The following is a 71476-nucleotide window of genomic DNA, read 5'->3' on the forward strand; positions in this document are numbered from 1 at the left end:
TTTTGACTTGAATGAGTCAATGGAATTTCTTGCAATAATGAAAAAATACTGGCAATCATGTCCACCTGGCACAAACCACATGTTTTGGACAACTGTGAAGAGACAGAATGTCCCACCATCATAGTTCTTATATTGCCAGATTCCAGAGAGTCTCCCCTCTTCATATATGGCAGAATATGTCTACTTCCAACTTGCTATGGTGAGATACATGTCAAAATATAAGAATTTAGTAACAAGGATATGTTTTTTTCATTGATATAAAAATTAATATAAAATACAGGTACATAGAAGGACATGGAATGATGACAAATCTGGTTAGCCCAGATTGTCCTGAAAAAAAAAAACAAACAAAAAAAAAACAAGATAGAGCATGTGTATGTAGCCTTTATAATGACTGTGATATGAGCTTAAAAGTAAAGGCAGTAAAAATACCCCAAAAACGCCTAGGGCCCATAGGGTTAATCAGCGCATTGAGCTCTGTTAACAGATCTTTGAGATAGAGACAGTGGACCTGGAGTTTGGTGGATTTCAAAAGCCGTTCTATTTTTCGACATGTGTTTGTGGCTGCGGATCTGGTTATTTACCCAAGGAGAGGAGTTAACATGTCTGAGGGTACGGGTAACTGTGGGGGCTATTTCATCAAAAATTGTGGAGCAGTGGGAGTTGAAAGCATGAACGAGAGAATCTACGTCCGCATGAGGTGACTGAGCTTGGCCTGCACGGCAGTCAAAAGCAGCAGAAAAATTTTCCGCTGAGAGACTGTTTAGGACGCGTGAACTTTTTGCTTGCTTCCCTGGTGAAACGTCAGCATTGAGTGATAGATTGAATAGAACACTTTTGTGGTCAGTTACAGGCAAATCCTCAGTACTAACATCCATGACATTCAAACCAAGAGTGAAAACTAAATCCAGAGTGTTACCCTTAATGTGCGTGGGACCAGATATATGTTGGTTCAGGTTAAATGACTCTGTGATATTTAGAAAGTTTGCAGCAAAGCTGTTAGTGTTATCATTTACATGTATGTTAAAGTCGCCAGCCAGGAGGATTCTTTCATAATGAATGATAGATGATAAAAAGTCACTAAAATCAGACAGAAAAGCACCATTTATGCCTGGGGGCGATAAATGAAACAACAATAAAATGGGTTGGAGCGACCAATTTTGGTAATCAAAACTTCAAACATTGAAAAAGATCCAGTACTCAACTTGCGGGTAGTAAAACAGTCTCTGTGGACTATGGCTAGCCCCCCACCACGGCCTGAGGCCCGCGGGGCACAGGAGAAAGAGCAGTTTGGAGGACAAAGTTCAATCATTGAAACAGATTCCTGCTCTTTCTGCCAGGTCTCTGTTATCAGCAGGCATTCCAAACCTTTGGCAACAAAGAAATCATTCAAAATGAATGATTTATTGGCTATTGATCGGACATTCAATAATGCGAAACAGATGCATCTGTGCATGTCAACAGTAGCAGTGCATTAATAGGGAATAAGTTCTGATAGCATCTGGGAGTATTGTGTGGCTTCTCTGGATACGGTCTATTGGTTTGTGGAAGGGAAGATGTAATCTGTGGTGGCAATATGAGAAGGGCAGGGTTCTGTAGGATGACTTAGATACGACCCAGAAACAGTGCTATTGCACTTGGAGCTATCTGTAGACATTAGTGGCAGTGGCAGTTGGTGCCTTTAGGGGGAGTGGTTATGGGAGGCAATACTCACAGAGCTCACAGAGGGCATTGTAGAAGAGGAAGAAGAAGAAAGCACTGAGGAGGGGGTGTAGCATGTAAACAGTCACGCGTGTGTGTGTGCCATGGCCTGTACAGTGTACTGTATGTTGGCTGTGAGCATGCGGCTACCTAATTTGCTCGGGTGTAGTCCGTCCTGCCGACAGAAAGAGGGGCGATTCCAAAATAAGTTGAAGTTGTTGACAAAATTAAAACCAATGGTACTGCAGGAGTTTGCTGAACTGCTGTGCACCGAGTCCGAGTGTGGGAAGAGGCCCGCTAATAAAGACTGACTTCCTGCAGTCTTTAAGAGTGGTGAACAGACTGTTAAAGTCCTTCTTCAGCAGTTCAGACCGACACCGGACAACATCATTCATACTGAGGTGCAAAATTATGTATTTGATGGAGTCTGGAAAAGATTGCAGTAAGTCTGGGAGATGGTCTATGATTTTTGAGACAGTGGCTCCTTGAAAACAGTAAGTGGTGGCATTAAAAAAGCGGATATTTCTCATTATGGAGTCCCCCACTATGGCAGTAGTTGGGGGGAACAATGGATGAAGACGGGGCGGGGCGAGCCCCGTTGCTTCATGGGGATGCTGGTGAAGAATGTGGCGGGGACACTGTGGCTGCGGGCTCACATGTCCCCTCACAGCAAGGAAGTCCGCCGGAGCGATTCGCTCTGAGGACAACCTCTTTCATGATCTCCGCCGGGAGTGGGAGGTCGAGGACCTGACCAAGAGTCCTGGTGCAGGTCCACTAGCTCCCTGGGCCCCTGGCCGCAAGACATTCACGGGATTAGCAGGAGAAGAGAAGACAGTTTGGGAATTCCTCGATGCTCAGGATGTTAAATCTGTTTTCCAGTTGGAGCTCACAAGCTGGGGAAGGTAGCGGAGTGGACTTCCCTCACTTTTTTCCATTTATCATGGCTCTTGGCTGGGAGTGGAGCTGTTTGCTCTAAACCTCGGGTTTGGGCTGCAGGTGAATGTAGCCTCAGCCTTCCTAGTTGTCCATTTCGGCATGGCCCTCAGCCACAGCCGCGGGTCCTCAGCAGGGAGATGTGGAGCTGGAACTGAGGAGGCTGGCTTGGATGTAATGTTAGCTGTGGTGGCATTGTCATCGGTGCGGAGCTGAGTAGCCCGGACGGTCTGCTCAGCTGGGGCCAAGCCGATGGGGTGAGTGTCCGTTGAAACCGAGGAACCAGCATCAGACACTGGGGTGGTGGAATCCAGATCCACAGGGTTTCCAGGGGGGCTGGCGCCAATGGAAACCACAGAGTCTAGGAGAGCTTCTTCACCCCTGATCCAGTACAGGTTGGATATACGTCGCTCCAGCTCAGCGATTTTCTGGGATTTGTGGAGGCAGCTGTCACAGTCATGTGGAGAGGTGAGTGGACCCATGGGGGCATGTTTGTTGCCTAGGAAACAAAAAACAACTACGGCATTTGATTGTGTGTATCATTTTCTTAAGTCAATTAGAGGTACCCTGTCTTTCTGGCAGGGTTCACAGAGGGACCTGTTGGCTTCTGTGTGTGTAAGGTAGGTGTCCCTACCTGGTCCTGTTCATTTTCTTCCGCTTAAATGCATTAGAAAATTCTTCTCCATAGTATTTTAAAACAGGATGGTAGAACACCAGTGGTTAAAGACTTAGATTGGGCAGACAGGTGTGGCCTGCAGCGTCACAATCCTGTCACTGTGGTGAGAATTTTTGATTCATTGGCAATGGCTTTTGGAGGAAGTACCGATGTCTCCACTGCATCGAAATAGTAAAATAAAATACTACTTTCACCAAGTGGAATTTCAGCTACACAGTTCCCCTCATGTCCATTACTTGTTTTGGATCGAGAATGCCCCACTTTCTGATAAAAACACAATTGAAGAGGTCATTCAATTTACTGATAAATATGTAACGTGAATTATCATCAGATGATGACACATTATTGGACATTGTCACACCTGTGCAGCAGCATTAGAAGCAACATTCAAAACAAAGAAAAATAAATAAAAAGGATTATCGTTTTATAAGAATTGTCATGTGAAGTTTAGTGATGGATGAAGATAATGAAGTCTGTTGTCAATTTAGTGATAGTGGAAGAACATGGGGAAAATATTCCAGATTTAGCAGTAAATGGTTGACAAGTTGCACATTTTGAAAAGAAAAATAACATCATGTGTAGAAGTGATGGTTTGGCTTTAATCAGATCTCTGAATGAGACCCATCAGTCTATTTTTTTCTATCAGATTTGACAATGGTGCCTAGACAAGACAACAGGGAAAAACCCAGATCCCTGGCATATATTTATTACAGGTGGTGCAGGAACAGGAAAAAAACATTTGATAAAAAACTTTTTAATATGAGGCAATAGGGTTCTATTACCTTCACTTACCCTACACACCTTTGGGCGAAGAAAAGCTTAATTATTTGTGTTCTAAATATAGTAATTTGCAGATTTTGATCATAGATGAAATATCCATGGTTAATCAGCCTCACTGGATTAGTTTTAAGATGAAAAAAAAGAAAACATAATGACTAAAAGTTGACTAATATGTTTTGAATTTTTGTCGACAATAACTAGACTAAAATTATGAAGGATAAAAATGACTAAAATGTGACTAAAACTAATACGCATGTTTGTCTCAAGACTGAGACCTAAAATAGCTGTCAAAATGAACACTGAGGAAGATGAATGCAGAAACCATAGTACCTCAGTCTCTATGGAGAGATAAACAGCAACAGAGGTGAGGAGGAAGGAGGGGTGAGCAGAATGGATAGAGATAAATGTCTTGTATGCCAGAAAGCTTTGGTCAGACAGCTGCCAGAGGTCGGCAGCTTCTCCTCTCTGGTGATGGAGACCTTGGAAGGAATTGAACTCTGCTTTCCACAACTCCTCAACACCTCCTGCAGGAAGCCAACACGTCCTCACTTTGAATCACTACTGATTTACATTGCGCTGTCCCCCATCTCTCTGCTCACTGCAGCTCTTAACCTGCTGGTCATCATCTCTATCTCCCACTTCAAGTACCTCAATATTTTATTAATCATGAAACTTTTAGATAGTATTAATGAGCATGACTTGATCTCAAAACTGCGAGGAAAAGTCTTTCTGCTTTATTTGAAATGATAATTGACTTTATAAAAAATGATAAATATATTGCTGGTCTTCCTCTGCAGGCAGCTTCACACCCCCACCAACCTCCTCCTCCTCTCTCTGGCTGTTTCAGACTTCTTTGTGGGCCTCCTCATGTTCTTTCAAATTGTGCTCATAGATGGTTGCTGGATCTTTGGTGACATCATGTGTGCTGTGTATCAGTATCTTTCATTCATTATTACCTCTAGCTCTGTAACAACCATGATGCTCATATCAGCCGATCGATATGTGGCTATTTGTTATCCTCTGCATTACTCCACTAAAGTCACACATAAAAGAGTTCAAGTCTGTGTTTGTCTGTGTTGGATAGGCTCTGTCATATTTCAAAGTTTCATTCTGCAGGACATCCTGAAACAACCAGACAGGTATAACTCCTGCTTTGGAGAGTGCATAATTGTCCTAAGCTCCTCTGCTGGACTTGCAGATGCTATTTTTACATTCCTTGCTCCCCTTTCTGTTATTGTTGTCCTGTACATGAGAGTATTTCTTGTAGCTGTGTCTCAGGCTCGTGCCATGCGATCTCGTATTGCGATTGTCACACTCCAGAAATCAGTGAAAGTAACTGCAAAAAAATCTGAGCTGAAAGCAGCCAGGACTCTTGGTGTTGTTGTAGTTGTGTTTCTAATATGTCTCTGCCCAGCTTACTGTTTCAGTTTATCAAATGAAGATAACAATAATTCTTCATCTGCTGCCTTTGTAATCTGTTTGTACTATTTTAACTCCTGTCTAAATCCTGTGATCTATGCCTTTTTTTACCCCTGGTTTAGAAAATCAATTAAGCTCATTGTCACATTTAAGATACTACAGCCTGGCTCCTGTGAGGCCAAGATGCTGTAGGGAGACTCTGCATTGTGGCTGATATGAGACCCTTGGCATAAACAAAATAAATTGTACTTGGTCATGGTGATGAGTTATTAAAAATAGCAGATTATTTATGGATGCGTAACTTTACATTTGTTCCAAAATAATACTCTTTAATTAGTTTCAATGCGACACTAAAGTTACTTCATAAAGCATCGTCTTTAGAATTGTGCAGTCTGCAAATATCAGTGGGATGCTAGTGAGTTCGGTGAGATTGGCAGTGGTTAACCAATAATATTCCACCATTCCATGAAACTTGGAGTTGTAGGGTTAGGTTTTGTTTTTGTGATTTGTATATTTCATTTGAGCATTACTTTAATGCTTAGCAGTAAAAGTTAGCAGTTATGCATCACTGAATACAAAAATCCACCTTCCACACTCACACAGGCCCCCTTGGTGATAGTACTTGGAGGCCAATATTACTGGTTTTCAGAACATAGCAGAATATTGTCACACTTGATACACTAGATAAACTTAGACATCCACCGAACCATATCTGGGGTCCGTTTCACAAAGCAGGTTTAGTGGAAACTCAGAGTCTGTTAACCCTGAAATGAGGGAAACTCTGAGTTTTCCGTTTCAAAAAGGGAGGTAACTCAAACCAGAGAAAGAGGGGTACCTCTAGCCTGTTTCAGAGAGAGAGGTAACTTAAGCTCTCAGTCAGTTACCATAGTAACAGACTCCATGAACTTAACCTGGTTGGGACCAGGTTTTTCTCAATGAACCTCGAGTTTCTCTCTGTCTCCGCCCTCTTTCAGAGCCACACCTCCATTTGATTTCCTCATTCATTCAGTCAGCAGGCGAGTTTTGACGTAGCCTAGTTCTGCCGTCTGTCATTTCAAAAAGATCATTAAAGAAATCAGAGTCAGTATATTAGAAGTCCATTAGGCACAGTAGATGGCAACTTTTTTCACTGGCATGGCATGTCCTTTTGATCACGATCCCGTGGAGGAGGTGCAGCATTACTGCGCAGAGAATTAAATATTCGTCGGGAGATGGTTATCAGACCGCGCATAGATGTTCTAGCATTTCCACACAATTATCTTTTTGAGCTGTACCGTTTCACGTCACAGTCCATCATCTACATACACAACCTAATCCGTCCTTACATTTGCAACATTACCAATCGTAGTCATGCTCTCACATCCCAGCAGATATTGTGTGTTGCGCTCATAGACTGTATAAAAATGCGCTGCGTTTCTTTGCAAATGGAAGTTTTTGGACAATGTCGGAGATGCTGAGCACTTGAGTAAGACAACTGTATGCAGGGCGGTCAGAAAAGTGTGCTCGTTTTACAGGCATCTGCCTTCTTTCTGTTGGCTGAGTAGAAGTCTGTGTTAGTTTTAATAGGGTTAATTATTTAACAGAACATGATATAGATGAGAAGACATTTATGTGTGTGAAAACAGCATTATGTTGGTGATAAAACAACTGCACAGTCAAACAGCCACGTAATATTTACTTTACAATGTAAAACATGATCAAAATGAGGTACCCCCATGAGATTATGCCAAGGTCTTACCTGTTTGAACAGTGTTTTTATATTTCATCCTGAACTGCTGCCAAGTGTGCTTCTCCCCCATGGGACTGCACCTAAATGAAATAAATTAATAGGCTACCATTCAAGCAGTTTTCCCCTGTAATATTATTGTGATTGCAAAGGACTATATTTAAACTTAATCAATGACCCAAGCAGCAATGTTCTCCCACGCCGTCTCCCTCTCTTTTGCAGCTGCAGCGGTGTTGCACTTCTTTTTGAAAACGTGTGCAAACTCACAGTATGAGCGCATTAAGATTTCTAATTCTAGTGGGGTGAAAAACGCAGCCCTCCTCTTCCCCGTTGCCACTGTGACTCGTCGAATCAGGGCTCCATTGATGCTGGCTTTTTATAGTTGTGGTGCATGCGCTTAACTCCAGGTGAAACTACTCCGAGTTGATTAAACTGGTTCAAATCAGCTGTTCTGGAACTGGAAACTCAGAGTTTCCTATCTCAGAGTAGATCAACTCAGAGTTCAGGATTAGACTCAGAGTTTGTTGAACCTGCTTTGCAAAACGGACCCCAGGATAGCTTTTAGGAATGGGGGCCAAACACTTCTCATTGGTAATGTGTTTAAAAGTATTAAAATGGCTGTCACAAATGATTTAAAGTTATTTCTAAAAGAAACTGTGTGGTAAATTATATGACTTAATCCTCCATAGGTGGATTACTGTCTATGGAGCAGCTCCAGACTTTATACCTGATAATATCACAAGTTTGAGACTTATTTCTCTGGCTTGTGGCTATGACAGAAGGTAGCTCATGTTCACAAGTACTGATTGAACTTTCTTAGGCCATAGAAATTATATAGTAGAATGCTTAATTTAGGTCGCATTTTTATTGTTTTTCCATGAAAACCAAACTAATAACTAACTTCATGGCTTCTACAGCACGTGAAAGCTATAAACTAGCTGCACCCTGCAATCGGCTCACATTTTACAAACATGGGAAGCAATGTCTGATTGTCTCATTTACTTCAGCTTATTCAATAAAATCCAAGTTGTTATTTGCTTCGAGGTCTTGTGTGAGGATGCTCTTGATATCAATGATTACTGTTCTGGATGAAATCAGATCTGGATAAAAACCAAACATTGTATTCAAACACATGCAGTTTTGAATCCACATGTTTTTAAAACTCATATAGTGATTGACTTTATGTGGAAAATTGACGCATATACAGAAACAGTGTTGCTCACTGTGCAGAGGCAAGTCAGAATAAGATTAAAAGCAGCTCCTACCCAGTGCAGACATGCTTGTAAAATATAAAAAAGACATACAAATTTAATAAATAGTGCAAAAAAGAAGGGGGGGGGGGGGGGTTAAGGTGCACAGTTCTGCGGTGCTACATATACATATTTATAAATAAAAAAAGATATGTCTATAGATTAAGGAGATAAAAGAAATTATTGCTTCAGCACAAAGTAAACAACTTTGGTGAACTTGAAGGAAAACTAGGTTTGTAACTGATATAAAAAATGATCTCCTGGTTACTTAGCATTATTGTGCCCTCATGATTCGTGCGCTGGGAGATGGTCGCACATTACAGAATAGTGTCAGAATGACCAACTCAGGTCTTCCATCAAAATCTTATAATTCACTGTGCCATATATTCCAGCCAACATTTGTATGAGGCGTCCATATGGGTAGTAAACGGGCTGAAAATGGGTCCTATATGGAACTGTCCACAGGTTCCATACTGGCCCCATGACATTTGCTAGGGCTGGGTCGGTTCTCTGTAATACCAATTCGGTTAGGTACTCCGTCTTGGACCGGGTTTTTTTTTTTTTTGAGACCGACCAGACTGCATACTCGGGCGGAATGTAGGCGGAGCGGACTCCGTGGAGGTCCGCCCGGTAAAAGTGGATGTCCGCAAGCCCTGTGCGCCAAAAGCACGACCGCATGGACTCCACTCCGCGCACCAGACTGCTTGGCATGTATTTTTCACATTGCAGGGATTTTTCACAGACATTTTTACAGGACACTACAACGCGGAAGTGCGCTCGACTCCGCTTATCCACCTTATTTTTCACTCCCTGCGTTCCAAATGGCATACTTCTACTATATACTTTTAGTATGTTGCAGCTGCCCTTAAAAAGTATGTAGTGTAGTATGCAGTATGCATGCTACTGGGACACACTACATCCACTCCCTGAACTCTGACCCTCTTGCTCACTTCCGCCGCCGTCCATAGCGCCACATTTGAATATTTTGTGTTGTTGTACTTCGGAGATGCAGCAAATCTCCTCTCGTCGAGCTCGCCAGAGTCGTGCATTCCGTCGGAGGTGCCGGAGAGCTCTGTTGCTGTTATGTCGTAATGTATGTTGTTGTTTCTAATAAACTGACGTGTTCACGTAAACAGTCCCAAGCCTACTATTAGTGACCTGTCTATTGACCTGTCTACTAGTCACCAGTAGGCATATTAACCCCCTTCACACACAGCTCTCTGTTGCTGGCAGATATTTGTTGTTAAATGTATTTACAGCTATGCAGCTGCTGGCACTATATTCTGTCTGCACGTGAAGCAGCCTTACATTCACATTACTTTTATTTGTAGTGTAACACATTTGCACATTCTTACTACATTACTTAATATGTATTTGACTTTCACTATTTATATATTTACTAGTCTATACTGCTCATACCTGGCCCATAGTATATTCATATTTAGTCATATTCATTATTTATACCACACTTACCCCACTGCCTGTACTGGTATAATCTTCTATATTGTAGTCATAGTTGAACCCCAACATTGATTATACTATAATCACAATAAAGTTGTCTGTGTTGTCTGTGTCGTGTTGTCTTCTGTGCTATATGTGGGCGTTGGTTGTACACGCAGCTCAGTCAGTGCGACGTAACTTCCACTGCGCAAAGGACTGTGGGTCAGAATGGCCAAAGAAGCATGCTGACATGCACACCGTGAAATGTGACCGGATGTAGTAGAACATCCTGGTACTTTTGGCATACTGCATCTGACATACTATGTATTGGGACACACTAATTCTTTTTCTGGCATACTAAATAGTATGGTAGTATGGGTATTGGAACGCAGGGACGGAAACATGGAGGCAAAACAGAATGCAGCCAGCTTCTGGTTTTTTGTGCAATACTTCCGGTCCAGCACTCTTGACCACTGTGTAAATGGGAATCGCCTTGTTGTTTACCTTGTTGATATGTATATATAAAACCAGAAGCTGGCTGCGTTCTGTTTTGCCTCCATGTTTCCATCCCTGCGTTCCAATACCCATACTACCATACTATTTAGTATGCCAGAAAAAGAATTAGTGTGTCCCAATACATAGTATGTCAGATGCAGTATGCCAAAAGTACCAGGATGTTCTACTACATCCGTATATATATGTATATACATACATACAGTATCTCACATAAGTGAGTACACCCCTCCCATTTTTGCAAATATTTCATTATATCTTTTCATGGGACAACACTATAGAAATGACACTTTAATATAACTTAAAGTAGTCAGTGTACAGCTTGTATAGTAGTATAGATTTACCTTCCTCTGAAAATTACTCAAAACACAGCCATCAACATCTAAACAGTTGGCAACATAAGTGAGTACACCCTACAGCGAACATGTCCAAACATGATAATGACCCAAAACACACCTAGTAGATGACAACTGCCTTGCTGAGGAAGCTGAAGGTGAAGGTGATGGACTGGCCAAGTACAGTACAGGCCAAAAGTTTGGACACACCTTCTCATTCAATGCGTTTTCTTTATTTTCATGACTATTTACATTGTAGATTCTCACTGAAGGCATCAAAACTATGAATGAACACATGTGGAGTTATGTACTTAACAAAAAAAGGTGAAATAACTGAAAACACGTTTTATATTCTAGTTTCTTCAAAATAGCCACCCTTTGCTCTGATTACTGCTTTGCACACTCTTGGAATTCTCGACAGCAACTGAATATATATATATATATCACTGCTTTGCTAGCTCAGTCATGTTGTAACGGCTGGATGGTTGATGCGTACATGCTGATTCGGGTGCTATCAGAGCCGATCTGCGCATCACTATAGCTTAATGATCAACTCAGTCAATAAAAACAACCCATCCTGTGTTTGGAGTGTATGTCGCTGACAGAAAGAAAGAAAGAAAGAAAGAAAGAAAGAAAGAAAGAAAATAAAATAAAGAAAATAAAAAAAGGTAGAAAAGCAGTGTACACCTCACATATTTATTTCTCACAGTTGCGCACATGTTTGGCTGGCATGCAGAAGCACCACCTGTGTGTCGAGGGTGCGAGCCACAGCTTCAGCTGCTCAGGCAGAGAGGCTGTGTAGCCCGGTGTGTTTTTTCGCTGATTCGGTTCTGCAGGTTCTCTGCTGGTACACTGGAGACGGGGATCAAGCTGTTTGTCTCACTCAGGATAGATTGGGCTTTTTGGCTCATAGTCTTTGATTGACGTGCGATTTATTCGCGTTTAGAAGGAATAATTTTTACCGGCAATTACCGGATAACGGAAACATGAGCACAGTTATCTATATAAAATACACAGACTAACTAACTAACTAACTAACTAAACTAACTGATTGACTAACATAAACAACTGACAATTGAAAAAAATTAGCTTGCACCGTTAGCACCGGTAAGGGAAAGCATGAGGGAAAGCGGCTGACCGGAAGTTACGCACAAAAACACGGAAGTTGATCACTATTTACTTCCGTGTTTGAAAATAAGGTGGATAGTACGCCCGAATCTGTGAGCACCTGTGTCTGCCTCTTCGCCAAGCGCACAGTGACCACATGGGTTGGTTAACCCAAGTGGGCACCAGATAAGATGTCCATTTCTGACCCATATCCACTTTGTACTCAGGTAGCCCCAGCATGACCCATGGAGGGCCAACCTGGGCAAACCCACCCATGTGGGTAATTCTCATAGGGCCAATATGGAACACATGGACAGTTCAATATAGGGCCCATTTTTATCTCATTTACTACCCAAACGGGCCCCACATACAATGTTGGCTTGATGTCGAACTTCTGTCAGGAAGATTTTTTTTTTGTGTCCCTACTGATCCCCAGATCCTCGGGTAATTATAATTCCTGCCTCTCACTTACATTGGTGAAGTTGAGATAATTACAATTCTGGAGTGCAGAGAGGATTGAATGGAAAAATAGTAAGGAGTGGAGGACAGAACTGTCAGTGGAAGATGTGAAAGGAAGGAACGGATGAAGATTGAGTTTGAGAAAGATGTGCATGGAAACCATAGTACCTCAGTCTCTGTGGAGATAAACAGCAACAGAGGTGGGCAGAGAGGATAGAGATAAATCTTCTGTTTGACAGAAAGCTTTGGTCAGAAAGCTGCCAGAGTTCAGCAGCTTCTCATCTCTGGTGATGGAGACCTTGGAGGAATATGAACTCTGCTTTCCACAACTCCTCAACACCTCCTGCAGGAAGCCAATTCGGTCTTATTTTGAGGCCATGCTCATTTACATTGTGTTGTCCTCCATTTCTCTGTCCACTGCAGCTTTTAACCTGCTCGTCATCATCTCTATCTCCCACTTCAAGTAACTGAATATTACATCAATTTATGAAACTGTTAGATAGTACTAACAAATATTGCTTGATCTCAAACTATTTTTTTTGGTATTTTAGTCATTGCTGTGTTTGCTTTTTTTTTCTAAATTATAATAAATACTATAAATAATAAATATATTCTGGTCTTCCTCTGCAGGCAGCTCCACACCCCGACCAACCTCCTCCTCCTCTCTCTGGCTGTCTCAGATTTCTTTGTGGGCCCCCTCAATTTCTTCCAAATTATGCTCATAGATGGTTGCTGGCTCCTCGGTAACATCATATGTACTCTGTATCAGTATGTAATATACATTATTACCTCTGCATCTATAGGAACCACAGTGCTTATATCAGTCGACCGATATGTGGCTATTTGTGATCCTCTGCAGTACTCCACTAAAGTCACAAAACAAAGAGTTCAAGTCTGTGTTTGTCTGTGTTGGACAGGTTCTATTTTCTTTCACAGCCTGCTGCTGATGGATAACCTGGAACAACCCGGCAAGTTTAATTCCTGCTCTGGAGAATGTGTGTTTGTCATCAACTACATTGCCGGAATTGCAGATGTGTTATTGTCCTTTATCGGTCCTGTCACTGTCATCATAGTTCTGTACATGAGAGTATTTGTGGTGGCTGTGTCTCAGGCTCGTGCCGTGCGGTGTCATGTCACAGCTGTCACTCTCCATCAAACAGCAAAAGTAACTGTTAACAAATCTGAGCTGAAAGCAGCCAGGACTCTTGGTGTTGTCATTATTGTGTTTCTAATATGTATTTGTCCATATTTTTGTGTTGCACTATCAGGCCAAGACACCTTACTCAATGCTTCATCTGCTGCCTTTGTAATCTGTTTGTTCTACTTTAATTCCTGTCTGAATCCTGTGATCTATGCCTTTTTTTACCCCTGGTTTAGAAAATCTATTAAGCTCATTGTTACACTTAAGATACTGCAGCCTGGCTCCCGTGAGGCAAACATGCTGTAGACAGACCCTTAGCATGAACAAAAACTATACGTGGTCATGTTGGTGAGAAACTGAATAACAGATTCTGAGTAAATCTGACCTGTGTAAACACTTATACATACATATATATAAAATGAACATACATGATACAATCCAATATGCTCAAAGAATGACTGTTTCCTTGTTACTGCAGCAGTAAAGTCATTAACTGTCTGTTCATTAGTTTCAGGCACATCACCACCTCTAGGATTCTGCATGTATGAAGACTTGTTCACATTTTTGTTGTGCGTGCTGTGTTCTCAACACAGTAGAATTGATAAGAAATTGTGAGGTTGTCCCTACTCTTATCTGTGATTTCAAGTTATTTATATCCACATTAGGAAAACAGTGTAAAGACTTGTACTTAGTTTTAATACATGACTTTGACCCACAGACATTAGCAGAGTTAGAGCGATCTGTTGGCCCTCGTAAGGCGATTTGGATGATTATGATATGTAAAACGCCTGCTGTATTTGTTGTTGTTTAAGTGGTTTACTCATATGACATAACATATCATTTGAAATGGTTAGGAAAGTGGCCGACCTCCCACCACTTCTCAGTTGCTATGTGATGGAGGTGGCTTGGATGGCCTCTCCAAACCCATGCGACCATTTCAAGACACAGCCACCAAAGTAGGCTCATTTAACTTATCTGTCACACATAAGACAAACAGTCATAACTCACCCATGAAGCATACATGAAACATATTATTACACCCACAGATATCCACACTTTCAGCTTCTGTTGCATCATTTCAGATTTTTATAATTCTCTTCATATCATGCATAATTTCTCTCATTTTGCATATAAACAAACTAGATGGGCACTGCCAGGATGGAGGTGAACGTCAGGGCTTTCTATTGAGACCTCACTGAGTCAATAGGAGCTTCCAATGCTGTTGCTATGGTGTTTATAGCCAGCCTCAGCCTGAATTGAAAGGACGTAAATCACTTAGTTTTCCTGTAGTTTCATGCTAGTTAAAAGGCCAGTACATGGCTAAGGTTTATGGGTCTTGTACTGAATGACACTCCTGTTCTCCAGTAGAGTTTTTAAGTCATTATTGTCATCATAGACTGTTATGAATGTACAGAAATGATAAACAAAAAGCTCCTATGTTGTCTTAATGGGGAAAAATGTTTTCTCTTGTCAATTTAGGTTTTCTAGAAGTGTTTTTATTTACAGTAAGCTCCTTAAAAGGCATCTCTGTCTGTGCTGATAGGTTTTTCACTCATAATCACACATTCAGCTCATTATTTACCCTCTTTTATTTGAAAAGCACCGGAACAAAACCTTAGAAAAACATGGAAAACATTTCTTATAGGTGATATTGTTTTCTAATTTGAATTTGGACTATGTGAAGCATCATGATATGGCCCCATTGTGTTTTCCAGCTAATATTTCCCAGGTCATCTTTTTTTTTTCCAAAGACAAATTTGTACAAAGATAAACTTTTGTTTCAGCGTGTTGAAACTCAGAAGACAGACAGACAGAAGCTGTTAATTCTGACTGTTGGGGAACAAAGTGTTGCCTTACAAATGAGACCATGCATGTACATGTATTAAAATTGGAACAAGTCCAGCTTTCAATTTACTTTGGGTATGCTTTGAATAGGTGTTTCACATGAATTTTACAGGACCACCATTTAACAGACAATAGTAAAGTTATAGTTAGTATCCTTCCTGCAATGTTGTGCCAAAATAGCATTGACATATAATGATGTGAGCTCTGTGAGTTACATTTTTTACTTTTCCTTCAGTTCTAACATATTGTTTGCATGAATTTTGACCCACTTTTACATTTGACGGCAGTAAAATCACCCTAAATTACATTTTTTCTAAAGTGATCCAAAACGCACAAAAATCAAAATAATGAAAGAATTTTATACACAAATTGACCCATATCTACTGAGATGGATTTCAGATCCACCGGTGCAGCCCATATCTAGAAAAAAAAACGAGAAAAGGATTATTTCTAGGGAATCTTCGGGAATGTCTGTGCCTTTTTTATGAGACAGTAGTGACAGAGTTCGGGGCTTGACACTGTCACAATAACTGATTATGTTCCCACCACATTTGCTCAGGTTTCCACTGATACAGGCAACTATTTGTTGTGGCGGTTCAATTTAAGACCCAAAATGCAAAAACAACCAGGAAATAGGGAATGGTTAAAGGCAGTTTCTTGTAGTTTGAAGAAGTGGAGCTGAAGACTTGATTGATCTGATCTAAATGAGGCTGGACGTGGCAGGCTAACCCTAACCCTAACCCAGAGGGGACTGAATGTCTTGGCAGAGCCTTAATGTCTGAGCTGGGGTTTTATAAGTATAAAACCCCAGCTCAGACATTAAGGCTGATTGCGGCCTGATTGTAGATGTGGTTCAGGTGTGCAGATTCAACAGCTGCTGGCACTCAGGAGGACTGGCAAGAGGAGGGAACCAAAAGGCACAGTTGGCATTTGAAGTGTCATGGGAGTCTTTAAAGTGAAAGAAGAAAGCAGCATGGTGCACATAAGGATCAAAGGTCATAGGGTGACCTCACACTGTTGCAAGGTCTGCACCTACATACAGAAGCACCTGTAATGTTAAAGAATAACCTCAGAATAAACAAATTAAAATCCAACAATTCCCAGCTAACTAACTGAGATAAAAAAAAAAAAATGTGGCTCTAGAGTCATATGACTAGAAAGCCAGGTCATCAAGTAATTTTGTCCAAGGGCCAAATTTTCTAAGCAAACATTGTGGAGGCTGGATTCTCAAATAAGGCACCTGATTATGTTTTAAAATGGGTGAGCCAGCTTGAAAAGATACCACAAAAAAAATAATGTAAACAAATTTTCTGCAGTTCTACACCATCTACAGATGGGATTAGTTAGATTGAGGGTGTTATGAAAACCAGGAATGTATCAGGAATAGTATTATTAAATGAATTCTGTACGATAAAATAAAAAATAATCAGGGGTTTGACTTTATCATTAGGCCCCCAAATTAAAGAACCCAGACAGTTGTAAATCTGTTATGATGTTAAGATATGAAAAACACAGAATCATGCTACTATCCTTACTCATTGTACTCCAAAGTAACTTACAAAAGCCCCCAAAGAACCCTGCATAAAGAAAATGTATACTTACAATTAAGAGGAAAACATTGTACCTGACAAATGTAACTGGATATGCTGAAGATTCAGATTTTCCCTCACAGAATATAACAATTAAAATATGATGCATTATTGTTCATATGTTTTGATAGTTTTGCTGTTGTTAACCCTATGGGCCTGAACGACACATAGTACGTCCAAATTCACACCTGTTTTCTCTATGGATTTTCTCTGCAACTGTTTGTCATAGTGAGAAACCATATCATGCAAAACAGTGGAACCGTAGCTTTCTGACAAGACCAAGCACTTGCCGGTAGTCCAATGTTTCAATGTTTTAACAGCGAAAGAAAATGATAAATTTACACTAAAATTATGTATAACAAAGCTTTCGTACAGCTTTGCACACACATTACTCATGGATGGATTACTCATGAATGCAGGGTCGCACAGAAATGTCACGCATATCACATGAAAGAGCAAGACCGGAGCTTTCCGATGATACCAAACACATCATTGTGCTGTCATCCCATGATGCTATAAATACAGATTAATTGTCTACAAAATAAAAACCTGACGAATTTCTTTACAATCCATTATACAGATCTTGTTATCAGTCACTTCATATAGTGAAGAATAATATTATTACTGTTTTTCTATTATCTTAGATGTAAATATTGCATGATTCTTTCAGATAAAACACATTTTTGACTTGTGAATGAGTCAATGGAATTTCTTGCAGTAATGAAAAAATACTGGCAATACTGGAGTAACATTTGATCAAGATTTGTCTTTTAATTCTCATTTAAAACAAACTTCACAGACTGCATTTTTTCATCTGCATAGTATTGTGAAAATTAGGCCTATCCTGACCCGAAAAGATGCAGAAAAATTGGTCCATGCTTTTGTTACCTCAAGGCTGGATTACTGTAACTCTCTATTATCAGGTAGCTCTAGTAAGTCCTTAAAAACTCTCCAGCTAATTCAGAATGCAGCAGCACGTGTACTAACAGGAACTAAGAAACGAGATCATATTTCTCCTGTTTTAGCTTCTCTGCACTGGCTCCCTGTAAAATCCAGAATTGAATTTAAAATCCTACTGTTAACTTATAAAGCTCTAAATGGTCAAGCTCCGTCATATCTTAGAGAGCTCATAGTGCCTTATTATCCCACCAGAACACTGCGCTCTGAGAACGCAGGGTTACTCGTGGTCCCTAAAGTCTCCAAAAGTAGATCAGGAGCCAGAGCCTTCAGCTATCAGGCTCCTCTCCTGTGGAATCATCTTCCTGTTACGGTCCGGGAGGCAGACACCGTCTCCACATTTAAGACTAGACTTAAGACTTTCCTCTTTGATAAAGCTTATAGTTAGCAGCCCAGTATCACAAATCACAATTTGCCTCACAGGGCTTTACAGCATACGACATCCCTCTGTCCTTAGGACCCTCGCAGCTGATCAGGAAAAACTCCCCAAAAAACCCTTTAACAGGGAAAAAAACAGTAGAAACCTCAGGAAGAGCAACTGAGGAGGGATCCCTCTTCCAGGATGGACAGACGTGCAATAGATGTTGTACGGTAAAGTAAACTCAGCTTTTGTTTGGTAACAAGAAAACACCATGGGTTGACTTTTATGCACTGTTTGATTGCATTTGCCATAATCTGGTGGCTAAAACTTCTGCAGTTTTTCTTCAGGATTACCTATAGATTAGAAGGTGTCCCTCTCGTGAAAATGTCTGTCTGTTAAGCCTGTAAAGCAGGTTTTTACACTCTAACTATAGACTGATGTTGAGACCTGTCATACTTGTCTGTTGAGAGATTAACATCAACAAACTATTACACTTGCTCTTTTACATCTCACACCTGCAAGTTGGACACTTGAATTTTATTATTGTTACACGTTTGGCTGCAGCTTCTTGTTACCTTTAATGTGGAACTTGTTCTCTGCAGAAGGTTAAGGCTCAGTTTTTACATTTTGGCTCAGGATCCAATTCGGACTCACTCTGAAATCGTCAAAATCTGGAGCCTGGTCAGTGATCTCCAGTGTCAGACATCAACAACAAAAAGCAGTCCTTTCAAATCTGCATGGTGCGTGGCCAATTGCTATTACTGTTTCACGTTGCCCAGCAGCATCAAGGAAAAAACATGGCGGGACAACAACAAAAGTTAAGGCAGCAGAAGTCCGAGTAGGGTGGACAGTAGGGGTGACGAATGGATTCAACAACCACTGACTTTCAAAACATAACTATGTGCAGGTGTTGCTGAAGGAAAACAAATGTCAATTTGTGGTGTTCTACTGATGTAGAATGTTTATTTTGAAAGAGACTGTATGCAAACTGTACATTTCCTGTGAAAACAGAAGTGTATGTTGAAAATAGACAATGCATGCAACAGGCTGAAGTTGACACGGTGCCCCTGAACATCAGCAAACAACACACCCAGGGTACCTTGCATGTTGAATTTGGACGTGGAAAGTCCATGACCAAATGAATATGTGACGAGGTCGGAGTGAGAATGTGTGGCCAGATCAAACATAATAAACCTTTAGTGTGTTTATTATCAGAGTTTCAGAACCACTTGTTTGAGATAATCAATAAAAAGAAGGTTGACCAATTACACCGACCAATGTGCTTCCTAAATCAGGTTTATTGAGGTTAAACCTTTCTACACTGCACCGAGGACTTCAGTCGCTGGTGGTGGCAGCAGTATGTAAAAAGATACTTTGCTGGTTTTCAACCAGCTTTGCATCATAACAATCAGGATAGCATGTGTAAATGAACTGTGGTACACTTCCTTCCATCTAACCAGTTCTTAGATCTCCCTGCTCCTCTCCCAGCTGGTTCTCAGGCTGCAGCTCAATATTCAGGCTGTACATAAACTTTTTTGTATTGCTTGCCTCCATGAACAAAGAGTATAAAAGTGGATCCCACCCTTCTCTCTGTTTCTCAAACTTAGACTAAACTCTGATCAAACACTAAATTCAGAAACAGTGCTGATCGAAGAAAAAAAACAAAATTCTGTTCTGAGTTGTCTTTCTTTGCCTAAAATGCCTTCAGAAACATGTTGCTTAGTGTATAACTGTAATATGAGATTGTTTGTTACCAGCTGGTCACCATTGTGTCAAACGTATGAATTTGCATTATGTCACCCACCACTGGGAGCATTAGTTGGTCCAGTGCAGTGCTATGCATTGTAGTAGGTTTTCTAACTCTGAAGCAAAATCTGATGCCACAGCCCTTTCCCTCTGTGGTCTCTGGTCATGTAGCACCAATGGCAAAAGTGTTTGTCTTCCTACTCTACTGCCCGTACTTTTTAACTACACACTGCTGATTTATGCCTCTTATTATTCTACTTCTTTTCTTATCCTGACTGTTCAATGTATTGAGCCTGTTTTTATTTTATGTTACTGTATTTTATTATTATCACTATCATTCTCAATTTCTATTTCCCTTTTTAATCGACTGTTTTTTTTTGTTTTAAATTGTGTCTTGTCGCTTTTAATGTCTCTGTAAAGCACTTTGAATTACCTTGTGTTGAATTGTGCTATACAAATAAACTTGCCTTGCCTTGCCTACAGCACAGACAGCACAGTTTAATGAAAGTACCATTGTCCCAGTGGTCAAACACTTATTTAAAGGAATTTGACTGAAAGTCAAGATTTGTAAAATCTGTGAAAGGCCCCTTGATTTGCTTGTTTATTACCCCTTTAGGTCTGCGACACTATCACACTGTAACTAAAGACCTGTTGGGATCAAAAATGCTAACAGCCTGTCTATATTTGCCCAAGATCCTCAAATTTATTTGACTGACTGAAATGTGTCACAAGATTTCATGTTAGTGGCTCCCCACTCTGTACATTGTGTTAGCCTCACAGGAGGCAGGCTTCAGTATATCAAATGAGTTAAATAGATTTTCTAGAGTAGTAGTTTTCTGAATAGCTTCACTGTTGCATTGAAAATGGAAAAGTAATTATTAGAAAACATTATATTGTGGCATTCACCATGTAAAGACATCTTTTTATAATCTGTGTGTAAAAATGTTTAAACACTTTGCCCTGAATCTGTTACACAATCACTGTGACCAAGTACATTTTTCTCTCTAAATACAGGCATCATGCACACTCTCTACAGCATGTTTGCCTCACGGGAGCCAGGCTGCAGTATCTTAAGTGTAACAATGAGCTTAATAGAATTTCTAAACCAGGGGTAAAAAAAGGCATAGATCACAGGATTCAGACAGGAGTTAAAGTAGAACAAACAGATTACAAAGGCAGCAGATGAAGCATTGAGTAAGGTGTCTTGGCCCGACAGTGCAACACAAAAATATGGACAGACACATATTAAAAACACAACAATGACAACACCAAGTGTTCTAGCTGCTTTCAGCTCAGATTTGTTAACAGTTACTTTCACTGATTGATGGAGAGTGACAGCTGCAATATGAAAACGCATGGCACGAGCCTGAGACACAGCCACCACAAATACTCTCATGTACAGAACTATGATGACAGTGACAGGACCGATAAAGGATAAAAACAGATCTGCAATTCCTGCAATGTAGTTAATGACAACCACACACTCTCCAGAGCAGGAATTATACCTGCCGGGTTGTTCCAGGTTATCCATCAGCAGCAGGCTGTGACAGAAAGCAGAACACATCCAACACAGACAAACACAGACTTGAACTCTTTTTTGTGTGACTTTGGTGGAGTACTGCAGAGGATCACAAATAGCAACATAGCGGTCAACAGATATGAGCACCATGGTTCCTATAGAGGCAGAGGTAATAATATAGTCCAGAGCATAATACAGAATACACATGAGGTCCCCGAGGAGCCAGCAACCATCTATGAGTATAATTTGGAAGAACATGAGAAGGCCCACAAAGAAATCTGAGACAGCCAGAGAGAGGAGGAGGAGGTTGGTCGGGGTGTGGAGCTTCCTGGAGAAATAAGAGAGCAACATGCTTATCATTATTTGTAGCATCAACTGTCATAACATCAGATAAAAGCCATGACTGAAACATAAAACAATCTTCCCTTTACAGCGTAGGATAATTTTTATATTCCATTACACAAACAATTACTGTCTGTTCAGCTACCAGCTTTTTAAATTAATAAAGTATTTGAATACTTGAAGTGAGAGATGGAGATGATGACCAGCAGGTTGAGAGTCACAGTGAGCACAGAGATAGAGGACAGTAAAACATAAGTGAGCATGGATACAGAGTGAGAACGCATGGCCTTCCTGCAGGAGGAGTTGAGGAGTTGTGGAAAGCAAAGTTCAGCTTCATCAAAGGTTTTCATTCTCAGAAAGAGGAGGAGACGAGAAGCTGCTGAGCTCTGTTAGCTTTCAGCCTGAGGCTCTGTAATATAGCCAGTTTACCACTCCCCCCTGCTTCGTCTTTCTCTTTGGTAATGACTGTCTTTCAGTAGGCGTGATTAAACTTCTCCCTTGTGTAATTACCTCTATCATCGTTAGGTGTCTATCTTTCTCTCTATTTTACACCTTTGCCCCTTTTCTCCTTACATCTAAACAATGACAATTTCCATGATGCCCTGCTTTGGAGACCAGCAGAACAAAGGGTAATGCCTCTTCTGGATACTATTATGTCATGAACCCGAATAAGCTCTTGCTGTATGGATATGTTCAGACTTCAGAATTGTTTGTTTTAAATTGGTAGATTCAGTGTTCTGTCATGTCTCCGTGAACTCAACCACTTGTAACCCCTCCCCCAGTCAGCCATCCCTGTAGTCATCACTTATCCTCATCCAGGCCTTGCAGCTGTCACTGAATCCCTGCTGCACCTCAGTGGCCATCTCTGATACTTCGTCACTGATCCTTGCATATGACCTCCGCTAGAGCAGCCGTTGGACTTACACATGCAGTACAGTCAGGATGGAGAAAATATGTCCACCTTAAGCCGTACCTGACTGCAGTGAGCCCAAATGAGGCCCCTTTATGGCCCCTCGAGTACCTGAGAAAGAAGAGAGAGGGGGATTAGGGTGGAAACAGTCGACTTTTAGAGTCGTAGGGCTTAGTTTATTCATGCAATACAGTGCCAGAAACAGGTTGTGATGATGAAAATGAAAAAAGGCGTGAACATTTTGTCATAAATAGTGAAAAGGGGGAGAATTTTGACTGGGGGAGGCAATGAAAAACAGGAGTCTCCTGAGAAAAATGGGTGGGTTGGCAACTATGACGAGCCCCCTCTTGCTCCAACATGCATGTGGATTTTGAACCCGCTGCTTATCCCAGTCTCCAGCGTGATGTCCTGCCTTCCTCATTAATCAGCCAGTTAGCTCATCTGTTACTCTTCCAAGTATCTCAGTATCCCCCAGTGCCTATTTCTGTGACCCAACTGAAACTCGGGTTTGCAGGTGACTCTGCCCTTCAGGCATATAAGTCTTCCTGTGTGGTTCCATCTGTGTGTCTGGCATCTTGCTCTCTGCCCTGAGCTGCTCCACTTATCTCAGCCAGCAGAATTATATCTTTTACAAAGAACAGATCATCAATTCTGATGTCCACAAACTGGACTCTCTCCTCCACCTGACTGCACTTTTAGATCCTATGTTCCAAGAGATCTTAACTTTGTGCCAAGAATGACTCCACAGTGCAATGACATTTCAGTAGAAAACCTGTCTAAAGGGGCCCCGTGTCCTTCTTGTAAGTGCTGCACAAGAAAATAACACAGCTTTACCTTCTCAAAGTTCGATTTTAAAGTCAGTAAAGGAAAATTCTCTCCCTCCAAGAATTGACACCATAACATGGTGGAGGGGTTTGCATGTCCCTATGATGCTGGGAGGTGTGTTGTAATAGGTGTACTTGGGACCAACACACCATAGGCCTAAGATCAATGATCGACTTTTGAATGTATCATCAGACGTGAGGCAATAAGCCATATGACACTCGAGTGAAGAGAGAAGCAGATCTGTCAACTGATTACCACGTGGTGGTGAGTTGGATCAGATGGGGGGTGAGGTGTAGTGAGGGTGAAATGGGAACGTCTGGCTGAGGCCCCTGCCCACAAGGTGCACAAGGTCCCACCTTTCAAAAGATTTTTTTTTTTTTTTATGCCTGCCTGTCCTGAGAACCCACTGGTGGACATCAGCAGTGAATGGAGCTGTAAGGCTAAAGAAGGGGGCCTTTAGGGCTTGGTTTGCACAGGGGTCTCCAGAAGCAGCAGACAAGTACCAATTGGCCCAAAGGGCTGCAGCCTGCAATGGTCGCCAAAGCAAAAACCTGGGTAAGGGAGATGTTTGGGGAGGATATGGAAAGGGACTTTTGGTTACCCTCAAGGAAGTTCTTGCAAACTGTTAGATGCCTCAGGAAGGGAAAACAGTGCTTGTCTCAGACTCCATTCAGCTGACCTGGACTGGGGATACTGTCAAGCAGTCGAAAGAACACTTTGAGAAACTGCTGAACCCAGTCATCACATCCTCTATGAAGGAGGCAGATTCTGAAGACTTGGGAGAATCCTTGCCCCTATCCCTGGCATAGGTCGCTGATGTAATAATTAAAGCTCCTTGGTGGCAAGGCACCAGGTGTAAATTAGATTTACCTTGAGATGCTGAAGGCTCTAGACATTGTTGGGTTGTCTTTACTGATACACCTTTTCAGTGTTGCATGGAATGTGTCTTTGACTTTTTATCTACTGTTACTTTTACTGTCTTTGTCTGTAATGTGACCTTGAGTGTCATGAAAGGCGCCTATACATAAAATGTATCATTATTATCATTATTATTATTATTATTATAACGCCTGTTGAATTGCAGACCAGGTTGGTGGTTTCCATTAAAAAAAAGGGAACTGGAAAGTGTGCTCCAGATATCATACCAGGGTGCTGAAAAGGAGGCTCTGACCAGCTGTTGAACCTCTGATTCAGGAGGAACAATGTGGTTTCTGTCCTGGCCATATAACAGCTGGACCAGCTCTTTACCATTGCAGGGCAGCAAGAGAAGTCATGAAAGTTTGCCCATCCAGTCTACAAGAGTTTTGTGGACTTCTGTTTGTGATATTCATGGATAGGATCTAAAGGCACAGCCAAGAAGAGGAAGGGGTCTGGTTGAGGACCTCAGAATTACATCTTTGCTCTTTGCATATGATGTGGTTCTGTTGACTTAATCAGACTGTGACCTCCAGCATGCACTGGAGTGGTTTGCATCCAAGTATGAAGCGGTCAGGATGAGAGTCAGCACCTCCAAGTCTGAGGCCATGGTTCTCTGCCAGAAAATGGTGGAGTGCCCCCCCTGGTTTGGGAGAGAGTTCTATCTTACACAGGCTCCACCCTCTACTTGACTCTTTGGGTAAAACTACCCTAATCATGAGCAGGTATTCACACACTGACAGAAAGCATAAATGTAGCCAGTCAATCAGGACATGCCTACCCTAACATGTGCGGACTGCATATATAGGGAGGGGGATTCTCCCTGTCAGTCATCCTTTTCCTCTTTAGTGATGGTGAGTAAAACACTGAGCAGCTTTCTTCATAGATGGAGTGGGCACCTCAATAACCTCAACGGTGCTTCAGCACAGACCAAGCAGTGAGCGGTGTTCAGCAACCACCCTGCGAGGCCTGCCAGGCAAGCCCGGTCTCACTCTGAAGTCATTGAAATCCGATGCTTGGGCAGTGACTTGCAGCGTCACAAACCATTGAAAAAAGGTGTCCTTTAACATCAGCATGTTATGCAGCCGGTTGCTGTTATAGTTTAATGGCCCCCAGCGGCATCGGGGGAAACGTGGCGGGAATAGGACTTAAGAAAAGGCAGCGAAAATCCAACTGTGGCGGACGGGGAGGAAGGAGAGGTGGTGGATGGGTCCAACAACCACCGATGTTCACCAACTTTTGCGTTCTGTAAGATTATAAAGCCAAACCCTGTTCTTTTTTTCTAAACCCAAACATGTGTGTTTGTTCAGTCAATAATGCAACAAAATGCATGGAGTGCTACTTGGGTGTAGCAAAGGGTGTCCCTCTGGTGCTCCTCAGTTTAGGGATCCAAGTAGAACTTAAACGAAGAGATCTGAGGCACTCAGGAGGGTGATGATTAAAAAGCCTTTATTAATACATGGCTAATCTAATAAAAACATGTCAACGTGTTTCAGCCAAAAAGGCCTTCGTCAGGGCAAGGGCAAAATGTTTGTCAGTCAGCTCAGTTCATTGTTAAATAAGTCAGCTGCTCAGTGTGAGCAGCTAGGTGGTCATATGATCAGCATCACCTAGTGATGACAGAAAAAGGGGTCAAAGATATAGCAGACTCTGTACAACAGGGGAAATCTGCACAACACACTTTAACATCATTAATTCAACAAATAATCAGTAAAATATACATACTGTAGTAAGTATATGTTTATGTTTATTTTCTTGATTATTTGTTTGGCTGAAATGCGTTGGCATGTTTTTATTACTGTAGATTAGCCATGTATTAATAAAGGCTTTTAATCATCACCCTCCTGAGTGCTTCAGATCTCTTCGTATAAGTTCTATGTGTGTTTGTTGTTGAAGAAAAAAAGGTCAGTTTGTGGTGTTGTACCAACGTAGTGCTTTTATTTTGAAAGAGACTGTATGCAAACTGTACATTTCCTGTGAAAACAGAAGTGTATTTTGAAAACAGACAATGCATGTAACAGGCTGAAGTTGACACGGCGTCCCAGAACGTCAACAACCAACACACCCAGGGTAGCTTGGACGTCATATGTGGACGTGGAAAGTCCATGACCAAACGTGGACACGTGACGAGGTCGGAGTGAGGATGTGTTGGCCAGACACTGCCCAAATTCAGACACCAAAAGTGATGGAATCATTTCAAATGCCTCAACATGAGGCTTTGCCACCATGAGAGTAAGCAGGAGCTTGAGACTGCTCCCTCCTAAGCTGGTAAGTCACGTTTGTTATGATCCAGCTCGCCTATTACCTTTTACCTATTGTTTTGTTTTTTAATATTTTATTTATATATATATATATATATATATATACATACACACACATACATACATACAATATTGAAAATTCTACTAGTATTAACATTTTATTTATTTATTTATTTATTTTTTAAAAAAGTTTACATTTGATCCTTTTTTGTTGGTGATATCATATTTTTTTAATAATGGTGATGTACACTGGTTGAGGTTTTTCTGGGGGCCCCAACATCATGAGAGATAAATAAGGAGAGATAAATCAGTTGTATTGTCGGCAGCAGTAGCTCAATCCATAGGTACTTGGGTTGGGAAGTTTCAAGTTCCCGTCGAGGTGCCACTGAGCAAGGCACCGAACCCCCAACTGCCTAGAGTGCCTGTCCATGGGCAGCCCCCTCGCTCAGACATCTCTCCATTTAATGCATGTATAGGTCCTGTTTGTACATGAATGTGTATTTGGGGTATTTGTGTGTGGATGACAACAGAGTGAAAAAATGGAATTTCTCCTCTGGGATTAATGAAGTATATCTTCTTCGTATAACAGAGTGCCTTGCCTGCACTCAACAGCTTCTTGCCACCTCTCTTTGAAGATGAAGACTCTGCAGGGAGATGAACTCTGCTTTCCGCAGCTCCTCAACAGTTCTTGCAGGAAACCCATGCCGCCTCAGTCTGATGCCATGCTTGCTTACACTCTGCTGTCCTTCATCTCTCTGCTCACTGCAGCTCTCAACCTGCTGATCATCATCTCCATCTCACACTTCAGGCAGAGATAAACTCTCAGCATGACATAATATATTTTCAAAATGAAACCATATGTATTCCTATTCTGTGTTTAAACAATTCTCACTAGAAAATATTGTGTATTCAAACGTTATGTTGTGACTAAAGCAATCACCCCTGAGTAGATTCATGCCTATAAAAATGTCCTTGCTACTATGTCTGTGACTAAAAGGCTACTGCTGATGATAATTGTATAAGTAATGATATTTTTTTACTTTTCAGGCAGCTCCACAGCCCCACCAACTTCCTCATCCTCTCCCTGGCTGTGTCAGACTTCCTTGTGGGCCTCCTGCTAATGCCGGTTGAAATCCTTCTAACAGAGGCTTGCTGGTTCCTGGGTGACCTGATGTGTGCTCTGTACTATATTTTAGATTTTATCATCACCTCTTCTTCGGTTGGAAACATGGTGCTCATATCAATTGATCGTTATTTGGCTATATGCGATCCTCTACATTACACCACCAGAGTCACTGTCGACAGAACAAAGATCTGTGTTTGCCTTTGCTGGATTTGCTCTGTTCTCTATAATAGTCTAATTTTAAAGGACTTTCTGAGACAACCTGACTCACAGAATTCCTGCTACGGAGAGTGTGTAGTTGTCCTTAACCACATCACAGGAGCTGTCGACCTTGTTTTTACCTTTATTGGCCCCATTACTGTCATCATAGTTCTGTATATGCGGGTGTTTGTGGTGGCCGTGTCTCAGGCTCAAGCCATGCGGTCTCATATTGCACCTGTCACACTTAAAGGTTCAGTGGGTGTTACTGCTAAGAAATCTGAGATGAAAGCGGCCAGGACTCTTGGTGTTGTTGTTGTTGTATTTCTAATATGTTTCTGTCCATATTACTCCCCATCCCTTGTTGGTGAGGATATTGAGGACAGCAGTTCGTCCTCACCCTTTGTAGTGTGGCTGCTGTATTTCAACTCCTGTCTGAATCCTGTGATCTATGCCTTTTTTTACCCCTGGTTCAGAAAATCTATCAAACTCATTGTTACACTGAAGATACTGCAGCCTGGCTCCTGTGATACTAAAATACTATGGAGACAGACTGGTGGGTAACATCAGTAAAACTGCAGATGAAAATGTAATTGCTGTTGTTATTGAGTCACTCAAGAAAAACAAAAGACAAAAGGTGTTATGGCGGAATCACATTCAGTATTAGACAATCAGTTGTGTTCATTGTCATCATTACAACGGAAATTATAATCCAACATGCCTCTGTAATTCACACAGTGGCAATGACATTCATATGAAAATGTTTACGCTGTTAGCTGACTACAGAGTGATGCTATTCATGTGTGCATCATCTCAGCAACATAAATGTGTGATTAAATATAGTAATTGGTTTATTTTCTAAAGCAGCTTTCTTTTATGTTCATTTAGTTTCCTGAATCATGTTTTCCTGTGTATTTGAGCAAGCCAGTTAGTATCCTGTCCTGCCCCGTCCAGGGTCCTGTGCCTGACCATGCTTCTTGTCTTTGAGGTTCCCAAGAACATTCAAGTAACACAGTGCATTATAAAGCCATTCAATCCTTCCTGGGTGTCCATAAATTAACTTCAATTTTTGCCATTATTGGAGAAACGGGATGGGAACTTACAAACCTCAAATGCTCCAGCTTTGGAAAAGACTTGTGAAGATGTCCAATTAGAGGCTCACTAAAAAGATGTGAAATTAAGATTTAATTAGGACATCTCCCGTTGTCATCCCTGGAACATTTATTTTCCAGAAGAGGTTAAACTGTGATATTCTGGAGATCAGGAGTAAAATGTTTCTCATGTTTAAAGAAAAATGGTCTGTTGACAGATGGTATGAACCAAAACCATGAACACATTGTCTCATAAAAACAGTTACAGTGTGCAACCTTATGTGAAGCACAATCTAGACAAAAGACAAAGATCTCTGTGTGCACAGCTGTGCTCGGGAGCGTTACCATCAGCCTCAGAGACTGGAAGGTTTAACCTCAGAGGAGGGCAGAATTTGTTGTGTAATTTAGGTGAAGCTAAGAATGAGGTTAATTTCTTGTATTACTGTCCTGTATGTGGAGACATAAGGGACGTACTTTTCAGTAAAATGACTTCTGTTTATGTTGATTGCTTTTGGTTGGATGATCATGAAAAACATTTCTGTGGCTGATTTTCTTTGGTGGGTCTGAGATACAAGGCAGAGAATTTTGTTTGAGGACTGAGCGGTGAAAAAAACATGTACACATTTCTCACCTCAGGTGTTTTCAGAAATATATTTTAGTGACAGTTTAGGTGTTAAATGAAAAAGTTTCTCATGCCAGTTGCGGCTTCTCCACCACTGAAGAGTTTTGTTAGTTTGGGCTCAGCATGCTATGCCCTGCTGTCCAACCTGCTACACACCAGACCCTCTTTTCCACCCTTGAAGGCGGTGGGCCCACAGAGCAGCAGCCTCATGTTATGGCTTTGGGCAGAGCAGGCCCCATGGGTCCAGGACCGGCCACCAGGCACTCGCTGGTGAATAATGCTCCTAAGGCTGCCTGCAAGAGATGGTCAGGCTCAGCCAATTATGGATGTGGTAGCTCTGGTTTAATGTTAACATTTCACTAGGGTTTCGGTATCACTGTCAGTCTGACCCGTCAGAATTAAAAGAAAAAGAAAATCTGTCCACTGGAATGGACGGTGGATCAGATGGTCACCGGAAAATGAATAGAGAAATATGGTTTAAATGGGAGCCCAGTGCCCACGACCTATAACAGGATAAGTTGCTACTGAAAATTAATTAATGAATAAATGAAGGTTTAAATGGGGAAACACTGTTCTGATTTGATTTTCTAATAAAACAATCAGCTTATAAAGCATCCTATTCATAATGTACACAGAATATTAATCTCAAGAGATCTTCAACATAATATTTTCTGGAGATATGTCAGAAATATACGATATTCTGAGCAGTGACAAATACAATACAAAATATATATGCGTTTGTTTTACAGTATCACCTTATTCATTGATATGAGTTAACCATTCATGAAAAATAAATAAACTTTTGTTTTTTATATATAAGACTTTTCATCATTTTTACCATTAGGTGATTTCATTGTTACTATTCTTTGTCTCTCGGACTGGACAGAAATAGCACATGATAAAGTATCCCAAAAAAATGCTTATTGATTATTTATGAGTGCATTTAGAGTAGAAATACACCATTACAATATGTGTTTTTTTGTGTTTGGAACATAATGGAGCTCTGAACTGGTTAAGGTGGGGGTTTGTCATTTATGTACCTATTGCACAGTTTAAAGCAAAACGAGAAGAGGGGTTGCCTCAGCTGCTCTCAGCAACTCAAGAGGCTCTGTACTCTACAGGTAATACTCCTGTACTCACGAGCACGCATTCACACACTGAGAAAAGCATTAATGTGGCCAGCAAATCAGGACGAAATGCGTGCCGACTCCACAGTATTTAGGAAGGCAGTGTAGGGATTGAATGCTATGACACAATATCAACTGCTGCTTTGTTGCTGGGAAAGCCAGTGGCGAAGCGTTTGCAGTGTTCAACCCTTTCTGTGCCAGCCCCTCATAGGCTAGCCTTGTGTGTATGGAGGGTCTGGTGGAGCTTCAGCCACTGTGTGACTGTGGCATGAAGGTTTCCTTAATCTTGAAGACCTCATGGCAAGTCCAAGTTACTGGCTATGATCCACACATCCTAGTTATCTTATGTCTAACCAAGTTGGGTTTGCAATCAGTTGGATGAAGAGCAGCCCCCTGCAGCTTGGTGCAATGCTAACGGTGTTGACTGTCATGCAGGCACTTGGGTTCATGGCGGCGGCAGCCCACCCGTGGTACCCGTTGCCAAGCCACACAAGTCACGCTTAGTTATCATTCCCCCCTCAGTATAGGACAACCTGAGATACTGTGGGTCCCCACAGCACCTGTTGCAGGAAACACCGCTGGCACAAGTGACCTCTGACATTAATGATTACGGATGCGTCCCTGACGGGGTGGGGAGGGACCTGCCACCTAAAGCAGCTACCTCTGGGTTGAAAAAAGAAGCAACATGGAAGCAACAAAAACTGCAATTCCTAAAATGGCCACTTGATGCTGGCTCCAAAAGTGAGTCAGTCCCCACAGACAGCATGTTAAATTCCCCAACTCTACAGCAGAAGTAAAAAGCCTGGTACAAAAACAGTTTTCTTCTCTACAGCAACATCCCTTTTCCACAGGCCAGTTGCTAAAAGACAGTTGTCCTTCTACTGTTCTGTCTAATGTTATTAGGGCTTTCTGGGAAAAGGTGCAACACACAGTTCTTCAAATAAAGAAAAAAACAAATGTTTTCCCTTTGAGGCTCATAATACGATAGCTGTTACAAACTCTGACAGGCTTGCTGCTGAGATTGTTAAGTACAACAGAAAACTCTTTCAGATGGCTGGAAAGCAACACACAACGCAAACCTGACAGTCTGGCAAACGACTACAGAAAAGGGTCTGGAAAGTGGAAACAGGTGAGCAGGTAAATGAGAGAGTCAGGTGACTGGGACTGAAGGAAAAATCTGAGGGCAGCTGGTGGATGGATGGGGAATGACATGGCAAGTCCAGAGGATACATGGGTTTAGGGGAAGTAAGAAAAGACTAGAGACAGGGTCTGACTCAGTAAAATGAAACAACTGAGGCAGGCATCAAGTTAAGATGTACGCCCTTTCTGCCAGCATTCCTGAAGAGGGTTGGGCTGCATGTTCAGGTGCTGTTGGTGGCTCTAAATTGACCACACAGAGGACTGCAGAGAACCAAGAGCTGCTAAATGGCATCTCCCACTTCTGTGATTGGTCTGAAGTCAGTTGCCTGTGTCTTGTTAAGGCACCAATGCAACTGATGAATTTATTTTGAAAGAGACTGTATGCAAACTGTACATTTCCTGTGAAAACAGAAGTGTATTTTGAAAACAGACAATGCATGTAACAGGCTGAAGTTGACATGGTGTCCCAGAACGTCAACAACCAACACACCCAGGGTAGCTTGGACATCATATGTGGACGTGGAAAGTCCATGACCAAACGTGGACATGTGACGAGGTCACAGTGAGGATGAGTTGGATAAAGCGTCAGTATTTGTCCAGTTGGCATTGAGAGCAGGCTGGCTCCAAAATGTAACTTTGTCAAGTGAACATGTGGGTTTATCATTTTGCCATCAAAATTTAAGTTCATATCAAACTTCAGGCTGTAGGCCACGGTGTGTATTTAAACTGATGGCAATAAAACATGTGGGACTGAGGTCAGTGGCTGGGGCCTTCCTTCCTTATACGATGTATTCATTGTGCTCTTCTGTTGGCCTGTCAGAGTCAGCTGTATTTTGCATTATTTGACTCACATTGTGACTTATTTGGTAGACTATAGGCAAGGAGAAGAAGCGTAAGATGGAAATTGTGACCTCAGAATTTGGAGTTTGTATGTGTTTGTCTGTGTCTTTGTGACATGATGTAACTCTCCAAAGTTGTACATCGATTGCTTGGTGCTCAGTTTGTGACTGGCTGGCCTCAACTGGCCACACCTGTTGTAGGGCAGAAGGGCCAATAGGATTAGGTGGAGAAAACTTACAAATCAGCTGCATGATAGAGGGGGTTGGTCACAACACTGCCCGAGCTCAGCAGCCTAAGCTCTTCTTTATCTCTGATGATGGAGACCCTGGAGGAAAGTGAACTCTGCTTTCCACAACTCCTCAACTCCTCCTGCAGGAAGCCAAAGCGTTCACTCACTGAGGCTGTGCTTCTTTACAGTCTTCTGTCCTTCATCTCTCTGCTCACTGTGATTCTCAACCTGCTGGTCGTCATCTCCATCTCACACTTCAAGTAACTGTCAATTCTATTTATTATGGTGGTAGATGTACAGAAACGAATTGTTCATAGAAAATGTCAGATCTTGTTATGTGTTGATAAATAACTTAAACACTGCTTTTATATTTTACCCATGGATTACATCTGCTAAATATTATAATGGACTTTCATTTGTTACTACAAACAATAATACATGATGCTTTTTCAATCCAGGCAGCTCCACACCCCCACCAACTTCCTCCTCCTCTCTCTGGCTGTCTCAGATTTCTTCGTGGGCCTTCTCATGTTCTTCCAAATCATGCACATAGACGGCTGCTGGTTCCTCGGTGACTTCATGTGTGTTATAAATATTGTTTTAAGTTTCATTATTACTTCTTCCTCAGTAGGAACCATGGTGCTCATATCAGTCGACCGCTACGTAGCCATTTGTGATCCTCTGCATTACTCCACCAAAGTCACTGTGAGAAGAGTTAGAATCTGTGTTTGCCTTTATTGGGTCTATTCTGTTCTGTACATCAGTCTCATATTGAAAGGTAACTTGAAACAACCAGGCAGCTATAATTCCTGCTTTGGAGAGTGTGTGATTGTCCTTAACTATATCGCAGGAGTTGCTGACCTTATTTTGACCTTTATTTGTCCTGTAACTGTCATCATAACTCTGTATGTAAGAGTATTTGTGGTGGCTGTGTCTCAGGCTCGTGCTATGCGGTCTCATATTGCAGCAGTCACACTTCAGGGTTCAGTGAAAGTAACTGCTAATAAGTCTGAGCTGAAAGCAGCCAGGACTCTCGGTGTGGTTGTAGTTGTGTTTCTGACATGCGTTGGCCCATATTTCTGTTCTTCTCTTGTAAACCAAGATAGCTTGTTTGGCATTGCTACTGTTGCCTTAGGGACCTGGTTGTTCTATTTTAACTCTTGTCTAAATCCAGTGATCTATGCTTTCTGCTACCCCTGGTTTGTAAAATCTATTAAGCTCATCATAACATTCAAGATACTTCAGCCTGACTCCTGTGATGCCAGCGTACTGTAGAAAGAGACTGTGTGTTCACTGACATTTCATTTTTCTTTGGAGAAGGAATGAAGTATTTATTGATGCTGCTGTATCTCAACGTCTTTTAACCCTTCTAATTTTGTGATACATACAGGAACTTCCATATAATGTGCCTCCTTCATTTTGTCGGCCTTGGACTCTTGCCCTATCAAGTCAGAGCCTCTGCATGATATGACCCATGTCATTGTTAGACAGTCAGAGAGTTTAAGTTTATTTCCTTTATTAATCCCCCTGAGGAGAAATTCAATGTTTTCACTCTTGCTTGTCAATTACACACAGGTCTGAAACACACACACATACACAAACAGGACCTATACATGCACAAAGTGGAGAGATGTCAGAGTGAGGGGGCTGCCCTTGGTCAGGCGCCCCAAGTGGTTGGGGGGTTCAGTGTCCCTCCGGTTCCCAACCCAAGTCCCTATGGACTGAGCTACTGCTGCCCCCAGCTCAGTCATCGTTAAATACTAAAGAAATAACAGTTTTGTGACACTTTAGTATTGACATCATCATCTTCATTACTCAGCCCCGGAAGTTGCTGCTTAGTTCCAACCTGCCAAGCTATCCAGCTGCTGTGTGTAAATGGGAAATAAATAATTTGTAAATTGATGTAAGATATCCATCCATCCATCCCTCCATCTGCAGATGTCAGCAGATGTAAGATATCTATTATTATGATGTCATATATTTATATAATATATGAAAATGTAAGAGATAGACATATATATCATGCTGATATAGGTTCAAGTGTTCATTTTCTCCAGTTAGTTTGGTTTTAATTCGTTATTTGATGCTATATACACAGTCTGACACTTGGACTTTTATTTTGGTACTTCTGCTGACCAGCAGTGTGCATTTGCATATTAGCTAAATATTTTGTTTCTCCAAGCACATTTAGATTTAATATTTAACATTTCTATTTAACATTTAACATTTAGATTTAGACGTATATTTAACATTTAGATTTAGATTCAACATTGAGATTTAACATTTAACATTTAGATTTAACATTTAGGTTTACATTAAATATTTAAAATTTAACTGTGACATTATATTTAGCATATTTCAAATATTGCTGTAAATGTGGAAAAAGGGAATTAAAAAATGCACACCACTCTTTTTAAAAGTTGTTTGAAGCTAAATGTGGCAAAATGTTATTTTCAGTGCGAGCCACTTTACAGACGGCACCCCATACCATACAGTGGTAATGGGTATGGTTAACATTACCACGTGCATTAGCCAATGTGGAAATTACTATGTCTTCATTGCTTAAAATTGCCATCATGTCTCGACTCACTCATATTCATCGTGTTCTTGCTGCAACATCCAATACAAGCCTACAGAGGAAACACAAGATGTCTTTATGTTGTCTGTTTTATTTACATATAATCAAACTTCATATTATATAATATTATATCATATCATATATATATATATATATATATATATATATATATATATATATATATATATACATACATACATACATATGTCCCTCAGACTGGACAGAAATAGCACATGATAAAGTATCCCAAAAAAAATGCTTATTGATTATTTATGAGTGCATTTAGAGTAGAAATACACCATTACAATATGTGTTTTTTGTGTTTGGAACATAATGGAGCTCTGAACTGGTTAAGGTGGGGGTTTGTCATTCATGTACCTATTGCACAGTTTAAAGCAAAACGAGAAGAGGGGTTGCCTCAGCTGCTCTCAGCAACTCAAGAGGCTCTGTACTCTACAGGTAATACTCCTGTACTCACGAGCACGCATTCACACACTGAGAAAAGCATTAACGTGGCCAGCAAATCAGGACGAAATGCGTGCCGACTCCACAGTATTTAGGAAGGCAGTGTAGGGATTGAATGCTATGACACAATATCAACTGCTGCTTTGTTGCTGGGAAAGCCAGTGGCGAAGCGTTTGCAGTGTTCAACCCTTTCTGTGCCAGCCCCTCATAGGCTAGCCTTGTGTATGGAGGGTCTGGTGGAGCTTCAGCCACTGTGTGACTGTGGCATGAAGGTTTCCTTAATCTTGAAGACCTCATGGCAAGTCCAAGTTACTGGCTATGATCCACACATCCTAGTTATCTTATGTCTAACCAAGTTGGGTTTGCAATCAGTTGGATGAAGAGCAGCCCCCTGCAGCTTGGTGCAATGCTAACGGTGTTGACTGTCATGCAGGCACTTGGGTTCATGGCGGCGGCAGCCCACCCGTGGTACCCGTTGCCAAGCCACACAAGTCACGCTTAGTTATCATTCCCCCCTCAGTATAGGACAACCTGAGATACTGTGGGTCCCCACAACACCTGTTGCAGGAAACACCGCTGGCACAAGTGACCTCTGACATTAATGATTACGGATGCGTCCCTGACGGGGTGGGGAGGGACCTGCCACCTAAAGCAGCTACCTCTGGGTTGAAAAAAGAAACAACAAAAACTGCAGTTCCTAAAATGGCCACTTGATGCTGGCTCCAAAAGTGAGTCAATCCCCACAGACAGCATGTTAAATTCCCAACTCTACAGCAGAAGTAAAAGCCTGATACAAAAAACAGTTTTCTTCTCTACAGCAACATCAGTTTTCCACAGGCCAGTTGCTAAAGACAGTTGTCCTTCTACTGTTCTGTCTAATGTTATTAGGGCTTTCTGGGAAAAGGTGCAACACATAGTTCTTCAAATTAAAAAAACAAACAAATGTTTTCCTTTGAGGCTCATAATACGATAGCTGTTACAAACTCTGACAGGCTTGCTGCTGAGATTGTTAAATACAACGGAAAACTATTTCAGATGGCTGGAAAGCAACACACAATGCAAACCTGACAGTCTGGCAAACGACTGCAGAAAAGGGGCTGGTATTTGTACTGATAGAGCTGATGAGGGAAAGTGGAAACAGGTGAGCAGGTAAATGAGAGAGTCAGGTGACTGGGACTGAAGGACAAATCTGAGGGCAGCTGGTGGATGGATGGGGAATGACATGGCAAGTCCAGAGGATACATGGGTTTAGGGGAAGTAAGAAAAGACTAGAGACAGGGTCTGACTCAGTAAAATGAAACAACTGAGGCAGGCATCAAGTTAAGATGTACGCCCTTTCTGCCAGCATTCCTGAAGAGGGTTGGGCTGCATGTTCAGGTGCTGTTGGTGGCTCTAAATTGACCACACAGAGGACTGCAGAGAACCAAGAGCTGTTAAATGGCATCTCCCACTTCTGTGATTGGTCTGAAGTCAGTTGCCTGTGTCTTGTTAAGGCATCAATGCAACTGATGAATTTATTTTGAAAGAGACTGTATCAAACTGTACATTTCCTGTGAAAACAGAAGTGTATTTTGAAAACAGACAATGCATGTAACAGGCTGAAGTTGACATGGTGTCCCAGAACGTCAACAACCAACACACCCAGGGTAGCTTGGGCATCATATGTGGACGTGGAAAGTCCATGACCAAACGTGGACATGTGACGAGATCACAGTGAGGATGAGTTGGATAAAGCGTCAGTATTTGTCCAGTTGGCATTGAGAGCAGGCTGGCTCCAAAATGTAACTTTGTCAAGTGAACATGTGGGTTTATCATTTTGCCATCAAAATTTAAGTTCATATCAAACTTCAGGCTGTAGGCCACGGTGTGTATTTAAACTGATGGCAATAAAACATGTGGGACTGAGGTCAGTGGCTGGGGCCTTCCTTCCTTATACGATGTATTCATTGTGCTCTTCTGTTGGCCTGTCAGAGTCAGCTGTATTTTGCATTATTTGACTCACATTGTGACTTATTTGGTAGACTATAGGCAAGGAGAAGAAGCGTAAGATGGAAATTGTGACCTCAGAATTTGGAGTTTGTATGTGTTTGTCTGTGTCTTTGTGACATGATGTAACTCTCCAAAGTTGTACATCGATTGCTTGGTGCTCAGTTTGTGACTGGCTGGCCTCAACTGGCCACACCTGTTGTAGGGCAGAAGGGCCAATAGGATTAGGTGGAGAAACTTACAAATCAGCTGCATGATAGAGGGTTGGTCACAACACTGCCCGAGCTCAGCAGCCTAAGCTCTTCTTTATCTCTGATGATGGAGACCCTGGAGGAAAGTGAACTCTGCTTTCCACAACTCCTCAACTCCTCCTGCAGGAAGCCAAAGCGTTCACTCACTGAGGCTGTGCTTCTTTACAGTCTTCTGTCCTTCATCTCTCTGCTCACTGTGATTCTCAACCTGCTGGTCGTCATCTCCATCTCACACTTCAAGTAACTGTCAATTCTATTTATTATGGTGGTAGATGTACAGAAACGAATTGTTCATAGAAAATGTCAGATCTTGTTATGTGTTGATAAATAACTTAAACACTGCTTTTATATTTTACCCATGGATTACATCTGCTAAATATTATAATGGACTTTCATTTGTTACTACAAACAATAATACATGATGCTCCTTTTTCAATCCAGGCAGCTCCACACCCCCACCAACTTCCTCCTCCTCTCTCTGGCTGTCTCAGATTTCTTCGTGGGCCTTCTCATGTTCTTCCAAATCATGCACATAGACGGCTGCTGGTTCCTCGGTGACTTCATGTGTGTTATAAATATTGTTTTAAGTTTCATTATTACTTCTTCCTCAGTAGGAACCATGGTGCTCATATCAGTCGACCAGCTCACGTAGCCATTTGTGATCCTCTGCATTACTCCACCAAAGTCACTGTGAGAAGAGTTAGAATCTGTGTTTGCCTTTATTGGGTCTATTCTGTTCTGTACATCAGTCTCATATTGAAAGGTAACTTGAAACAACCAGGCAGCTATAATTCCTGCTTTGGAGAGTGTGTGATTGTCCTTAACTATATCGCAGGAGTTGCTGACCTTATTTTGACCTTTATTTGTCCTGTAACTGTCATCATAACTCTGTATGTAAGAGTATTTGTGGTGGCTGTGTCTCAGGCTCGTGCTATGCGGTCTCATATTGCAGCAGTCACACTTCAGGGTTCAGTGAAAGTAACTGCTAATAAGTCTGAGCTGAAAGCAGCCAGGACTCTCGGTGTGGTTGTAGTTGTGTTTCTGACATGCGTTGGCCCATATTTCTGTTCTTCTCTTGTAAACCAAGATAGCTTGTTTGGCATTGCTACTGTTGCCTTAGGGACCTGGTTGTTCTATTTTAACTCTTGTCTAAATCCAGTGATCTATGCTGCTACCCCTGGTTTGTAAAATCTATTAAGCTCATCATAACATTCAAGATACTTCAGCCTGACTCCTGTGATGCCAGCGTACTGTAGAAAGAGACTGTGTGTTCACTGACATTTCATTTTTCTTTGGAGAAGGAATGAAGTATTTATTGATGCTGCTGTATCTCAACGTCTTTTAACCCTTCTAATTTTGTGATACATACAGGAACTTCCATATAATGTGCCTCCTTCATTTTGTCGGCCTTGGACTCTTGCCCTATCAAGTCAGAGCCTCTGCATGATATGACCCATGTCATTGTTAGACAGTCAGAGAGTTTAAGTTTATTTCCTTTATTAATCCCCCTGAGGAGAAATTCAATGTTTTCACTCTTGCTTGTCAATTACACACAGGTCTGAAACACACACACATACACAAACAGGACCTATACATGCACAAAGTGGAGAGATGTCAGAGTGAGGGGGCTGCCCTTGGTCAGGCGCCCCAAGTGGTTGGGGGGTTCAGTGTCCCTCCGGTTCCCAACCCAAGTCCCTATGGACTGAGCTACTGCTGCCCCCAGCTCAGTCATCGTTAAATACTAAAGAAATAACAGTTTTGTGACACTTTAGTATTGACATCATCATCTTCATTACTCAGCCCCGGAAGTTGCTGCTTAGTTCCAACCTGCCAAGCTATCCAGCTGCTGTGTGTAAATGGGAAATAAATAATTTGTAAATTGATGTAAGATATCCATCCATCCATCCCTCCATCTGCAGATGTCAGCAGATGTAAGATATCTATTATTATGATGTCATATATTTATATAATATATGAAAATGTAAGAGATAGACATATATATCATGCTGATATAGGTTCAAGTGTTCATTTTCTCCAGTTAGTTTGGTTTTAATTGCTTATTTGATGCTATATACACAGTCTGACACTTGGACTTTTATTTTGGTACTTCTGCTGACCAGCAGTGTGCATTTGCATATTAGCTAAATATTTTGTTTCTCCAAGCACATTTAGATTTAATATTTAACATTTCTATTTAACATTTAACATTTAGATTTAGACGTATATTTAACATTTAGATTTAGATTCAACATTGAGATTTAACATTTAACATTTAGATTTAACATTTAGGTTTACATTAAATATTTAAAATTTAACTGTGACATTATATTTAGCATATTTCAAATATTGCTGTAAATGTGGAAAAGGAATTAAAAAATGCACACCACTCTTTTTAAAAGTTGTTTGAAGCTAAATGTGGCAAAATGTTATTTTCAGTGCGAGCCACTTTACAGACGGCACCCCATACCATACAGTGGTAATGGGTATGGTTAACATTACCACGTGCATTAGCCAATGTGGAAATTACTATGTCTTCATTGCTTAAAATTGCCATCATGTCTCTCGACTCACTCATATTCATCGTGTTCTTGCTGCAACATCCAATACAAGCCTACAGAGGAAACACAAGATGCCTTGATGATGTCAGGTTTCATTCCATATAATCAAACTTCATATTATATAATATTATATCATATCATATATATATATATATATATATATATATATATATATATATATATATATATATATATATATATATATATATATATATACATACATACATACATATGTCCCTCAGACTGGACAGAAATAGCACATGATAAAGTATCCCAAAAAAAATGCTTATTGATTATTTATGAGTGCATTTAGAGTAGAAATACACCATTACAATATGTGTTTTTTGTGTTTGGAACATAATGGAGCTCTGAACTGGTTAAGGTGGGGGTTTGTCATTCATGTACCTATTGCACAGTTTAAAGCAAAACGAGAAGAGGGGTTGCCTCAGCTGCTCTCAGCAACTCAAGAGGCTCTGTACTCTACAGGTAATACTCCTGTACTCACGAGCACGCATTCACACACTGAGAAAAGCATTAACGTGGCCAGCAAATCAGGACGAAATGCGTGCCGACTCCACAGTATTTAGGAAGGCAGTGTAGGGATTGAATGCTATGACACAATATCAACTGCTGCTTTGTTGCTGGGAAAGCCAGTGGCGAAGCGTTTGCAGTGTTCAACCCTTTCTGTGCCAGCCCCTCATAGGCTAGCCTTGTGTGTATGGAGGGTCTGGTGGAGCTTCAGCCACTGTGTGACTGTGGCATGAAGGTTTCCTTAATCTTGAAGACCTCATGGCAAGTCCAAGTTACTGGCTATGATCCACACATCCTAGTTATCTTATGTCTAACCAAGTTGGGTTTGCAATCAGTTGGATGAAGAGCAGCCCCCTGCAGCTTGGTGCAATGCTAACGGTGTTGACTGTCATGCAGGCACTTGGGTTCATGGCGGCGGCAGCCCACCCGTGGTACCCGCTGCCACACAAGTCACGCTTAGTTATCATTCCCCCTCAGTATAGGACAACCTGAGATACTGTGGGTCCCACAACACCTGTTGCAGGAAACACCGCTGGCACAAGTGACCTCTGACATTAATGATTACGGATGCGTCCCTGACGGGGTGGGGAGGGACCTGCCACCTAAAGCAGCTACCTCTGGGTTGAAAAAAGAAACAACAAAAACTGCAGTTCCTAAAATGGCCACTTGATGCTGGCTCCAAAAGTGAGTCAATCCCCACAGACAGCATGTTAAATTCCCCAACTCTACAGCAGAAGTAAAAAGCCTGATACAAAAAAACAGTTTTCTTCTCTACAGCAACATCAGTTTTCCACAGGCCAGTTGCTAAAAGACAGTTGTCCTTCTACTGTTCTGTCTAATGTTATTAGGGCTTTCTGGGAAAAGGTGCAACACATAGTTCTTCAAATTAAAAAAAACAAACAAATGTTTTCCCTTTGAGGCTCATAATACGATAGCTGTTACAAACTCTGACAGGCTTGCTGCTGAGATTGTTAAATACAACAGAAAACTATTTCAGATGGCTGGAAAGCAACACACAATGCAAACCTGACAGTCTGGCAAACGACTGCAGAAAAGGGGCTGGTATTTGTACTGATAGAGCTGATGAGGGAAAGTGGAAACAGGTGAGCAGGTAAATGAGAGAGTCAGGTGACTGGGACTGAAGGAAAAATCTGAGGGCAGCTGGTGGATGGATGGGGAATGACATGGCAAGTCCAGAGGATACATGGGTTTAGGGGAAGTAAGAAAAGACTAGAGACAGGGTCTGACTCAGTAAAATGAAACAACTGAGGCAGGCATCAAGTTAAGATGTACGCCCTTTCTGCCAGCATTCCTGAAGAGGGTTGGGCTGCATGTTCAGGTGCTGTTGGTGGCTCTAAATTGACCACACAGAGGACTGCAGAGAACCAAGAGCTGTTAAATGGCATCTCCCACTTCTGTGATTGGTCTGAAGTCAGTTGCCTGTGTCTTGTTAAGGCATCAATGCAACTGATGAATTTATTTTGAAAGAGACTGTATCAAACTGTACATTTCCTGTGAAAACAGAAGTGTATTTTGAAAACAGACAATGCATGTAACAGGCTGAAGTTGACATGGTGTCCCAGAACGTCAACAACCAACACACCCAGGGTAGCTTGGGCATCATATGTGGACGTGGAAAGTCCATGACCAAACGTGGACATGTGACGAGGTCACAGTGAGGATGAGTTGGATAAAGCGTCAGTATTTGTCCAGTTGGCATTGAGAGCAGGCTGGCTCCAAAATGTAACTTTGTCAAGTGAACATGTGGGTTTATCATTTTGCCATCAAAATTTAAGTTCATATCAAACTTCAGGCTGTAGGCCAAGATGTGTATTTAAACTGATGGCAATAAAACATGTGGGACTGAGGTCAATGGCTGGGGCCTTCCTTCCTTATACGATGTATTCATTGTGCTCTTCTGTTGGCCTGTCAGAGTCAGCTGTATTTTGCATTATTTGACTCACATTGTGACTTATTTGGTAGACTATAGGCAAGCAGAAGAAGTGTATGATGGAAATTGTGACCTCAGAGTTTGGAGTTCATGTGTGTTTGTCTGTGTCTTTGTGACATGATGTAACTCTCCAAAGTTGTACATCAATTGCTTGGTGCTCAGTTTGTGACTGGCTGGCCTCAACTGGCCACACCTGTTGTAGGGCAGAAGGGCCAATAGGATTAGGTGGAGAAAACTTACAAATCAGCTGCATGATAGAGGGGGTTGGTCACAACGCTGCCCGAGCTCAGCAGCCTAAGCTCTTCTTTATCTCTGATGATGGAGACCCTGGAGGAAAGTGAACTCTGCTTTCCACAACTCCTCAACTCCTCCTGCAGGAAGCCAAAGCGTCCACTCACTGAGGCTGTGCTTCTTTACAGTCTTCTGTCCTTCATCTCTCTGCTCACTGTGATTCTCAACCTGCTGGTCATCATCTCCATCTCACACTTCAAGTAGTAACATATCTAATCAATTTACGAAAGTGATAGATATTCAAAAATTAATGGTTCAGCAAAAACAATTTAAGTTCAGATGTGGCTTTGTGTTGACCTATGATTTAAAACACTGCCTTGACATTTTATTTGTGGATTACATCTGCTAAATATTAGAATGGAGTTGCAATTGATAGTACAAACAATTATACTTGATGCACCTCTTTCAATCCAGGCAGCTCCACACCCCCACCAACTTCCTCCTCCTCTCTCTGGCTGTCTCAGATTGCATCGTGGGCCTCTTCATGTTCTTTGAGATTTTCCTCACAGATGGCTGCTGGTTATTCGGTGACATCATGTGTGTCCTGCATCTGTATCTATCATATATTACTACCTCTGCCTCAGTAGGAACCATGGTGCTCATATCAGTCGACCGCTATTTTGCCATTTGCTATCCTCTGCATTACTCCACCAAAGTCACTGTGAAAGCAGTTTCAATCTCTGTTAGCCTCTGTTGGGTCTGTTCTCTTCTGTACAACAGTCTGATAATGATGGATAACTTGAAACAACCAGGCAGGTATCATTCCTGCTCTGGACAGTGTATGGTTGTCATTAACTATATTGCAGGGATTGCTGACCTTATTTTGACCTTTATTGGTCCTGTCACTGTCATCATAGTTCTGTATATGAGAGTATTTGTGGTGGCTGTGTCTCAGGCTCGAGCCATGCGGTCTCATATTGCAGCAGTCTCACAACAAAAATTAGGGAAAGTAACTGCTAAGAAATGTGAGATGAAAGCAGCCAGGACTCTTGGTGTTGTTGTACTTGTGTTTCTGATATGCCTTAGCCCATTTTACTGTATCTCTCTTGCAGGCCAGGACAGCTTATTTGGCGTGACCTCTTTGCCCTTAGAGACCTGGCTGATCTTTTTTAACTCTTGTCTAAATCCAGTGATCTATGCTTTCTGCTACCCCTGGTTTCTCAGATCCATTAAGCTCATTGTCACATTTAAGATATTTCAGCCTGACTCCTGTGATGCCAGCGTACTGTAGAAAGAGACTGTGTAGTCAGGATAGCTTTTTTTGACAAGAAGGAATGAAGTATTTATTGGTGTCACTGACTTTACAAATTGAAAGTCAGGACAAATGTAAAAAAAAAAAATGCTGCATTTATTTTATAAAGTGTATATCAAAGACATCTACAGAAAGTGTAATTATGTTTCTGTCTTCTCTTTATCCTCTTTATTTTGGTGTCAGATACACTAACTTCAATATAATGCGCTAACTTTTCCTTGTCTGATAGACTGTGGCCTAGTGATTGGAACTAAGTCAGTGCCTCTGTTTGATGTGACTGCCAAATGTTGAGACAGTCAGAGAACTCAGTCAGCATCAAGTATTGAAGAAATATCCTCCACATTTGATTCGAAGTAAAGCTAACCATTATATTTTGCTCTAATCTCTTCATCACCATCATTTACAAAAGGTAAGCCTCATCTCAAATCAGGTTTCAAGCAACAGCCACAACTTAAGTTGAAATAAACCTCAGTAGGTAACGCTTTTCTTTAAGCCCCCTTCTTTTACATTTTAAAGCTGAATACAAGTATATAGTACATTATATAAAACCCACTCTATGGAGTAGCTGTAGACAACCATGAAAACATTTTAAGTGTCCATTAATGTATTAATATGATGTATTTATCAACAACCATAACTTCTATTGTGAAGACAGATATTTTTTTATTATGACATCAGTGCCTTACTCTAACCATTCATTATCTGCTGACACACCAGCATCCACTTATGAGGACCCATTAATGATAATAGTTGCTGAAAAAGACATTAATAAACACTTCAGATTGATCTGAGTCATTAAGTATTGAGTATCTGCCGAAACTGAGGCCTGTTCTGATACTTCTGTTTATTTTATTTTATTTAGACGTTTATTGATCAGGGACAAATGCATTAAACATTATTTCATATAAAATACAAAACAGATGTCATGCATGCAAGTTTCTAGCTGAAGCTAATTCGCAACCCCTGTCCCTGGTTAGACTTTTGCTCTTAAAACAAAGTTTGTGTGCAAAGTTAAAAACATTACAAAAACATTAATATACAAAACATATAGACAAAGACAGAATCAGGACATAAACAATAAACAAAAACACAAAACAGTAAAGGGCAGTACACTAAATGAGTACAATAATATAGATAACTAGATAGATAACGCAGCTGCACTGTGCACACTTCAAGTAAAGATTTTAAAATCAGTGCAATGTAAATGATTGACAATTGAATAGCTCTCCAGTGCATTACGAGGAAAAAAAAACATGCATCCAAGCTGTTAATATATTTCTTTTTATTAATTAATTAATTTAAAAAAAATTTTTTTTTTTACAAAATAATAAACTCTCTTTAATTGTTTTGACCTTGATGCTGGAGCAAGAATAAGTGCTTTCATTTTGAATGAGATGGTGATGCTGCATCATCACCTTTTGTAGGAAGAGGATGTTCCTACTCTTGATGCAGTGGTCATGACTGCTAGCCTATAGGGCTGGCGTAATGGTATTAAGACATCTCAGAACCCCTCAGGGGAGTCAGTCAATCAATTTTATTTATAAAGCCCAACATCACAAATCACAATTTGCCTCACAGGGCTTTACAGCATACGACATCCCTCTCAGCTGATCAGGAAAAACTCAGGAAAAACTCAACCAAAAAAAGACCTTTAACAGGAAAAAATGATAGAAACCTCAGGAAGAGCAACTGAGGAGGGATCCCTCTTCCAGGACGGACAGACGTGCAATAGATGTTGTACAGAACAGATCAGCATAATAAATTAACAGTAATCCATATGACACAATGAGACAGAAAGAGAGAGAAAGAGAAAGAGAGAGAGAGAGAGAAGGGGAGAAGGAGAGAAGGTGCCCGGTGTATTATAGGGGGGTCCTCCGGCAGACTAGGCCTAAGTCAGCCTAACTAGGGGCTGGTACAGGGCAAGCCTGAGCCAGCCCTAACTATAAGCTTTATCAAAGAGGAAAGTCTTAAGTCTAGTCTTAAATGTGGAGACGGTGTCTGCCTCCCGGACCGTAACAGGAAGATGATTCCACAGGAGAGGAGCCTGATAGCTGAAGGCTCTGGCTCCTGATCTACTTTTGGAGACTTTAGGGACCACGAGTAACCCTGCGTTCTCAGAACGCAGAGTTCTGGTGGGATAATATGGCACTATGAGCTCTCTAAGATATGACGGAGCTTGACCATTTAGAGCTTTATAAGTTAACAGTAGGATTTTAAATTCAATTCTGGATTTTACAGGGAGCCAGTGCAGAGAAGCTAAAACAGGAGAAATATGATCTCGTTTCTTAGTTCCTGTTAGTACACGTGCTGCTGCATTCTGAATTAGCTGGAGAGTTTTTAAGGACTTACTAGAGCTACCTGATAATAGAGAGTTACAGTAATCCAGCCTTGAGGTAACAAAAGCGTGGACCAATTTTTCTGCAGGATTGTACCCCATAGTGAAATACCTCAATCATCAGAACTGGGGTTACCTCTGTAACCTAAAGGTTGTGGGGGTTTTTTTCTAGTAAGATCTCTTAGAAATGGGCTTGTCCTTGTTTTCATTTTTTTCTGACAGTACTTGTACTTGTACTCGTCGTCCTCCGCTTATCCGGGTCCGGGTCGCGGGGGCAGCAGCCTCAGCAAAGAAGCCCAGACAGTCCTCTCCCCAGCCACTGCCGTCAGCTCTTCCGCGGGAACTCCGAGGCGTTCCCAGGCCAGTCGGGTGATGTAGTCCCTCCAGCGTGTTCTGGGGCGGCCCCAAGGGAGGCGTCCGGAAGGCATCCTTGCCAGATGCCCGAACCACCTCAACTGGCTCCTCTCGATGTGGAGGAGCAGCGGCTCTACTCCGAGTCCCTCCCGGATGTCTGAGCTCCTCACCCTATCCCTAAGGCTGAGCCCAGCCACCCTGCGGAGGAAACTCATTTTGGCCGCTCGTACTCGCGATCTCATTCTTTCGGTCACTACCCAGAGCTCGTGACCATAGGTGAGGGTTGGAACGTAGATCGACCGGTAAATTGAGAGCTTCGCTTTCTGGCTAAGCTCCCTCTTCACCACAACGGACCGGTTAAGCGCCTGCATCACTGCTGATGCCGCCCCAATCCACCTGTCAATCTCCTGCTCCATCCTACCCTCACTCGTGAACAAGACCCAGAGATACTTAAACTCCTCCACCTGAGGAAGGACCTCCCCCCTGACCTGGAGTGGGCAATCCACCCTTTTCCAGCTGAGGACCATGGCCTCAGACTTGGAGGTGCTGATTCTCATCCCAGCCGCTTCACACTCTGCTGCGAACCGTCCCAGCGAGAGCTGGAGGTCACTGTTTGATGGAGCTAGGAGGACCACGTCATCCGCAAAAAGCAGGGACAAGATCCTCCCGTCACCAAACCTGACACCCTCCACCACTCACCTGCGCCTAGAAATTCTGTCCATGAAAGTTATGAACAGAGCCGGTGACAAAGGGCAGCCCTGGCGGAGTCCAACCCTCACCGGGAACAGGTCCGACTTACTGCCAGCCACGCGAACCAGACTCATGCTCCTTCGGTACAGGGACTGGATGGCCCTTAGCAAGGGGCCACGAACCCCTGACAGCATTATTGTAAATTCTCATGTGAGACTTTAGGATGTCAAAGTGGACATCTAATTTACTCTTCCTCCGCTGTCTCTCAGCACTGCAACAGTTTTATTGTAGCTGACAAACAGCAGCAGTTTTCCAAGGTAAGCTGAGGGTTACTTGTCCTTTTTCAGTTCTTGGAGGGGCAAGGGGGTCAAAAAAATACTGCAATTTCAGTAACTAAGCAAGCGTTGGATGAAGAAAAAATATGTATGTATTGATTGATTGATTGATTGATTGATTGATTGATTCATTCATTCATTCATTCATTCATTCATTCATTAATTCATTCATTCACTATCCATAACCGCTTCTTCTGTTAAGGGTCACAGGGTGGCTGGAGTGTATCCCAGCTGTCATTGGGTGAGAGACGGGTTACACCATGAACAGGTCACAAGGCTATTACAGGGCTGACACATAGAGAAAGACAACCATCCACACTCACATTCACACCAATTAACCTGCATGTCTTTGGACTGTGGGAGGAAGCTGGGGCACCTGGAGGAAACCCACCAAAAAACTTATTATATCAAAAGGTGTCATCCAAGCATCGACATCAGGCATTGCATTTACACCAACAGCCTCATTACACTGTCTTGATGCAGACATAGTGACATTAAAACAGGATTAATCAGAAAGAGGAACATTGATGATATTAGAGATATCTATTTCAGTACCCTTTGTCATGACCAAATCTAATGTGTCCCATCCATATTTATTGATATTACAGCTCAGAAGGTTCAAAAGGTTGAAAACAAAGAATGGAAGTCCTGCTGAGTCAAAAGTAGCTACACTGAAACTTGGGAGTTCATGTGTGTTTGTGTGTGCTGTTGTGAAGTGACGTAATTCTCTCAGCTCAGTTTGTGACTGGCTGGCCACACCTGCAGTACAGCAAAAGGGCTGATGGGACGGAGTGGAGAAAAGTGATAAATCACCTGTGAGAGGTTTGGTCAAAAAGCAGAGCCCAGCAGCCTCTCATCTGATCCTTTATCTCTGATGATGGAGACCCTGGAAGAAAGTGAACTCTGCTTTCCACAACTCCTCAACTCCTCCTGCAGGAAGCCAAAGCGTTCACTCACTGAGGCTGTGCTTCTTTACAGTTTTCTGTCCTTTATCGCTCTGCTCACTGTGACTCTCAACCTGCTGGTCATCATCTCCATCTCACACTTCAAGTAGTAAATTATCAATTCTATTTATTATGGTGATAGATGTACAGAAATGAATGGTTATTGGAAAATGTCAGATCTTGTTATGTGTTGATAAATAACTTAAACACTGCTTTTATATTTTACCCATGGATTACATCTGCTAAATATTATAATGGACTTTCATTTGTTACTGCAAACAATAATACATGATGCTCCTTTTTCAATCCAGGCAGCTCCACACCCCCACCAACTTCCTCCTCCTCTCTCTGGCTGTCTCAGATTTCATCGTGGGCCTTCTCATGTTCTTTCAAATCATGCGCATAGATGGCTGCTGGTTCCTCGGTGACTTCATGTGTGTTATACATACTGTTTTAAGTTTCATTATTACTTCTTCCTCAGTAGGAACCATGGTGCTCATATCAGTCGACCGCTACGTAGCCATTTGTGATCCTCTGCATTACCCCACCAAAGTCACTGTGAGAAGAGTTAGAATCTGTGTTTGCCTTTGTTGGGGCTGTTCTGTTCTATACGACAGTCTCATATTGAAAGATAACTTGAAACAACCAGGCAGCTATAATTCCTGCTCTGGAGAGTGTGTGTTTGCCCTTAACTACATCGCAGGAGTTGTTGACCTTATTTTGACCTTTATTTGTCCCATAACTGCCATCATAACTCTGTATGTAAGAGTATTTGTGGTGGCTGTGTCTCAGGCTCGTGCTATGCGGTCTCATATTACAGCAGTCAGGCGTCAGGGTTCAGTGAAAGTAACTGCTAATAAGTCTGAGCTGAAAGCAGCCAGGACTCTCGGTGTGGTTGTAGTTGTGTTTTTGTCATGCCTTGGCCCATATTTCTGTTCTGCTTTTGTAGACCAAGATAGCTTGTTTGGCATTGCTACTGTTGCCTTAGGGACCTGGTTGTTCTATTTTAACTCTTGTCTAAATCCAATGATCTATGCTTTCTGCTACCCCTGGTTTGTAAAATCCATTAAGCTCATTGTCACATTTAAGATATTTCAGCCTGACTCCTGTGATGCCAGCGTACTGTAGAAAGAGACTGTGTAGTCAGGATAGCTTTTTTTGACAAGAAGGAATGAAGTATTTATAGGTGTCACTGACTTTACAAATTGAAAGTCAGGACAAATGTAAAAAAAAAAATGCTGCATTTATTTTATAAAGTGTATATCAAAGACATCTACAGAAAGTGTAATTATGTTTCTGTCTTCTCTTTATCCTCTTTATTTTGGTGTCAGATACACTAACTTCAATATAATGCGCTAACTTTTCCTTGTCTGATAGACTGTGGCCTAGTGATTGGAACTAAGTCAGTGCCTCTGTTTGATGTGACTGCCAAATGTTGAGACAGTCAGAGAACTCAGTCAGCATCAAGTATTGAAGAAATATCCTCCACATTTGATTCGAAGTAAAGCTAACCATTATATTTTGCTCTAATCTCTTCATCACCATCATTTACAAAAGGTAAGCCTCATCTCAAATCAGGTTTCAGGCAACAGCCACAACTTAAGTTGAAATAAACCTCAGTAGGTAACGCTTTTCTTTAAGCCCCCTTCTTTTACATTTTAAAGCTGAATACAAGTATATAGTACATTGTATAAAACCCACTCTATAGAGTAGCTGTAGACAACCATGAAAACATTTTAAGTGTCCATTAATGTATTAATATGATGTATTTATCAACAACCATAACTTCTATTGTGAAGACAGATTTTTTTTATTATGACATCAGTGCCTTACTCTAACCATTCATTATCTGCTGACACACCAGCATCCACTTATGAGGACCCATTAATGATAATAGTTGCTGAAAAAGACATTAATAAACACTTCAGATTGATCTGAGTCATTAAGTATTGAGTATCTGCGAAACTGAGGCCTGTTCTGATACTTCTGTTTATTTTATTTTATTTAGACGTTTATTGATCAGGGACAAATGCATTAAACATTATTTCATATAAAATACAAAACAGATGTCATGCATGCAAGTTTCTAGCTGAAGCTAATTCGCAACCCCTGTCCCTGGTTAGACTTTTGCTCTTAAAACAAAGTTTGTGTGCAAAGTTAAAAACAGTACAAAAACATTAATATACAAAACATATAGACAAAGACAGAATCAGGACATAAACAATAAACAAAAACACAAAACAGTAAAGGGCAGTACACTAAATGAGTACAATAATATAGATAACTAGATAGATAACGCAGCTGCACTGTGCACACTTCAAGTAAAGATTTTAAAATCAGTGCAATGTAAATGATTGACAATTGAATAGCTCTTCAATGCATTATGAGGAAAAAAAAACATGCATCCAAGCTGTTAATATATTTCTTTTTATTAATTAATTTAATTTTTTTTTTACCAAATAATAAACTCTCTTTAATTGTTTTGACCTTGATGCTGGAGCAAGAATAAGTGATTTCATTTTGAACGAGATGGTGACGCTGCATCACCTTTTGTAGGAAGAGGATGTTCCTACTCTTGATGCAGTGGTCATGACTGCTAGCCTATAGGGTTGGCGTAATGGTATTAAGACATCTCAGAACCCCTCAGGGGAGTCAGTCAATCAATTTTATTTATAAAGCCCAATATCACAAATCACAATTTGCCTCACAGGGCTTTACAGCATACGACATCCCTCTGTCCTTATGACCCTCACAGCTGATCAGGAAAAACTCCCCAAAAACCCCTTTAACTGGGAAAAAATGGTAGAAACCTCAGGAAGAGCAACTGAGGAGGGATCCCTCTTCCAGGACGGACAGACGTGCAATAGATGTCGTACAGTACAGATCAGCATAATAAATTAACAGTAATCTGTATGACACAATGAGACAGAAAGAGAGAAACAGTGATAGACTGGAAAACAACGGAACCAACTGCCAAACTGACAGTTAGCCTAACTGTCCAACCAGCAACAAAAAAAAGGTCAAGCAAAGAGGAGGAAAACAGCTGAAGATGCAAGTGAGTGAAACCATCAGAAAGAAAATATAACATTTAAAAAGAGGAAACAAAAAATTGCTGAACACTAAATAAACTTAAGCTAGCATAACACAGCTAGCTGTAAACAAGACCCTTAGCAACTGTTGCCAAGGAATTTAAATAGCAGCAGTTCAACAGCAGCAGAGCCTGATGGAGTCCACCAAAGGCTGCACAGAGGCTGTTCCTCTCCTCTATCCTCCTGATGTAACCAATGAGACTGCCAGGAAGACATTTAAACAAAAACTGCTAAAAGAAAGACCAGAAACCCTGTTTTCTGATCTTTACAAGACCGGGGAGGTCAGCAACCTGATCCTCTTCACAGACCAGCCGCTAGCATGGCACTCTGCCATCAGTGCCCACTACCCCTCTGTCAAAAAAGAGGGGATCTGTAACGGCTGGAAAATAAAAATAAAAGAAGCAGAGGATTCAGATACTTTCATGATGACAGTAAACTTATACAAGAATGGGACTATCATAGTGCAGGAACCTCAAACTGTTTGAGATGGACTTCCTCCTTATAAAGGAAAGAGCCCAGCAGGAGAGATCTAGCTCCACTCACAGTTCCCAGGTCCCAGCTCCCAGCTGCCTAACTACTGAGCAGCCCCCTGAAGAGAAGGAGCCCACCAGCCCAGAGCAGGTCCAGGACCCCCAGCTGAACCGCACCATCACCGAACTGAAGGTGAAATTCACAGAGCTGGAGAGAGAACTTGTACAACTGAGAGAGCTGATCAGCCAACACCCATGCCACCCCACCACAGCTCAGCCTGATCCTGTACCATCAGCACAGAGCTGGGCATGCTGAGGCAGGACAGGGACAGCTGCAGGAGAGAGCTGAGCCTGCTCAGGACTGAGATCAGAGAGCTGCATCAGGACAGAGAGCAGCGTCTAGCAGCACTGACAGCTCTGACAGAGGAGGTGAAGGAGCTCAGAGGAGAGAGAGAGGAGCACAGGAGAGAACTTACCTCTCTGTCAAAGGAGGTGGAGGAGCTCAGAGGAGAGAGAGGAGCACAGCAGAGCACTCACCACTCTGTCAGAACAGCCTCAGGAGAGAGGTGGAGCTACACAGGACCTGGATGAAAAACTAGACCACAACCAGGACCCTGTGAGCAGCCAGGACCCACCAATCCAGAACCTACCTCCACCCCCAGCTCCACATCCAGCCCACAGACCAGCACCTCCCCTCATTCCACCAGACCAGCACAACAGAGAGAAGACATACTTTGTCCTCCTCATCGTCTCCAATGTATAATTCCTTAATGAAAAGAAACTTTTCGCCACCCACTAAGTGGCTATTTTCTTGTGTCCAAAGACCCACCATGCCATAGACCTGCTGTCAGAGGAGCTTGGATCTCCGAGTCACATCATCATCCACACTGGCACCAATGATCTGCGGAGCCAGCAGGAGAGGGTGTCAGAGTCACTCAAGAGAGTGACAGAGAAAGCCTCCACCACCTTCCCCAACAGCAGAGTGGTCATATCCACTCTGCTCCCAGAAAGACTTCCACCCTGACACCATCCACAGGATCAACAGCAGCCTGTCCAGAGACTGTGCACGGAGACCCAATGTCCACCTAGCCCACCACCCCACCCTGGACATCAGCTGTCTCTACGACCACGTCCATCTGTTTAAAAGCACAGTCCCCATCTTTGCCCAAACACTGAAAAGCGTCGCTCTCAACAGAGACCAATCCACGGCCCAGAAGGAGCACATCAGCCCACAACCCCACAGAACACCAAGACATCCTCAACCAACATCCAGACCAACACAATGGAGACAAGACCACCTCAGCCCCACCCACATCATGTCCAAATCAGACCCCACAAAGGCAACCATGATCCCCTCAAGCCAGACCACAGTCACTCCTGTCCCTAGGGCCCCACCCCAACCACAGCGACAAGAGCCACACCCTGGCCCACTGAGTTATGCCCAGGTGGTCCGGAGAGCAGAACCAACCTTAACCACCCCCCACACAATGAACTGAGGGACATTCAGCAGATGCTCAGCCTGATTGGACAGGTACCACAATAGACACTGTATGAATTATTATTAGAGTATTTCTTGTGCTCATACAGTTTAAAAAAAAAAAAAAAGGACATTTACACTGTACATAAGTATTGATTATTTAATATACCAGTTATTGATTTGTTACCTTTTATAATATGTCATGTAGATACTCTTAAATTATTTTCTTTGACTTAGTAGTTTATCTCATTTTGATCGCCAAATGCAGCCTTTTGAGTTTTAAATGAAATCTAAATCTTTTGTCATCTCTTGTTTGAATGTTCAGGGTCTGAGATCTTCTGCTCTTGGCCTTAAGAGCAGGACCTCAGACTTTATTAGAGAGTTAGAAAATGCAGATGTGTTTATATTGCAAGAGACTTGGTGTAGAGGAGATGTCTCCACTGGTTGTCCCTCAGGCTACATAGAGATAATGTCCCCGTCCACCAAACTAAAGGGAGTAACACAAGGAAGGGATTCAGGGGGAATGCTGATCTGGTACAAGGCAAACCTTGTACAATACATTGAATTAATCACAAAAGGAGAATTTTCAATTTGGCTCAAAATCAAAAAAGACCTTATCACCACAGATAAAGATGTATTCCTGTGTGCAGCATATATCCCCCCATCACAATCCCCTTATTTTAATGAAGACAGTTTCTCCATTCTCGAAGATGAGATTAGTTACTTCCAGGCCCAGGGAAGTGTACTGATCTGTGGAGACCTGAATGCCAGGACTGGTACAGAACCAGACTTTATCAGCACACAGGGAGACAAACATATACCTGGTCAAGTCAGCATCCCCCTCCCTTCACAACCCCGCAGAAACAACTTTGACAAAACTGTCAATAAAAGTGGGCAGCAACTGTTACAGCTCTGCCGAACATTGGGTCTGTACATGGTTAACGGTCGGCTTCGAGGGGACTCATTCGGTCTTTACACTCATAGCTCTCCTCTTGGCAACAGCACAGTAGACTATGGCATCATCACATCACGTCCACGGGAAACTTTAACCTGGCTGTTGATGATCTCAGAGAGAAGGGAAGAAGGGCTTTCTATGCTAATTACCAATTACTCTGTAACCAATTATTCTGTATGGTAGTGAGGTGTGGGACCCTCTTGCAAATCAAGATTTTGAAAAATGGGACAAACACTCCATCGAAATCCTGCATACAGAGATTTGCAAGAGCATCCTGAGAGTGCACAGGAACACCCCCAACAACGGGTGCCGAGCTGAGCTAGGCCAATTCCCCCTTTTAATTAGAATTCAAAAAAGAGCCATCAAATTTTATAAACACCTTAAAACAAGTGACCCCAACTCCTACCACTACAAAGCTCTGCAATGCCAAGAGGAGAACATGGAGAAGAGCCCCCTCAGCCAGCTAGTCCTGAGGCTCAGCTCCTCTAACAACACAAGACCTCAGCACAGCCCTCACACAATCTGGACCCACCAAATTATAGAGAAACAAAAAGAACATTACATTAACTATTGGACATCGACCACAAAAACGCAAAGCAAACTTCAGTGTTATTTGGCTCTAAATAGACAGTACACGGTGGCAGAATATCTGAGCACCGTGACTGATGAGAAACTGAGGAAGACTTTGACCATGTACAGACTCAGTGACCACAGCTTGGCCATAGAGACGGGCAGACACAGGCAGACCTGGCTGCCCAGAGAGGACAGGTTGTGTGAGCTCTGTCCACACAGACAAGTGGAGACAGAGACACACTTCCTGTTGCACTGCAGCAAGTATGAACACATCAGAGCCGACTTCCTCTCAAAAATAAAACATAAAGTCACTGACTTTGATTCTCTGCCTGATCAAACTAAAATGCAACACATCCTTGGAGAGAACAGAGTCAGCAGCTTAGCAGCAGCAACATATGTCAGGTTATGCCACAGCCTGAGGGACAACCATCACAACACCTGACACACCTGTCTATATTTACAGTCCTTGTAACTCACCATCTACATTTTTCTTTATTCATTTTTTCCCTATATTATATATTGGTGTATTGTATTGTAGATTGGTGTATTTTGTATTATATATCATATATTTAATCTTTTTTATAGTTTTCTGACTTACTTTTATTATTGTACTTTATTTGTAAATTTTTAATGTCTTTGGCAATATTGTTAATCTACAGTCATGCCAATAAAGATTATTGAATTGAATTGAATTGAGAGAGAGAGAGAGAGAGAGAGAGAGCACAAAGGCTCCGGAGAAGAAGCCGAGTTAGTGACATCCAGAATGGCCGAGTTAGCAAGATGCAGTAATAGGATACGAGAGAGAGAGAGAGAGAGAGAGAGAGAGAGAGAGAAGGTGCCCGGTGTATTATAGGGGGGTCCTCCGGCAGACTAGGCCTAAGTCAGCCTAACTAGGGGCTGGTACAGGGCAAGCCTGAGCCAGCCCTAACTATAAGCTTTATCACAGAGGAAAGTCTTAAGTCTAGTCTTAGTCTCCCGCTCCATCCTACCCTCACTCGTGAACAAGACCCAGAGATACTTAAACTCCTCCACCTGAGGAAGGACCTCCCCCCTGACCTGGAGTGGGCAATCCACCCTTTTCCAGCTGAGGACCATGGCCTCAGACTTGGAGGTGCTGATTCTCATCCCAGCCGCTTCACACTCTGCTGCGAACCGCCCCAGCGAGAGCTGGAGGTCACTGTTCGATGGAGCTAGGAGGACCACGTCATCCGCAAAAAGCAGGGACAAGATCCTCCCGTCACCAAACCTGACACCCTCCACCACTTGGCTGCGCCTAGAAATTCTGTCCATAAACGTTATGAACAGAGCCGGTGACAAAGGGCAGCCCTGGCGGAGTCCAACCCTCACCGGGAACAGGTCCGACTTACTGCCAGCCACGCGAACCAGACTCATGCTCCTTCGGTACAGGGACTGGATGGCCCTTAGCAAGGGGCCACGAACCCTGACAGCATTATTGTAAATTCTCATGTGAGACTTTAGGATGTCAAAGTGGACATCTAATTTACTCTTCCTCCGCTGTCTCTCAGCACTGCAACAGTTTTATTGTAGCTGACAAACAGCAGCAGTTTTCCAAGGTAAGCTGAGGGTTACTTGTCCTTTTTCAGTTCATGGAAAAAAATACTGCAATTTCAGTAACTAAGCAAGCGTTGGATGAAGAAAAAATATGTATGTATTGATTGATTGATTGATTGATTCATTGATTGATTGATTCATTCATTCATTGATTCATTCATTCATTCATTCACTATCCATAACCGCTTCTTCTGTTAAGGGTCACAGGGTGGCTGGAGTGTATCCCAGCTGTCATTGGGTGAGAGACGGGTTACACCATGAACAGGTCACAAGGCTATTACAGGGCTGACACATAGAAAGACAACCATCCACACTCACATTCACACCAATTAACCTGCATGTCTTTGGACTGTGGGAGGAAGCTGGAGCACCTGGAGGAAACCCACCAAAAAACTTATTATATCAAAAGGTGTCATCCAAGCATCGACATCAGGCATTGCATTTACACCAACAGCCTCATTACACTGTCTTGATGCAGACATAGTGACATTAAAACAGGATTAATCAGAAAGAGGAACATTGATGATATTAGAGATATCTATTTCAGTACCCTTTGTCATGACCAAATCTAATGTGTCCCATCCATATTTATTGATATTACAGCTCAGAAGGTTCATAAGTTTGAAAACAATGAATTGAAGTCCTGCTGTTTCAAAAGTAGCTACACTGAAACTTGGGAGTTCATGTGTTTGTGTGTGCTGTTGTGAAGTGACGTAATTCTCTCAGCTCAATTTGTGACTGGCTGGCCACACCTGCAGTACAGCAAAAGGGCTGATGGGACGGAGTGGAGAAAAGTGATAAATCACCTGTGAGAGGTTTGGTCAAAAAGCAGAGCCCAGCAGCCTCTCATCTGATCCTTTATCTCTGATGATGGAGACCCTGGAAGAAAGTGAACTCTGCTTTCCACAACTCCTCAACTCCTCCTGCAGGAAGCCAAAGCGTTCACTCACTGAGGCTGTGCTTCTTTACAGTTTTCTGTCCTTTATCGCTCTGCTCACTGTGACTCTCAACCTGCTGGTCATCATCTCCATCTCACACTTCAAGTAGTAAATTATCAATTCTATTTATTATGGTGGTAAATGTACAGCAACAAATTGTTCATAGAAAATGTCAGATCTTGTTATGTGTTGATAAATAACTTAAACACTGCTTTTATATTTTACCCATGGATTACATCTGCTAAATATTATAATGGACTTTCATTTGTTACTGCAAACAATAATACATGATGCTCCTTTTTCAATCCAGGCAGCTCTACACCCCCACCAACTTCCTCCTCTCTCTGGCTGTCTCAGATTTCATCGTGGGCCTTCTCATGTTCTTTCAAATCATGCGCATAGACGGCTGCTGGTTCCTCGGTGACTTCATGTGTGTTATACATACTGTTTTAAGTTTCATTATTACTTCTTCCTCAGTAGGAACCATGGTGCTCATATCAGTCGACCTACGTAGCCATTTGTGATCCTCTGCATTACCCCACCAAAGTCACTGTGAGAAGAGTTAGAATCTGTGTTTGCCTTTGTTGGGGCTGTTCTGTTCTATACGACAGTCTCATATTGAAAGATAACTTGAAACAACCAGGCAGCTATAATTCCTGCTCTGGAGAGTGTGTGTTTGCCCTTAACTACATCGCAGGAGTTGTTGACCTTATTTTGACCTTTATTTGTCCCGTAACTGTCATCATAACTCTGTATGTAAGAGTATTTGTGGTGGCTGTGTCTCAGGCTCGTGCTATGCGGTCTCATATTACAGCAGTCAGGCGTCAGGGTTCAGTGAAAGTAACTGCTAATAAGTCTGAGCTAAAAGCAGCCAGGACTCTCGGTGTGGTTGTAGTTGTGTTTTTGTCATGCCTTGGCCCATATTTCTGTTCTGCTTTTGTAGACCAAGATAGCTTGTTTGGCATTGCTACTGTTGCCTTAGGGACCTGGTTGTTCTATTTTAACTCTTGTCTAAATCCAGTGATCTATGCTTTCTGCTACCCTGGTTTGTAAAATCCATTAAGCTCATTGTCACATTTAAGATATTTCAGCCTGACTCCTGTGATGCCAGCGTACTGTAGAAAGAGACTGTGTAGTCAGGATAGCTTTTTTTGACAAGAAGGAATGAAGTATTTATAGGTGTCACTGACTTTACAAATTGAAAGTCAGGACAAATGTAAAAAAAAAAAATGCTGCATTTATTTTATAAAGTGTATATCAAAGACATCTACAGAAAGTGTAATTATGTTTCTGTCTTCTCTTTATCCTCTTTATTTTGGTGTCAGATACACTAACTTCAATATAATGCGCTAACTTTTCCTTGTCTGATAGACTGTGGCCTAGTGATTGGAACTAAGTCAGTGCCTCTGTTTGATGTGACTGCCAAATGTTGAGACAGTCAGAGAACTCAGTCAGCATCAAGTATTGAAGAAATATCCTCCACATTTGATTCGAAGTAAAGCTAACCATTATATTTTGCTCTAATCTCTTCATCACCATCATTTACAAAAGGTAAGCCTCATCTCAAATCAGGTTTCAGGCAACAGCCACAACTTAAGTTGAAATAAACCTCAGTAGGTAACGCTTTTCTTTAAGCCCCCTTCTTTTACATTTTAAAGCTGAATACAAGTATATAGTACATTGTATAAAACCCACTCTATAGAGTAGCTGTAGACAACCATGAAAACATTTTAAATGTCCATTAATGTATTAATATGATGTATTTATCAACAACCATAACTTCTATTGTGAAGACAGATTTTTTTTATTATGACATCAGTGCCTTACTCTAACCATTCATTATCTGCTGACACACCAGCATCCACTTATGAGGACCCATTAATGATAATAGTTGCTGAAAAAGACATTAATAAACACTTCAGATTGATCTGAGTCATTAAGTATTGAGTATCTGCGAAACTGAGGCCTGTTCTGATACTTCTGTTTATTTTATTTTATTTAGACGTTTATTGATCAGGGACAAATGCATTAAACATTATTTCATATAAAATACAAAACAGATGTCATGCATGCAAGTTTCTAGCTGAAGCTAATTCGCAACCCCTGTCCCTGGTTAGACTTTTGCTCTTAAAACAAAGTTTGTGTGCAAAGTTAAAAACAGTACAAAAACATTAATATACAAAACATATAGACAAAGACAGAATCAGGACATAAACAATAAACAAAAACACAAAACAGTAAAGGGCAGTACACTAAATGAGTACAATAATATAGATAACTAGATAGATAACGCAGCTGCACTGTGCACACTTCAAGTAAAGATTTTAAAATCAGTGGAATGTAAATGATTGACAATTGAATAGCTCTTCAATGCATTATGAGGAAAAAAAAACATGCATCCAAGCTGTTAATATATTTCTTTTTATTAATTAATTTAATTTTTTTTTTTACCAAATAATAAACTCTCTTTAATTGTTTTGACCTTGATGCTGGAGCAAGAATAAGTGATTTCATTTTGAACGAGATGGTGACGCTGCATCATCACCTTTTGTAGGAAGAGGATGTTCCTACTCTTGATGCAGTGGTCATGACTGCTAGCCTATAGGGTTGGCGTAATGGTATTAAGACATCTCAGAACCCCTCAGGGGAGTCAGTCAATCAATTTTATTTATAAAGCCCAATATCACAAATCACAATTTGCCTCACAGGGCTTTACAGCATCCGACATCCCTCTGTCCTTATGACCCTCACAGCTGATCCGGAAAAACTCCCCAAAAACCCTTTAACTGGGAAAAAATGGTAGAAACCTCAGGAAGAGCAACTGAGGAGGGATCCCTCTTCCAGGACGGACAGACGTGCAATAGATGTCGTACAGTACAGATCAGCATAATAAATTAACAGTAATCTGTATGACACAATGAGACAGAAAGAGAGAAACAGTGATAGACTGGAAAACAACGGAACCAACTGCCAAACTGACAGTTAGCCTAACTGTCCAACCAGCAACAAAAAAAAGGTCAAGCAAAGAGGAGGAAAACAGCTGAAGATGCAAGTGAGTGAAACCATCAGAAAGAAAATATAACATTTAAAATGAGGAAACAAAAAATTGCTGAACACTAAATAAACTTAAGCTAGCATAACACAGCTAGCTGTAAACAAGACCCTTAGCAACTGTTGCCAAGGAATTTAAATAGCAGCAGTTCAACAGCAGCAGAGCCTGATGGAGTCCACCAAAGGCTGCACAGAGGCTGTTCCTCTCCTCTATCCTCCTGATGTAACCAATGAGACTGCCAGGAAGACATTTAAACAAAAACTGCTAAAAGAAAGACCAGAAACCCTGTTTTCTGATCTTTACAAGACTGGGGAGGTCAGCAACCTGATCCTCTTCACAGACCAGCCGCTAGCATGGCACTCTGCCATCAGTGCCCACTACCCCTCTGTCAAAAAAGAGGGGATCTGTAACTGGAAAATAAAAATAAAAGAAGCAGAGGATTCAGATACTTTCATGATGACAGTAAACTTATACAAGAATGGGACTATCATAGTGCAGGAACCTCAAACTGTTTGAGATGGACTTCCTCCTTATAAAGGAAAGAGCCCAGCAGGAGAGATCTAGCTCCACTCACAGTTCCCAGGTCCCAGCTCCCAGCTGCCTAACTACTGAGCAGCCCCCTGAAGAGAAGGAGCCCACCAGCCCAGAGCAGGTCCAGGACCCCCAGCTGAACCGCACCATCACCGAACTGAAGGTGAAATTCACAGAGCTGGAGAGAACTTGTACAACTGAGAGCTGATCAGCCAACAGCCATGCCAGCCCACCACAGCTCAGCCTGATCCCTGTACCATCAGCACAGAGCTGGGCATGCTGAGGCAGGACAGGGACAGCTGCAGGAGAGAGCTGAGCCTGCTCAGGACTGAGATCAGAGAGCTGCATCAGGACAGAGAGCAGCGTCTAGCAGCACTGACAGCTCTGACAGAGGAGGTGAAGGAGCTCAGAGGAGAGAGAGAGGAGCACAGGAGAGAACTTACCTCTCTGTCAAAGGAGGTGGAGGAGCTCAGAGAGAGAGAGGAGCACAGCAGAGCACTCACCACTCTGTCAGAACAGCCTCAGGAGAGAGGTGGAGCTACACAGGACCTGGATGAAAAACTAGACCACAACCAGGACCCTGTGAGCAGCCAGGACCCACCAATCCAAGAACCTACCTCCACCCCCAGCTCCACATCCAGCCCACAGACCAGCACCTCCTCATTCCACCAGACCAGCACAACAGAGAGAGACAGACATTGTCCTCCTCATCGACTCCAATGGAAAATTCCTTAATGAAAAGAAACTTTTCCCCACCCACAAAGTGGCTAAAATCTGGTGTCCAAACACCCACCATGCCATAGACCTGCTGTCAGAGGCGGCTTGGATCTCCAGTCACATCATCATCCACACTGGCACCAATGATCTGCGGAGCCAACGGGAGAGGGTGTCAGAGTCCTCAAAGAGTGACAGAGAAAGCCTCCACCACCTTCCCCAACAGCAGAGTGGTCATATCCACTCTGCTCCCAAGAAAGACTTCCACCCTGACACCATCCACAGGATCAACAGCAGCCTGTCCAGAGACTGTGCACGGAGACCCAATGTCCACCTAGCCCACCACCCCACCCTGGACATCAGCTGTCTCTACGACCACGTCCATCTGTTTAAAAGCACAGTCCCCATCTTTGCCCAAACACTGAAAAGCGTCGCTCTCAACAGAGACCAATCCACGGCCCGCAGAAGGAGCACATCAGCCCACAACCCCCACAGAACACCAAGACATCCTCAACCAACATCCAGACCAACACAATGGAGACAAGACCACCCTCAGCCCCACCCACATCATGTCCAAATCAGACCCCACAAAGGCAACCATGATCCCCCTCAAGCCAGACCACAGTCACTCCTGTCCCTAGGGGCCCCACCCCAACCACAGCGACAAGAGCCACACCCTGGCCCACTGAGTTATGCCCAGGTGGTCCGGAGAGCAGCAGAACCAACCTTAACCACCCCCCACACAATGAACTGAGGGACATTCAGCAGATGCTCAGCCTGATTGGACAGGTACCACAATAGACACTGTATGAATTATTATTAGAGTATTTCTTGTGCTCATACAGTTTAAAAAAAAAAAAAGGACATTTACACTGTACATAAGTATTGATTATTTAATATACCAGTTATTGATTTGTTACCTTTTATAATATGTCATGTAGATACTCTTAAATTATTTTCTTTGACTTAGTAGTTTATCTCATTTTGATCACCAAATGCAGCCTTTTGAGTTTTAAATGAAATCTAAATCTTTTGTCATCTCTTGTTTGAATGTTCAGGGTCTGAGATCTTCTGCTCTTGGCCTTAAGAGCAGGACCTCAGACTTTATTAGAGAGTTAGAAAATGCAGATGTGTTTATATTGCAAGAGACTTGGTGTAGAGGAGATGTCTCCACTGGTTGTCCCTCAGGCTACATGGAGATAATGTCCCCGTCCACCAAGCTAAAGGGAGTAACACAAGGAAGGGATTCAGGGGGAATGCTGATCTGGTACAAGGCAAACCTTGTACAATACATTGAATTAATCAAAAAAGGAGAATTTTCAATTTGGCTCAAAATCAAAAAAGACCTTATCACCACAGATAAAGATGTATTCCTGTGTGCAGCATATATCCCCCCATCACAATCCCCTTATTTTAATGAAGACAGTTTCTCCATTCTCGAAGATGAGATTAGTTACTTCCAGGCCCAGGGAAGTGTACTGATCTGTGGAGACCTGAATGCCAGGACTGGTACAGAACCAGACTTTATCAGCACACAGGGAGACAAACATATACCTGGTCAAGTCAGCATCCCCCTCCCTTCACACCCCCGCAGAAACAACTTTGACAAAACTGTCAATAAAAGTGGGCAGCAACTGTTACAGCTCTGCCGAACATTGGGTCTGTACATGGTTAACAGTCGGCTTCGAGGACTCATTTGGTCTTTACACTCATAGCTCTCCTCTTGGCAACAGCACAGTAGACTATGGCATCACCGACCTAGACCCCTTCTACCTGAGAGCATTTACAGTCAGCCCCTTAACCCCTTATCAGACCATAGTAAAATCACACTCTACATTAAAACGACAGCAAACGACCCTCACACAGTAGAACCCTGCAATCTGACCTACAGAAAACAACCTTATAAATGGACAAACAAAAGCAAAGACGAATACCAGACAGCAATCAAAAATCCAGTCTTTCAATCCCATTTAGACTGTTTTCTTTCCACCTCGTATCCCCTCAATCAGGACGGCCTCAGACAGGCTGTACAGGACATCTACAACATATTTGACCATGTGGCAGACTTGTCCAGTCTGAAAAGCGCCAGCACCACAGACCAAAAGACCCGACCAATGACGAGTGGTTTGACACAGAATGCAGACAACTGAGAAAACTCTCAGAAATGTGTCAAATCAAAAACACAGACAACCTGACAACCCTGAGCTCCGCCTCCAGTACTGGGAAACACTGAGAGTATACAGAAAAACACTCAGAACTAAAAAAGAACAGCATGTGAGGCATCAGTTACAAATAATTGAAGAGTCCATTGACTCTAGTGACTTCTGGAAGAAATGGCACTCTTTCAGCAAACCACACAAAGAAGAATTGGCTATTCAAAATGGTGACATCTGGAAAAATCACTTTGAAAGTCTGTATACTGCTGTTCCCTGAATTCGGCCCAAAACAATCTCCTCAACAAATTACAAATTTTAGAATCAGTCATTAAAGACAACCAGAACCCCCTAGACTACCAAATTACTGAAGCAGAGCTGCTGGCTAAAATCCAGGCACTGCAGCCAAAGAAAGCCAGCGGTCCTGATGGCATTTTAAATGAAATGCTAAAATTTGATGACCATAAATTTAACATTGCCATATTAAAATTATTTAACCTTATTCTGGGTGTCGGACATTTCCCTGACCTCTGGAGTGAAGGAATCATCACACCAATCTTTAAAAGTGGAAACAAATTCGACCCAAACAATTACCGAGGCATCTGTGTCAGCAGCAACCTGGGGAAGTTGTTCTGCAGTATCCTAAACAGCCGACTGCAAGACTTCCTCAGAGAACATGATGTCCTGAGCAAGAGCCAGATAGGATTCACACCCAAACATAGAACAACAGACCATATCTACACCCTTCACACCCTCATTAATAAAGACGTCCAGCAAAACAAGAGGAAAATCTTCTCTTGTTTTGTAGACTTCAAAAAAGCATTCGACTCAATTTGGCATGATGGACTGTTCTTAAAATTAATTGAGAAGGGTGTAGGGGGGAAGGTCTATGACATCATCAAAACCATGTACAGTCATATGAAATGTGCTGTTAAAATTAACAACATGGAAACAGATTTCTTCCCCCAGAGTAGAGGAGTAAAACAGGGCTGCAGTCTCAGTCCCACCCTCTTCAACATCTATATCGATGAATTGGCCAAATCACTAGAACTATCTGACATCCCTGGTCTCACTCTGTCTGACACACAGGTTAAATGCCTACTGTTTGCAGATGATCTCATATTGCTGGCTCCATCACATGAAGCACTACAACAGCAACTGGATCATCTGCAAACCTTCTGTCAGACCTGGGCCCTGACAGTTAATCTGGACAAAACCAAAATTATGATATTCCAGAAACGACCCAGGGGTCAGGGAAACCAAACCAGGTTTTTCCTGGGCTCTCATGAGGTGGAGCACACACACGACTACACATACTTAGGTTTACATCACACGTCCACGGGAAACTTTAACCTGGCTGTTGATGATCTCAGAGAGAAGGGAAGAAGGGCTTTCTATGCTATAAAGAAATCTTCAAACATTAATATACCCATTAGAATCTGGCTCAAAATATTCAAATCTATAATTGAACCAATTATTCTGTATGGTAGTGAGGTGTGGGGTCCTCTTGCAAATCAAGATTTTGAAAAATGGGACAAACACCCCATCGAAATCTTGCATACAGAGATTTGCAAGAGCATCCTGAGAGTGCACAGGAACACCCCCAACAACGGGTGCCGAGCTGAGCTAGGCCAATTCCCCCTTTTAATTAGAATTCAAAAAAGAGCCATCAAATTTTATAAACACCTTAAAACAAGTGACCCCAACTCCTACCACTACAAAGCTCTGCAATGCCAAGAGGAGAACATGGAGAAGAGCCCCCTCAGCCAGCTAGTCCTGAGGCTCAGCTCCTCTAACAACACAAGACCTCAGCACAGCCCTCACACAATCTGGACCCACCAAATTATAGAGAAACAAAAAGAACATTACATTAACTATTGGACATCGACCACAAAAACGCAAAGCAAACTTCAGTGTTATTTGGCTCTGAACAGACAGTACACGGTGGCAGAATATCTGAGCACCGTGACTGATGAGAAACTGAGGAAGACTTTGACCATGTACAGACTCAGTGACCACAGCTTGGCCATAGAGACGGGCAGACACAGGCAGACCTGGCTGCCCAGAGAGGACAGGTTGTGTGAGCTCTGTCCACACAGACAAGTGGAGACAGAGACACACTTCCTGTTGCACTGCAGCAAGTATGAACACATCAGAGCCGACTTCCTCTCAAAAATAAAACATAAAGTCACTGACTTTGATTCTCTGCCTGATCAAACTAAAATGCAACACATCCTTGGAGAGAACAGAGTCAGCAGCTTAGCAGCAGCAACATATGTCAGGTTATGCCACAGCCTGAGGGACAACCATCACAACACCTGACACACCTTTCTATATTTACAGTCCTTGTAACTCACCATCTACATTTTTCTTTATTCATTTTTTTTTCTATATTATATATTGGTGTATTGTATTGTAGATTGGTGTATTTTGTATTATATATCATATATTTAATCTTTTTTTTTATAGTTTTCTGACTTACTTTTATTATTGTACTTTATTTGTAAATTTTAATGTCTTTGGCAATATTGTTAATCTACAGTCATGCCAATAAAGCTTATTGAATTGAGAGAGAGAGAGAGAGAGAGAGAGAGAGAGAGAGAGAGAGAGAGAGAGAGAGAGAGAGAGAGATATGCAGGTAATGACAGTAGCTTACAACAACATTATTGAAAGTAATAATATTATAGTTATAGTTCTGGCTACTGTGGTACAATATGTTGAAAGTATGTATTAACATCTGGCAGTATACATGTGTGACAATAGTCATATGTGTATAATAACAGTAGAAGTATGACTAATGACTAATGATGGCAGCAGCAGCAGCAGGAGGCATCTGGCAGGACCACGGCAGCAGCACAACCACACACGTCACGCTGTCCAGGCACCGCTGTGATATGAGTTAATCTGAGAGACAGTGGAGCACAAAGGCTCCGGAGAAGAAGCCGAGTTAGTGACATCCAGAATGGCCGAGTTAGCAAGATGCAGTAATAGAATACAAGAGAGAGAGAGAGAGAGAGAGAGAGAGAGAGAGAGAGAGAAGGAGAGAAGGTGCCCGGTGTACTATAGAGGGGTCCTCCGGCAGACTAGGCCTAAGTCAGCCTAACTAGGGGCTGGTACAGGGCAAGCCTGAGCCAGCCCTAACTGTAAACTTTATCAAAGAGGAAAGTCTTAAGTCTAGTCTTAAATGTGGAGACGGTGTCTGCCTCCCGGACCGTAACAGGAAGATGATTCCACAGGAGAGGAGCCTGATAGCTGAAGGCTCTGGCTCCTGATCTACTTTTGGAGACTTTAGGGACCACGAGTAACCCTGCGTTCTCAGAGCGCAGTGTTCTGGTGGGATAATATGGCACTTTGAGCTCTCTAAGATATGACGGAGCTTGACCATTTAGAGCTTTATAAGTTAACAGTAGGATTTTAAATTCAATTCTGGATTTTACAGGGAGCCAGTGCAGAGAAGCTAAAACAGGAGAAATATGATCTCGTTTCTTAGTTCCTGTTAGTACACGTGCTGCTGCATTCTGAATTAGCTGGAGAGTTTTTAAGGACTTACTAGAGCTACCTGATAATAGAGAGTTACAGTAATCCAGCCTAGAGGTAACAAAAGCGTGGACCAATTTATCTGCATCTTTCTGGGGACAGGATAGCCTTTTGCAATATTACGCAGATGAAAAAATGCAGTCCGTGAGGTTTGTTTTAAATGGGAGTTAAAAGACAAATCTTGATCAAATATTACTCCAAGGCTTCTTACGGTAGTGCTAGAGGCCAGAGCAATGCCATCCAAAGAAAGTATATCATCAGATAAAGAGTTTCTGAGAACAACAACTTCAGTTTTGTCTGAATTTAACATCAGGAAATCAAAGCTCATCCAGGATTTTAGGTCTTAAAGGCATTTTTGAAGTTAAGTTAAATTATCCGTTTCTTCTGGCTTTATCGATAAATAGTATCATCCGCATAACAATGGAAATTTACAGAGTGATTTCTAATGATGTTACCTAAAGGAAGCATATATAGAGTAAATAGGATTGGTCCGAGCACAGAACCTTGCGGAACTCCAAAACAAACTTTAGTATGTGAAGATGATTAATCATGAACTTGAACAAACTGAAATTGATCGGACAAATGCAACAGTAATGCTAGTAAAGCAAAACTGTGTTTTTGGAGCGTCATTCCAACACTAAATTAATAAATACTAATACCATGAAATAGACATAAATAAAATACAATAAACCCTAACTATCTAGCAATAAATCACAAAAACTAAAAGTCCAGTATGACACTCACTCCCATGTGCAGTGTTGTCCAGTGGGTATAAGGTGCATGGAATGGAGAGTCCAGTTTAACTCTTCAGCATCCTAACAGCCTGTGGGATGAAGCTTAAATTGATAGTGCACCCAAAAATGAAAATTCACCATTATCTACTCACCCATATGCCGAGGGAGGCTCAGGTGAAGTTTTAGAGTCCTCACATCACTTGCAGAGATCCAAGGGGAGAGGAGGTAGCAACACAACTCCACCTAATGGAGGCTGACGGCGCCCCAGATTCAAACGTCCAAAAACACATCATTGAAACCACAAAATATCTCCATACTGCTCGTCCGTAGTGATCCAAGTGTCCTGAAGCCTTGACATAAAAAGCTGTTTGAAAAAACGTCATTTGAACTCTGTTTTTAGCCTCATTGTCTGCCTCTCTGTGAACCGCGTTCACGTGTGCACGCTTGCCCAAGACCATGAGATATGGGCACTGCGTTCATGTGTGTTCACCTGCTTTCGCTTAGGCTAAAAACAGAGTTCAAATGACGTTTTTCCAAACAACTTTTTGGAAGGGTTGGCTGAACAGTTAAACTGGACTCTCAATTCCATGCACCTTATACCCACTGGATAACACTGCACATGGTCACTTTAAAGCCAAATGCCACTTTTTCTGAAAATGATTACTGCTGATGTGTGCTTTTAGTTTTTGTGATTCATTGCTAGACAGTTCAGGTTTTATTGTATTTTTTTCATGTCTTTTTCATGGTATTAGTATTTATTAATTTAGTGCTGGAATGACCCTCCACAAACACAGTTTCGCTTTACCAGCATTACTGTTGCATTTATCTGATTGATTTCAGTTTGTTCAAGTTCATGATTAATCATCTTCACATACTAAAGTTTATTTTGGAGTTCCACAAGGTTCTGTGCTCGGACCAATTCTATGCACTTTATATATGCTTCCCTTAGGTAAAATCATTAGAAATCACTCTGTAAATTTCCATTGTTATGCGGATGATACACAAGTGTATTTATCTGATGACATAGTTTCTCTAGATGGCATTGCTCTGGCCTCTAGCACTACCGTAAGAAACCTCGGAGTAATATTTGATCAAGATTTGTCTTTTAATTCTCATTTAAAACAAACCTCACAGATTGCATTTTTTCATCTGCGTAATATTGTGAAAATTAGGCCTATCCTGACCCGAAAAGATGCAGAAAAATTGGTCCACGCTTTTGTTACCTCTAGGCTGGATTACTGTAACTCTCTATTATCAGGTAGCTCTAGTAAGTCCTTAAAAACTCTCCAGCTAATTCAGAATGCAGCAGCACGTGTACTAACAGGAACTAAGAAACGAGATCATATTTCTCCTGTTTTAGCTTCTCTGCACTGGCTCCCTGTAAAATCCAGAATTGAATTTAAAATCCTTCTGTTAACTTATAAAGCTCTAAATGGTCAAGCTCCGTCATATCTTAGAGAGCTCATAGTGCCATATTATCCCACCAGAACTCTGCGTTCTGAGAACGCAGGGTTACTCGTGGTCCCTAAAGTCTCCAAAAGTAGATCAGGAGCCAGAGCCTTCAGCTATCAGGCTCCTCTCCTGTGGAATCATCTTCCTGTTACGGTCCGGGAGGCAGACACCGTCTCCACATTTAAGACTAGATTTAAGATTAGACCAGCCCCTAGTTAGGCTGACCGGGGGACCTCCTATAATACACCTCCTTCTCTCTCTCGCCTTCGCTAACGTTCATGTCCTATTACTGCATCTCGCTAACTCAGCTCTACTGCAATAACTCGGCTTCTTTTCCGGAGCCTTTGTGCTCCACTGTCTGGCAGATTTACCTCGTATCCCAGCTGTGCCTGGATCGTGTGACGTGGTTGTGCTGCTGCCGTGGTCCTGCCAGATGCCTCCTACTGCTGCTGTTATTATTCATACTTCTACTGTATCTCTCTTTGTTTCTCTCTATCTCTGTCTCTATCTCCATCTCTATCTCTATCACTCTATCGCTCTCTATGTGGAACCTTTGGCCAATTGTGTGCAGGTGCGTATACCCCAATT

The 71476-nt window shown here is 42.0% G+C and overlaps 6 protein-coding genes and 2 pseudogenes across 6 annotated transcripts; 7 read left to right on the forward strand and 1 right to left on the reverse strand.

Annotated features, from left to right (window-relative positions):
• The first annotated feature begins 12629 nt into the window (after nucleotides 1–12629).
• On the forward strand, nucleotides 12630–13786 carry LOC125899320 (trace amine-associated receptor 13c-like). The gene is made up of 2 exons (XM_049593520.1): nucleotides 12630–12802; nucleotides 12970–13786. The coding sequence occupies exons 1-2, from the start codon at nucleotides 12630–12632 to the stop codon at nucleotides 13784–13786; spliced, it is 990 nt and encodes a 329-aa protein (XP_049449477.1).
• A 7222-nt stretch (nucleotides 13787–21008) lies between these two features.
• On the reverse strand, nucleotides 21009–22189 carry LOC125899313 (trace amine-associated receptor 13c-like). The gene is made up of 2 exons (XM_049593513.1): nucleotides 22017–22189; nucleotides 21009–21825 (listed from the first exon to the last, which is right to left on the reverse strand). Exons 1-2 carry the CDS (start codon nucleotides 22187–22189, stop codon nucleotides 21009–21011), a joined length of 990 nt encoding a protein of 329 aa, XP_049449470.1.
• A 5196-nt stretch (nucleotides 22190–27385) lies between these two features.
• On the forward strand, nucleotides 27386–28635 carry LOC125899539 (trace amine-associated receptor 3-like). The gene is made up of 2 exons (XM_049593931.1): nucleotides 27386–27558; nucleotides 27798–28635. The coding sequence occupies exons 1-2, from the start codon at nucleotides 27386–27388 to the stop codon at nucleotides 28633–28635; spliced, it is 1011 nt and encodes a 336-aa protein (XP_049449888.1).
• A 4572-nt stretch (nucleotides 28636–33207) lies between these two features.
• On the forward strand, nucleotides 33208–34395 carry LOC125899319 (trace amine-associated receptor 13c-like). The gene is made up of 2 exons (XM_049593519.1): nucleotides 33208–33380; nucleotides 33579–34395. The coding sequence occupies exons 1-2, from the start codon at nucleotides 33208–33210 to the stop codon at nucleotides 34393–34395; spliced, it is 990 nt and encodes a 329-aa protein (XP_049449476.1).
• A 4072-nt stretch (nucleotides 34396–38467) lies between these two features.
• LOC125899540 (trace amine-associated receptor 13c-like) lies at nucleotides 38468–39656 on the forward strand (annotated as a pseudogene).
• Nucleotides 39657–43758: 4102 nt separating this feature from the next.
• Nucleotides 43759–44962, forward strand: LOC125899311 (trace amine-associated receptor 13c-like). Its single transcript, XM_049593511.1, has 2 exons — nucleotides 43759–43931; nucleotides 44146–44962. The coding sequence occupies exons 1-2, from the start codon at nucleotides 43759–43761 to the stop codon at nucleotides 44960–44962; spliced, it is 990 nt and encodes a 329-aa protein (XP_049449468.1).
• Nucleotides 44963–49574: 4612 nt separating this feature from the next.
• Nucleotides 49575–50769, forward strand: LOC125899316 (trace amine-associated receptor 13c-like). The gene is made up of 2 exons (XM_049593515.1): nucleotides 49575–49747; nucleotides 49953–50769. Exons 1-2 carry the CDS (start codon nucleotides 49575–49577, stop codon nucleotides 50767–50769), a joined length of 990 nt encoding a protein of 329 aa, XP_049449472.1.
• A 7878-nt stretch (nucleotides 50770–58647) lies between these two features.
• On the forward strand, nucleotides 58648–59836 carry LOC125899541 (trace amine-associated receptor 13c-like; annotated as a pseudogene).
• Nucleotides 59837–71476: the final 11640 nt, after the last annotated feature.

This window comes from Epinephelus fuscoguttatus, linkage group LG13 (genome assembly GCF_011397635.1).
Source record: "Epinephelus fuscoguttatus linkage group LG13, E.fuscoguttatus.final_Chr_v1".
Classification (NCBI taxonomy): Eukaryota; Metazoa; Chordata; class Actinopteri; order Perciformes; family Serranidae; genus Epinephelus; species Epinephelus fuscoguttatus.

Excerpts from the sequence above, each read along its gene's own strand:
- LOC125899539 (XM_049593931.1), top strand. The coding sequence starts at position 27,386 with ATGAAGACTCTGCAGGGAGATGAACTCTGCTTTCCGCAGCTCCTCAAC. Across the intron at positions 27,559-27,797 it reads ATCTCCATCTCACACTTCAG|GCAGCTCCACAGCCCCACCA; the intron begins GCAGAGATAAAC and ends TTTACTTTTCAG.
- LOC125899319 (XM_049593519.1), top strand. The coding sequence starts at position 33,208 with ATGGAGACCCTGGAGGAAAGTGAACTCTGCTTTCCACAACTCCTCAAC. Across the intron at positions 33,381-33,578 it reads ATCTCCATCTCACACTTCAA|GCAGCTCCACACCCCCACCA; the intron begins GTAACTGTCAAT and ends TTTTCAATCCAG.
- LOC125899320 (XM_049593520.1), top strand. The coding sequence starts at position 12,630 with ATGGAGACCTTGGAGGAATATGAACTCTGCTTTCCACAACTCCTCAAC. Across the intron at positions 12,803-12,969 it reads ATCTCTATCTCCCACTTCAA|GCAGCTCCACACCCCGACCA; the intron begins GTAACTGAATAT and ends CTTCCTCTGCAG.
- LOC125899311 (XM_049593511.1), top strand. The coding sequence starts at position 43,759 with ATGGAGACCCTGGAGGAAAGTGAACTCTGCTTTCCACAACTCCTCAAC. Across the intron at positions 43,932-44,145 it reads ATCTCCATCTCACACTTCAA|GCAGCTCCACACCCCCACCA; the intron begins GTAGTAACATAT and ends CTTTCAATCCAG.
- LOC125899316 (XM_049593515.1), top strand. The coding sequence starts at position 49,575 with ATGGAGACCCTGGAAGAAAGTGAACTCTGCTTTCCACAACTCCTCAAC. Across the intron at positions 49,748-49,952 it reads ATCTCCATCTCACACTTCAA|GCAGCTCCACACCCCCACCA; the intron begins GTAGTAAATTAT and ends TTTTCAATCCAG.
- LOC125899313 (XM_049593513.1), bottom strand. The coding sequence starts at position 22,189 with ATGAAAACCTTTGATGAAGCTGAACTTTGCTTTCCACAACTCCTCAAC. Across the intron at positions 21,826-22,016 it reads ATCTCCATCTCTCACTTCAA|GAAGCTCCACACCCCGACCA; the intron begins GTATTCAAATAC and ends TTATTTCTCCAG.